The sequence below is a fragment of the Apteryx rowi genome, unplaced genomic scaffold, assembly GCF_003343035.1.
Source record: "Apteryx rowi isolate R43461 unplaced genomic scaffold, aptRow1 scaffold_25, whole genome shotgun sequence".
In the NCBI taxonomy this organism is placed as follows: Eukaryota; Metazoa; Chordata; class Aves; order Apterygiformes; family Apterygidae; genus Apteryx; species Apteryx rowi.
This window is the reverse complement of record NW_020448863.1, coordinates 3161098-3221238: the sequence shown is the minus strand read 5'-3', so window position 1 is coordinate 3221238 and position 60141 is coordinate 3161098. Positions and strand designations below refer to the sequence as shown.

The following is a 60141-nucleotide window of genomic DNA, read 5'->3' as shown; positions in this document are numbered from 1 at the left end:
GCAAACCTCCACAAAGGCGTCGGTCAAGTCGCTGGCGCGATCCATCACTGGCAAATGGCGCCCTGCCACAATCTTGACCTTCAGCTTCCCCGGCATCTTCCTCCGCCGCCRCCTCCCGCCGGCTGCGAGGAGAAAACAACAGCGGGTGTCCCATGCGGGGGCGGGGGAGGAACGCGCGCATGCGCCGAGCAACAGTCCGCGGCTGCCCGCCCATGGCCTGCGCCGCCGCTGCAATAACCGCGGGGCACGCGCGGCGTGACGCAACGCGCCGGGGAGGGAACAGCCTTTGGGCGCATGCGCTACTCACCAGGTCGCTGCTGCAATCGGGCCGGCCAAACGCGCCTAGGGAGCGGCAGGGATGGAAGCAAGCTGTCCTCCTCCGCCTCCCACCGGCCGCAGGGTCCTGCGGCGCCGCACCGTCTCCGGTGCCGGTGTCGCCCCGCCCCGCGTCAAAATGGCGCCGCGGGCTCGGAGGCCCAGCTGGGAGTCGAACACCGACTCCTCGATGGGTGCCGTGCCAGCGCCGCGGCGGTCCCGTGGAAGGAAAGTGAGGGTGCCTGAGCGCCGAGTCATCGATTCTTGGGGCGGCCGCGGTCTGGGGCGGTCCTCCCGCGTGTGCCGCCGCCCTTCGGGGCCGGCGCGCCCGCCGCGAGGGACCGCTGTCCTCGGCGCCCCGGGCCCCGCCGCCGCCTGTCTACCGCAAGCGGGGCCTCGGCCCTGCGCCGGGCCAGGGCGGGCCGCGAGCGGCGCCCGCGGAGGCAGGCGGCGGTGGCGTTGGCTCGCGGCCGTTGCGTCTGTGGGGAAGGCGAGGGAAGAGATGCGGTCCGGGGCCTGAGGGCGTGCGGAGGGGAGCGGAGAGYTCCAGGCAGCCCTCGGTGCGCCGCGCGTGGGCATCTCTGAGTGCCCCGGGGGAGACCCCTGCAGAGGACTTAAACCAAACAAAACCCGGGGGGAGGAGTGGGGGGGGGTTGGGGTTTTTGTTTGTTTAATCGGAAAGCAAATATTTAAAGTACTCTGAGGGATTAAGAAAAGATTAAATAGAACCTAGTTATCAGAAACAGGATTTTTGTATGGTTCATGTAACTGGGTTTTGGCTTTTTTCATTCCTGAAAAGCTCTTTATTTAGGAAATAGTGCTAGCTGGAAATAAGAAGTTTGGGGAAAAGAAAAGGGACAATTGCATCAGGTGTGTGCGTGTGTGTATTGGTGGAAGCTTCTGGGATTATGAAACCAGCCCGCATTAGAATCAGCAGGTTGTGGGTCATATCTCTGGAGTGGAGGAGTACAAAAAACCCTGAGTATTTTGATTATGCAGTCCGCAGATGTTGAGCTGAATACTAGATCTGGTTGGATTATTTCCCCCTCTCTTCTAATCTTACAAAAAGACTAAATAATGTTATGGATTTGGCCATGACATTGTAAATATGAACCATATGAACAGAGTGTGATAGTCTGTGGCATAGCAAATGAATGTATAGAGGATCTTAGGCTACTTGTCCTCAAACGAACTGCATTCAGCTTCATTAATACAGTATTTCCCCTCACTAACTTGCTTTGAAGTTATCTTAATAACAGTTTATATTGTTGGTAATATCCATCATACCTGAGCAAATTATAAACAAGCTAGATGCATAGTTCCTCCTCCATCCTAGACTGGAGTGATGGAATGAGGCTATTTCTAAGGCAGGGTAGGAATAAAGAGTAAAGATCCAGGGAGGGAATCAAAACCAGGGAACATATTGCTAATGTAGGAATTAGTAATTCCTATGTTAGCATTTTAGTTTGGACCAGAAACATGCTTTTGAACGGAATCTGCTGATCTCACCTACTTAATAGATTGTGGCTCATGTCATGGAGCAATCCCAGAGCATATGAACTGGATATTCCTTTTGGGTAAGATTGAACTGAAAAATATGCTGTAACAACACATCTAATACATTCCAGCTGCTCAAGGGCATTCAGTCCATGGCAGTAAATTAAGCTAGCCTGAAATTAAATCCCCTGAAATGTGTGTCGATTGTGTGGATGCTGGGTCCTCAGCTCCATTTCACCCTAAAGATCTGCCATCAGTCAACTACATTACTTGCTAACATAGTCAATTGCGTCTTAACTTTCCTATTAGAATAGAAAGTTACCTGCAGAAGGTTGTGATGACAAGAAAATGTTCTCTGTTGCATTGTTTGGCCTTTGTTATGTGATGGTACACTACTTTATGCCCCAAGATGTAGGGAGTGTAAAATCAGTTCTTGAATATATACAAGAAGGAAGAAAAAACAAAATTTGTCATGTTCCTTATGCAGTAGAACATCCACTTGTCTTCTCTTGCTACTAAATTACAATTGAACAAATCTTAGGAAATTGTGCAGTTATTGTGATCTTACTATATGTCTTGAGATATGTTGCATATTTTTTGTTTCAGCTTATGAAGTGATGTGAATACATTAAAATTTTGGCTTTAATTTGAAAGAAAGCAAGTTTTTAGCACTTTGAGGCAGAAACAATTGGAAGTATCTTGTATCCTTATGTGTTTATAATGTACACACGTACAACTATGTGTTAAGATATACAGTATTCCCCACTGCTGTCTACACTTCTAGGAAGTTATGCACCAAGGAGTGGTTTCTGGGTCATCAATCAAGAGATGTAAATGGCTCATGTCCACATTGCTTGCTCACACCATTCATCTGTTTTCCATGTTCATGCTGGGTACCATCTCAGGCTTGTTGCTGATGCCACTTTGTTTTCCAAAATGGGGCTAAGCAGGCTGCTACTCATTGCTTGAGCTGGGAGTGGAGGGAAAAAACATTGTTGCAGAACCTGAATGAAACTCCTGATAACAGCTTGTTTAACCATCACAGGTTTGTGACATTGTATTAGGATATAAACTTTTTTTGCTATCCACACCTTACCAGTTGTAAAGAGGTCTGCAGCTCAGGGAACTTCAGGGACCAGGTGTAATATGTCTACCACATAAAATTACATGATATACCTGCATGACTAGCACTGGATCCAGAAGCTCTAAATGGAGAGTGCTGTCCTCAGTGGTCTTTGCCAGGGGAACTACCATTCACCACTGAGTATCTGCCTAGCCTGTTCTAGGCAGCAGTGTTGCTTTTGGAAGCCTCCCTGTACCTACCATAGAAGAGGAGACAAGTCTGTAGTGGGCGTGATTGTGGTGGAGGTTGTTTACCCATGAGTGGCCGACACCACAAACTTCATAGAGTTGCAGGTCTTTGCTGTGGATGTATTCCCAGCTGGGGCCACTGACAGGATTTGTGTCTTCCCAGGGCCCTCAAGAGCACACACATTAATAGCAGACCACTACAGAGGAATCACAAATGGAAACGTGTTTGTGATGCCAGGGTCTTCCTAAACCCTTTTCTAGTCAGGCACGGACTCCTTGAGCCAGACCAAGATTTTGATGTTGGATCGCAGCCAAGGATGGAGAGGTAGACATGTCTTCTGTGTGCCTTTCTTTGTCACATCAGATGCTGCTCACGCAATCTTACCTAGCAATAAGAGAAAACTCATATGTGGTCATAGAGAGAAAACTCGGTACAATGTATACACTTCAACTGGGTCCCACATTTCAGTATGATCCATGTGTGGAATACATATTCAGCTGGCTGGCTGATGGTAAATGCTGAGTAACAAGCTGTCCCCAGCATCCCCACCTGCTGTTGCTTTACCTCTGAAAATGCTAGAGAGCCGTTCCATTTAGAGCAGTCACAGCATTCTTGCTATAATAAAATTTAAATTGTTTCAAAATAATACAGAAGAAAAACTTTATATACTTCTAAAAAAGGCTGACTATCTGGAACAGTATGTGATACGCACCAGTAATATATGTGGTAGTCCTCTGTGAACATAAAATAAATTTCTGTAAATTATGCTAAAACCTTATCTTTCCAATAAATTCTACCTTGTTACTTATATTAAATTTAAAAATTTTAAAGGAATCTTAAATCTAAGTTTTTATGTCTTTTTAAAATTCTGTCATTAGCTCTTCTGTTCTTGTTTTCTTCCCTTCAATAGAAAAGCTACTGTGACAAGTTCTACAGCACTGAACAAAAAAATGGAGCTTTCTGTTGTTCTCCAAGGATCAGACAGCATGACTGACTAATGGCTACTTAATACATGGAATACCTGACTGAATATATTCCTTTGTTAAATGAGATAGCTGCAATTTGGGACAGGCCGTTGACAATTCAAGTATTATTGTGCCAGATGCTTGCTGAAAAGGAAGCATTCAAGAGAACACCTAACACAGTAAGCTCTTCCAGGCAGATTTGGGTAAACCTGTATCACTCCTGATTCTTAAAGACCTTGATTCTTAATCTTCCCAGGCAATTCACTTCAATACTTTTTATTCTCAAACTTATTTAAAAGGTTTTTCTAATGTTTAAACTGAATCTTTTGTGCTAAAATACAAATGTTTGTTTGTTTTTTCCCCTTGTCTTATTTACTGAACCTGGAGAACAGATTAGAACACTTTAGAAACATGAAATGAGCCTTACTGGATTAGACTGGTAATAACTGATACATATGCTTTTAGGTAAGCTTTTTTTAAAAAAAAAAAAATCCACAGCATCCAGGGCCAATAAGATCCACAGATCAACTACTTGTTTTGGGAAAGTTTATCTTTTCTCCTTTTTGTTTTGAACTTATCTGATTTCATTTGTGGACCCCTGTCTCTTATAAGAGAGAATGAATAATTGTTCCCTTTCAACTTTTACTCCTGCAATAGTTTTTTATGTACTGAAGGACTTATCTAAATCTTTTTTTTTTTAGCTGTTTAAAATCAGTAGCTTTAATTTTTCCAATCTTTCTTCATCGATCTTTGTTGATGTCTCTGAACATTCTCTTGTTTTTCTCTGAAGACTGTGAACAGGCCACAGTTTTTCTTGAAATGTAGTATCCCAAACTGGAAACAAGTGTTCCAGTGAAGTTTTACCAGTGTTGGATAGTGAACATGCCTCTCTCTGTCTGGGATAATGAAATACAGGGACTGGTGCAATACATACTTGTTTCACTAAAATTTGTGTCTAAAGATTTTTGCAAAGAAAATTTTAGCAGTCAAAAAGACCAGAAACATGAAGAACGCTTGTTTTGGAGAACCAGTTCAAATCTGTTTCTTAGATTCTTGGAAGGATCAATTAGATATGATTTAATGCTCTAAGAAACCTGCTTGGTATTATACCTGTCTTAGGGCTAAGGGCTTTCTTTACTGACAGGATAAGACCTGTCTTCCCATAAATTAGCATGTGACTTAACACATTTCATCCCAATAGYGTTCCAGTTCTTAGGGCCAGAAGGGAGTTATGGAAAGGTAGAAGGTGAAAGTTTAGTCAAAGCCTTTGAATATATATATAAACTGTGTAAGGCATCTAAAACAAGCATTAGATTTCTCTCTRTTTAGGCAAATGATGTTTAATATAATGAATACGCTTAAAATTGAAGCTTTAGTATGTACTTTCTCAGTAATATGCACACCAGAAGTCCAGAGGAAATGCCATGAAGACATGTATTTTCATCATAAGGGCAAAAACTATGCGAGAAACTGACTTGGTGCTTTAGCATTTTGTCTCTTGCTAAATTTTCCCCTTCTGCTTTAAAGTGATGTTTCAGCAGGTCATGACAATAGAAGTCCATGTTTCAGAAAGATAACAAGCGTGACATGCTTGAACAGCAGTGTTATCTTATTTGACAAGATATTGTCATGTATCCTAATGCATTGTAACCCAGCTTCTACAAACCAAGAATGCTGCTGATTATAATATAAAAGACAACTTGTGTGGAACAATGAGTGTCATAAAAATAGGAGTGTTATGAGTGGGGAAGCTGAGAGCTTTTTACCATCTAAGTGCAGAGACGTGTATCCTTTYTTTCCCAAGTGTTGTGAGTATTACAGGGTTTTGTTTTGTGTTATGTTTTCTGCTTAACTGCTAGCTAAGTATATGCTTTGATTTCCAACAAAGAGGGATTTTCTTTGTGACAGATATGCATGTTGAACCCTTAGACTAGAAACTGATACTCTAAAGAACAGGTCTTCTCCCTAAATTTAGGCTGCTGACCCTTCCCGTTAGGGTATGTTTCAATATTAGCTTACTAGCCTTCTTTAAGATACAGAKTAGAAGGTTGTAGCATAAACCTTCCCCAGGTTACAATGTGGTTTGAAATGTGGTGGGCTGTGTCTCAACTGTTGGTAAGAGTGCTTTTGGATTATATCACATTAAGCTGATTCAGATTAAAATGAATGAAAGCTTACTGAAACACACCGAAGAGACTTTCGTCAGGAGTCTAAAAATACTTAGTGTATCTGCTTTTGCTTATTAGCATTCACAGAAGATACTAGTTCCATTTCTGCTTCAGTTATTGTGCTAAGCAATCTCCATAACAGCAGCCTCTGCTAAACATTATCAACAGGAAAAACCATGCAGTGGTAGTTCTTGGTTTCTGGAAAAATCCCAGCATTTCTCAGAAAACCTGGGTGTTTCAAAAAAATCTGGCTGAAAGCTATGGGCCAGCAATCTGAAAATATATTTTAATAATGCTCACAGGGATCCTCCTATATTGACTGATATATATATATCACTATATATATCACTATATACGAAAATAAATAAATATATATATAGTGTGTGTGTGTATATACATACACACACACACACACATATATATATATAAAGGAACTCTGCTATCCCAGAAGAAAAACCTTACATCTGCTCTGCCTGTATATATGCTGTGCTTTGTGCCCACTCCAAGGATTTAGATGGGGGCAAAATCATGATCACTACTATTCAGTATTTTTTCTTTATGTGTTTGATATGGCATTGGAACCCCTAATCCCTCTCATCAGATCAGAAGACAGGGAGTGAAATCCTGTCTCAATAAAATCAGGAGGGTGAAACCTCATCTTACTGAAATGAATAATTAGCTTTGCTATGAACTCTTGGGGGAATAAGATTTCATTGCTGAGGTTTCCAAGCTACACTGGAGACATTCACTCTAGTTACCCTGTTTAAACAAAAGATGAAGAGCACTTTTAATATCTATTGCTATCTACATGAACAAATTCCTGATACCGTAAGGCTCTTCCATATAGCAGGCAATGATATAGAAAGGATGGAAGTCTAAGTCAGACAAATTAAAACAGGAAATATGTGCACATGACTTGCAGAAAGGTGAGTTATCTTTGAAGATATCAAAGATATGTATTTTGAATTGCTCATAATCTTAAGTCATTGGGAGCACTTAGAATCTGTAGGTCCATCACTAAGACTGTTTTGTGCTGATGTATGGATAAGAGCAAAAGAAAAGACACACGGCTTTGATAAGAGAGGCGCTACATGAAGGAGGAAAGTGACTGTGGGCAGCTTCCAGTCCTCCGTTATTGTCATCTCACTGCCAGGGCAGGTCCCTACATGTTTATAAATCCCCCTAAACAAGGGAGAGCAAGCCTGGAGACAGCTCCAGAAGAAGGCCTTGAAGGCAGGCAATAAACAGTGCCTAGTAGCTGAGCCAAAAGGTTTATTTGGACTCTCAGCTACTTGGGGAGAATGTCATGGGCACAGTTTTGCTAATTTTATCCTGCTTTGCCTAAAGCTACCTCTCTCAATAATGCTTTTTTAATCTTGATATGATAGTTATTAGGTAAAATTCAGATGGTAATAATGAATGATTTCCCTTATGGAATTAAAGTATGTGATATAAGTAATAGTATACACTGATGGTTTACTTATGTCCTGAATCCATTCGAAGTAGTTCCCAGGCTAAAGGAACTAGGAAAATAAGTTGAACTGGGGATAAAATGGTCGATTCCTTTACATTATACAGGAACTGAATACAGAATTTATTGGACTTCAGAAGGAAGGCAGTATCTTGGAATTAATATTTGAAGTTGAAGATTGTCAGGAAATTTAAATAGTGTGCTAGTGATACAACAGGATATTTGCACATTTATCTGGATTTGACTATAACATGTATGAAAACTTATCCAATAAATTCCAATAATATTCTAAAATATTATTCCCATACAGGTCAACTGAATTGAATAAACCCCTGTCTTTTGAAGAAAAATAGAAGCCAAGAATTATTCTCAAATCTTGCATTAAGGAAGAAGAATAAGCCCCATAATTTCTCAGACCAAAAATTATATTTCTGAATTGTTTAGGTACATTCATTTCCTGGATAACAAATGAAGATATCCCCTTTGGACCCAAAGAATAGTACGCTGAAGTGATCTCAACGTTTTATTCTTTTGAATGTAAGGTCTTTCAAATAGTCCACTGGAGTCAGTGGCAATCTTCTATTGACTTAAGCAGTTTGGGATTTGGCCCATATCAAGCAGTTCATAAATACAGAAGGCCATTAAAATATTCCATTTCATGCTATTATTGAAATATTTGAAAGTCTCAATTTCCATACAGAGTTAAAAGAAAGTGGATAAAATAAATATGTGTTAACATGGGAATGTACGCAATTACCTACCAAGGGAATCAAACAACTGGATCTGATGTCGTGTTCTCAGCTAGTAATTGGATATCATTTATCTTTTTTACAGTTCTTTAAGGGAAATAACATTACATATAACTTTGTACATTTTATGAGCAATGAGTGGCAATGGCATAACTGGGATATAAGTTCACAGAGATTGCAGCAGAATCTTGTGTACACATGCGGTAGCAAAGATATTTAGTTACAAACMGTACAATAATAATAGCTATTAAGAATGCTTCACATTTACAAAGCCCTAGTTGATTAGTCAACACCTAGTTAATAATTTAATTAAGTGTAATTATCAGCTACAGTATTTATATCATTAGACGATAATTAGACATTCAGTGGTGCTTTCAACATTTCTGCCCTTTCTCCTTTCAGGGTTGAGTCAAAGAAACGAAACATAACTGCAATTGCAATATGCATTGGACTTGCATAGTTATTAAAACAGTTATGTTTCCTGTTTTTTTCTTTCTTCTGATTAACATTGTTGGCATTTTGTCTTCCTTTTTCCTGTGCAAATAAAATAAATAGATTTTTTTATTTATTTCCTATCCCAAAAGATTGAGATATTAATAAACATGCATTTTTATGTATTGAAATTGCTGTCAGGATCAAAGATGATGGTCCTGAAATTTCAAAGTGGGCTAGTGTTTGTAAAAGCTGTGGTCTGTGTAATTTGTCTTGTCAACAGCTATGGCACAGGCAGCAAGAGTACATGCATACTCCTCAGCCAATTGGTCTTTGTCTCAGAGGAGACTATCTTAAGTGTAGTAACTACATAAAATATCTATAGAGTAGTCTTCATGATCCTTCACCAGATATGCAAGTTATTTCATGGTGCATTAAAGAGATTAAATCGGATCACAAGCAAAACAATAAATCCTTGTTTTCTAAAACTTAAAATGAACGCACTTCTTAAGAACTTTTGCTTTTGATGCTTTTGCTTTCTTGTGTTCCATTTGGAATATGCATGATGTGAGCTATTAAACATAAAAATAACTATACATTGAAGTTTTGTTGAATATATAAAAAGTACAAATTCATAAAGCAAACTCACCAAGTTTTGCTTTCAGCAGCATGCAAGGCCTTGTGTTTAGCTTCATACAGGCATGGAATGCAAGTTTGTATCTACACTGATACTCATTTGCTGTCAAAACATCTGAAACAGAGGGGTTCACATTGTTTATTTTAGGTGTTTAACTTTCATGCCAAGCCAGAGGAGACTCCTGATCTGAATTCTCTTTCCCCACTTAGTACATAGGGAGTATAAAAACTAAGCTCTCAACTCAGGCTGGTGAAGTTAGAAGTTTAAACTTGAAACCCAAAATAATACCCCTGTAATTCACTTTCCTTTTTATTTTATTTTTTATCAATTTGTTGTGAAAAGTGTTCTATGGCTGTAGAAAATATCAACGAAGCTCAACTTAACAGAAGGGTTGTGACATATCATGTGAAGAAAGTAGGAAAAACTGTGATTGCTATGATAGGAAGCWCTTCACAAGCTAGATGGAAAAACTTTCTCTCCAGGCTCTCAGTGTTAGGGGGAAAAGGTGAACTAATAGAACAAACTGGCCCCTTCTTATCCAGACTCAGACGATATGAGAGGGCAAAAAAACCCAACTAGAAGTTGCAAGTTCATGTTGTATTTTCTCCTTTTGAGTGTGGGGTGGGGTGGGGTGGGGTGGGGTGGGGTGGGGTGTGGTGTGGTGTGGTAGAACTGTGCTTGCTGCTATAAGATTTAGCAGTCCATACTAGGGAGCAGATTTAGGTGGTCTTTGAGATTAAGCTTATGTTTCATATGAAGATTGACAGAAGTCCAAAGTAGAAAAGATTCTTCTTATCTGTTGCTGATGGGTTATTGAGGTGATCAGGGTGACTGCTTCTAACAAAGTGTCCTATTCCCATACATATTCCTGCTTCCCCTAGGGGTCAAGGAGGAAGTCTCCAGTCAAAGAGAAAGCATAGAAGCTCGGCACCTGCAGGAGAGCTACAACCACACAAAGCACACTTTTCCAAAATATTCCAATTTATGTATAGCCCTGGCTGCATACAACTATATTATATAGAATGGAAAGGAGAGAAGGTGGATGGCCTTAGTACTGGCCCATTAGAGTTATTGTGAATTAATCCAGTTCACTCCCTTGATTACTGGCCATTGAGTCAAACTCTTTATATTCTCTGCTTACCACCTTACTTCTTAAGTGGAAACTCTTGTACAGTAAAACCTGGCTATAAGCATAACTAAAGAAGGATGCTGAGCTCTGTCATCTTGTGCTTTTTCTCTGTGTACTATCATAATTCATTCCCAACAAAGTTGTGTTCAATGCTGCATTTGACCCTGTTAACTGCAATTTATAGAGCTCTTGAAATATGAGGGCAGTGTCTCCAAACTGCTTTCAAAGTACAAAAAATTCTCATTTATCAGACTTGTTCTGCCCTTTCTTTGCTTTTATGTACAGGAGAGTTATGATCATCACCTTGGACTGTCTTGATAGCAGCTGAGAGAGATATTGCTTTGATTTTATTAGAAAAGATGATTATGAACAGCCCAACTCCAGAAGCATATGCTAAGTGCATAACTTAATTATACTTCTTAATAATTTTGTGAGTCAACCGAGCATCTTTGGATGTGCAAAAGTTGAACACAGACTCAGGGAGCAGCGAGAGCAGCCCACTTTGCAAGGGCAGGCAAGCCAGGAGCTGGGGGCACAGCACGGCAGGCAGGAGCAGTGGCGGCAGCAGCCCCAAGGGCGCAGGCCCGCAGCACCCAAACAAGGGGAGCAGAGCGGGTCCAGCCACCAGGTGGGTCCGTGGCCACAAGGCAGGGCCAAGGCCATGCCAGGAAGACAAGGTGGCAAGGTGGTGATGTGCGCGCTGCGAGGCTGGACACAGCCAACCTGCCACAGCTCTCAGGCAAGGGCTGAGGACAGGGCCTGGGCAAATTCTGCTAAAATTAAAAGTAAATTCATATTTAACACAAAATAAGGAGAAACTACTGAATTTTTAAAAAGTAGCCCCCCCCCMAAAAGAAATATTGCTCTCTACAGTGGTCCAGAAGAGTTTTCAACTATGCATATATGTTACAGTCATCCCATAAGAACTATATCCTACAGTTAAGGCCTTTGGAGGAAGAAGGATCTCTGATACCTGGTCATTACTAAATTTAGGGAGTGAGAACAGACCTGCCTTGGCAAATCTTAACAGTCTGAAAGAGGCAAGTTGAGATAAGAATACTCCAGCACATCCATCTATATATAATAAAGATGATAATGAATGTTATAATATTATTTATCGATTTATTAATAATAAAATACTAATTTTGTGTTTTAATTTTACAGCATCAGTCTTAAGATGACTTACAAATGATCTTCAGCAGTATGAAAATCGACTATTTTTCCTGATTTTATTGACGTGACTCCTGAACACTCTACCCAACAGACAAAGGCATGCTAGATTGATATAACAAACTTTCAAAGACAACATAAGTATCCATGTAATAGTTTACAAAGATAACTAATTCAAGAATCCGTTGCAAAATACAGCTGTGACCTGTGTGAAGACAAGGCCTTGAATTTTTTACAGCCTAATTCTAATACACCCTCTGAATCCAAAGAGTTAATCACTATTATCTTTAGTATCATATTTTATCTGTGGCCTTCCTTTCCAGTGATTTTTCATTTATGTCTGAGATTATCTCAATACACTATGTAAGTTTCAGTGCTTTAGGTCAGATTGAGCGTTTCAGCCTTCACTTCATTTTGGAGGATTGTTTTGAAATTAAGACAGACCTCATATTATTTTAACCTTGTTATTGTCTGTTTGTGTGGGGAAGCAGCATGATAACATTGATTTTCAAGTTTAAAAAAGCACTAACCATGTCAGATAACATTTGAAACATTTTCCTTGTGATATCTCCTGTTTAAGATCTTGTGTTATAAACACATGCACCTAAGTGCTTGGTTTTGGTTTTTGTCATTGGTTTGGTTTGAGTCACTGAGATATGGCAAAGCATGGACTATCTTAATAGATTAGTTATACTGCAGATGGCCTATTAAAACTAATCCATAGCCACAGATATAGTACTAGAAATTGGTGTGGTTAGATTTCTCGTAGTCTAAAAGCACAGTTGGTGGCTTAGGGTGAAACTCTGTTAGAAAAATACTGCTTGTTCTCTGCAGGCAGTAATTCTTAGGCATACGTTATTAGATGTTTGAAATGCACATGTATCAGATGTTATTGTCATGTATTCTGATATTCATCTGCACCTGAAGGTGCTCCTGAATTCTTAGGTGGGTGTCTTAGATCAGAGTGTGGATGAGGCTGAAGCAAAATCCATTTAAGACCGATGCTACTAAGCTAGGGGAACCAATAGAAAAGTGTGGAAAGTATGATGACTCCACTTGTAATTTTAAATATTTAACGGTCACTTGTAATTCACTTTTTGCAAGACTTTTCTTTGGATCATCAGCGAGTGTTTGATAAGCATTTGAAGTTGTGTCTATGGACAGCTTTTGTCATCTGCATGCAGCAATGAGCAAACAGCTTTTTCCTTCAGATGCAACCTTTGCAGCTACAGTCTTTTCCAGGTTCAGACTGAGACTTCATTATCAGAGCATGCTGTTACATTTAAAATCAATCTGTGATATTGAAAGACTCCCAGTGGAGAGGGAACTTTCAGCTCATAGACCAGTTATGCCTTCATTTTATGTTCTTGGTGGCTATACACATTTTTTCACACAATTACTTAAAACTACCCTGGTGCGTGTTAAAATATGATCCTTACTCAGAGCTGTATTAACTGGTGATGCCTAAATTGTGATGAACCAAATCAGGTAGCTGATGCAGCTGAAAAGTAATCTGGAAAGAGTGATAGTGTTTTAGCCACATCAGATCATCATATGATACCAAAACTCAAAATTGGAGGTTGGTTGGATCTAGACTGGGTCATGCTTCTGTGCATCTTTTCTCATTCCAAACTGCCACAACTGAAAACAGCAGGACACTAAATTTAAAGTACAGCTAGCTAGCTAGCTGTTGTTTTCCACCTCCCTCTCTGATCAGAATAAACTCACTGGGAGTGTCTGATATTTCTTAAAGATGATATGCTATCAAACTTTAAAAAGTGCATTCCTTTTCATTCAGTATCAAACAGAACAAAGGTATCAAGTTTCTTGTAACTAAACTAAGCCTGTTGGTCATTTCAGAGGATAATATATAGCTAGTTAACTTGTAGATAAACTCATTCTTTCTTTTTTTTTCTGGATTAAAAGGGTACATTTTGGGAAGCAGTTAGGTACATGCATAAAATGTACTGTAGCTTTAAAAAAGCAACCACTATGAAATATCCCTCTTGCTTAGGTTCAGAAAAAGATCAGTTGCTTAAACTTAATAATAAAATCAAGCTTGGACTTAAATTCAAAGACAATTCTTGTCCCTAATACTCCTACTTGAAGGCTGTTTGAGAATCTCATTGCATAGTTAGAAATTTCTAACTACAACGTCAATAGCAGCTTTTGCCTCTTTTATGCATACCAATATTGTCTTTTAGCCTAAAGAGCTCTTTTTCCTTCAGGGTGTATCTGCCCTAATGTTTTTGTAAAGGATGGTTCTGTCCATACACAGCTTTTCTTTCACTAGATAGGATGAGCCAAGCTCTTCTGGACTCCTCTTATAAGAGACTATGGGTCACCATCTGCCTAATCATGTTGTTATGCTTTATCCATACCTGTTTCAGTTCTGAACATATGGGACCAGAATTGTGCACAGTACTTCAGATGAGATCTCAACAGTGCTTTTATAAAACCCCTAATTCCTAATCTCTTCTGGGGCTACCTTGCTTGATACATTCTAGGATTCCTTTTGCCTTTTTTAGCAACCACATCATATTTGTCACTCAGTCAGACAAGATTATAAAAAAACAGAATAATGCCCTATCAGGGTGCAATTATAAAAACAGAGGAATAGAAGCTAAAAACTAGTATATGTGTGTTCCATGCTTGCAGCACTGTTGAAACACAGTTAGGTTTGTATATAAAATGACACTGAGAATTATACAGAATCCTCTAAGGACCTGGATTTCCTCAGCAGCCAGTGAAGGGCTGGGAAGCTCATTAAGGGAGAAGAAACGTTCARTGGCAGAACTCTCTCTTTCTCTCTGATCTCCACGCTGACATTCAGAAGCATGTGTGCTGAATGCTTAATGTAGAAACAAATTCAAATTCTTAAGGTGCACTTGGCTTAGAAATTCAAAATGTACTAAAACATTTATATATGACTACATGAACGTTGTAGTACAATCAGTATATATTTCTACACACTTTTGAATATATATATAATACGAGTTGCTTTCACTATGAATGACCCTTTGTTTGTTTGCAGGCCTTATGGTTTTGCACCAAAGTCACCAAAAAATAATCTGATATCAGATGATACCAGTGATCCACTGTCCTATTGTCAGAAGTATCCAAGAACCAAAGGCTTCCAAAATTAAAAAAAAGTAAAAAAGGCTCTAATATTCACTAAGCAATATGCAATGCTGCACCTAAAATAAAGTTTGGAAGAAAAAATTCCCTCCTGTCTTTTAGACCATTGAGTTTACACCCAACAAGAATAAGATTTAATTGCCCTTATCTTAATTATCCTTATCTTGCCATGTGCTGTACCTGCAGGTATTATTATCAACCATAAAATTATTCAGCCACAGAATTTAACTAACTGCCCAAAGCAGTGTTTTCCACAGACCTATAACAGTTAAAAATGCTCTCCTTTGTTTATTTTAAATTCACTGGACATAAGTTTTATTGGAGTGAATTCCATGTTTTCCTGATAAGAGACATAAAAGTAATAATTATGTTTTTCAGAAAAAAAAGAATTCCATAGACTATGTTTATAGAAACTGCTTATCTTATTCTTGACCTGCTTGTACTGCATTCACTCACCTTGTGTCCACATGGAAACACATTTTGATTATATAAAACAGGAATTTATTTCAGGGTTCTGTAAAATTGGGTCAAAGATGTAGGAAGTGTATCTCCATAGCTACTTCTGTGGCCATTTCAGCTGTTTCTTGAACTTTGAGCCTAAGCTTCTCTACCATGCAGCTTTTCTGTTATTTACTGTTTTGTGCTTAAAATTAAGAATGGTTCCTGATTCAGTATTCAAAACCCAAACTTATAATAACTATGTTTCATAATTACTAACCTTTTTCTGATCCTGTTTGCTGATCACACCTCTTTCAAGGACAGCATCAAAAATGCACTGGGTCCTTGTATTTGCATTCTGTGATCCTTCACCATATGAAATTCAGCTTTTTCCTAGACTCTCTTCACCAGGTAAAACCTCTTATATTTGAGCTTTTCTTTCTCAGAGAAGCCTCTCTCTTTTTATGAAAACACCTACTGAATTATTAGGATCAGATCTGAACAGCTAGCTGAGGAAAGAATGCTGAAAAACACCACAAAAAAAACCACAGTAGAAATATGTTGGAGAATAGCAGAAGTCCAGCAAAGTTCTGGATGCTAAGTTATAAGTTTGCTTTATAAAAGAGTAAGCAAGGGAGATGGTACTGTAGGAATAAATTTTTTCTGCCAAAGGTTTGGCTTCTGGCACTGACCTTCATGTAAACACATGATTAAGAAGAACTTTTTTTCAAACACTATGAAAGGTATGGTTGAGGAAAAGTAAATACATGACTGACAGGAAGTGAACTGCAACTAAGCCATGACCTCAAATTAATCAAAGTGTTTTAAAGATTCTTTTTTAAGGGTTCTGAAGGATCAAATGTCTGGGTTTATTCTACTTTAATCATGACAGAGTCTGGTCCATGTGTGGTACTGGCTTGTAAGACAGGATCTGGTTGGGGCTGTGGCAGAGCTGTTTTGGTGACCCCTGAAGGATCACATAGAAGTTGACCTTAAGCCCTCGAGCTGATTACTTCAAACAACTTAACTGAGCAAAGCAAAGCAAGACAATGGTTTTTGAACCAGAACTGACTATCACAGAGGAGCAATCTCATGAGTTCCACATGTCCACCCCTAAGGATCTGTGGATGATATTGCAGATGTTTTTATAAATACACAATTTAGGACAATTAATCCATGTGATTGTAGGGGCAATCAGTCTACCTTTAAAATATTCTTTGGGTATTTCTGTTTTCATATACTCATTGTGTTTGTCTACAGATTAAAGTTTCCTGTTCCCAAAGACCTTTAAATTACTGCCAGTGGGAAAAAAATACTTGTAAAGATAACCAGGGTGTTCAACTTTCATGGTAGAATAAGGTTTTAGAAATGTTTTATTCATTTGTTCATCTTAAAGAGACCAAGAGACAGTTTTTAGCATGGCTCATAGTGATACATTTGATTAAATGATCAATAACTTTATATTAAGGAATTCCTACTGTTTATTTCCAACGTAGGCAGTTGATGTTGTTGCCAGAAAGATCATTTCTCATTAAAAAAAAAATAGGAGGAACAATGATTATCAGGAAAATCTATTAGAATGTAAACTACATCAAGAAAAACTCAAGAAATCTCCCAAGTTCCCTTCTTATTGCATTACAATATTACTTGTAACAGACGTTCTGAAAAGCTGCTGACTCCTTTGTTTACTGTAAGCATTCTTTTAATTCTGTGAATTAAATAAATACATGGTTACAAAGCATGAGAACATGACTTTTGATCACAGAAGAGGGAGTTAGATCAGAAAAAAATCATTCTCCTGAGAAGTAACACCTGAAAAATATCTTTCAATACAATAAAAAAAAGACAAAATGAGTGATAATTAACAGAGCTAGTTGACACGATGTTCTTTAAAAGTAAGTTAAAGATGAACATCAGTTGGAGGCAGGATATCAAATATCAGTAGAGTGAACAGTGGGAAACCTTCCACTGGGTGAAAGGGATAAAAAGAAGAAAAACAAGTCTCAGCCTCTCAGCTGACTAAGCTCCCATCGTACTCAAAACACAGCCAATTGTAGTGAATACCAGAGAAAACAGTATCTTCTAAATAAAAATGCTACTAACTTAGATACTTAAAAGTCAAAATGAAAGTTTAAACCTCTGAACAAGACAGAAGATATATGGATCACAGAAATGAAACAAAATGTTGCGGTTGCAATGTGCTTGCAAAAGAGTCTCTGCTGTGTTCTGGGCGAACTGTGGTCTTTACAGATTGTGGGCTGGGAGGCCCAGTTAACAAAGAAATGCAAAATTCCAGCCCATGAGAAAGAACAAGAGGCAACGCTCCTCACCTCTGCTGCTACAGAGAGAGGGGGATGGAGCAGGAATGCTTATTCTTTTCCTTTTCACATGTTAAAAGTTTTGCAGATTCAGACAAGCCAGAAAAGTTGTCAGCTCTTCAAGTGTAAAGACTGCAGCAGTAAATCTGTTGTACGAACTGAAATATTTTAAGGAAATATGAGAAAGAAGAATTTAGGAAAGCCGGTAATGATTAACAGTATGTGTGTTTACACTGCAGTGAGGCTTCCAGTTCTCTTTCTAGGTGTTTTGATAAAAGTCTTAAACTCAGAATTCCACTTGCACTGTGACCTCCTAGTAAGACAGGGTGTTCCTGTATTAGCAACTTTCCTTATCCTCCTCCTCAGTGACCCTCCTGCTTATTATTTGTTGTCTATGTTGGCAGGACCCAGGCTAACAATTCTCCTCCTCTCCCTTCCTCTCTGCCTTTGACTGAACTCCACAGCCCAATACGAGGAAGACAGAGGCTTTGGCAAAAGCTGGCCCTTTTACTCTTGGTATGTTTGCTGGAGTTTTATTGTTCTTTCCTTAATACATAGTTTTATTATCTCTAAACTTTAAATTTAATTGAATTACTGCTTTAAGCTCTCCCTGAACAGAAATACAAATGAAGCTGACTAATTCTGTAATTTCCCATGCTTAGCAGCAGATGCAAACAGAGAAGACTGTAAAAGATATCTGCAGTCTGCGTGCAAGTCTCAGGTTGTTGGGAGGCAGTCTTCTCTTTCGCCCACCATACTTCTTTGGCAAACCCTCTCATCTCTGAGATTCCCAGCATCAGGAGTAAATACAGTCTGTAGGACAAATAATGAAATAAACAATTAAAACCAAAAAAATCCATAGGACTTTCAAAAGCATGATGAGAAGATGGTGTCCTATAGCTTGTAGGTTCAGAATGGAAATACGAGCCTGCCTCTCTGGAAGTAAGATTTGCTTCTCCCATGCCTCCTTGAAAGCCGGTTGTCTTGCTCCACAGTGGGACCAGTGGGGACACTGCCAGGGCCCTGTGGGCACCCCCAGCCCTGCCTCTCCCTGCCCAGCCCCGGGCCTCCCCCAGCCCCAGCCCCATCTCAACCCAGCCTGGGGCCATCAGTCCCTGACCTGCAGCTCCACAGCAGTGCCAGCTCCAGCCCTGCCTTGGCCCTGCTCAGCCATGGGCCCCCCTGACTCCCACCCCAACCCTCAGCCCCAGCTGACCCCGGTGCCCTGCTCCCTCGGGGCGGGGGACAGTCCCTGGCCATGAGGTCCAGCCCTGCCCCGCTGGGAGCCCCCCAGCACCAGCCCGGAGGTGCCCCCAGCCCATGCGGTGCCCCAAGGTGTACGCAGTCATCTGCACCACAGCTGACTGGGCCTGGGGAGAAGGGAGGGCAATAAAAGAGCTCGACTGTGAACTTTAATCCAAGCTAATGTGAGCATTCAGGTGTAGCCTGTTTCACTTTATTTTTCTCCCAATGAAGTAAATGGCAGTTTTACTAATGACTGCAGTGGAAGCTGAAATATGTTTTTGAAAGTTCTACTCTTCAGGCATAACTGATGTTAGTTAGACTGTACTAGTCCATAACATATACAACCAAGGAAACCCACTACAAAGCATAAGGCTGCAAGGAATCAGGAATTAGCTATAAACAAGAGGCAATAAAAAATAACCAGAAAGAAGGCATATAGATAGTAGAACAAAAAGAAGAGATCCAGGAAAGGAAAACGACTGAAGAATCACGGACAAATCTGGGGTGACGTTGCTTGTTCCTTGGACACAACACAAGTCCTTTGTAGAGGAGCTATTTAAAGATCTGTTATGTACTTCCACTATAGCAGTAGGAAAGGACCAAAGCATGAGGGCACTACAGGAGAAAAAAGGAATGAGAGGGCAAAATCAGGGAAAAGGAGGCAGAGTTTGGTTATCTTGAGCAGAGGATACCAAACTATAATATGCTAATCAGTTTGAATCCAGAGAAGTTAGGATTATGCACCTTTCTAAACTGAAGGGACTTCTCCTCCCCGGCAGAGACGTTGCAAAAAGTAAGCCCCAAAGCAACCAAGTATAGAGGCAAACAACAAGTAAATTACTTCTTATGCAGCAAGAGCATGGATGAAAGCTTAGCTCTACCTTCCTTTATTTTGGTAAGAAATAAGTGATTTTTTTCTCTATTCATTAATCCTCAAAGTTATAGGACTTTCAACTATCTCGGGGATTTCGAGTTGCTGTGAAGCTCTGAAGTGCCCTGCTTCTAAACTTGTTAAGGGAGGACAGATGCAGAGTTTGGTCACATGAGCCTTCATTCCTTAGGAAACAGGCTATAAACAAGGATGGAAGTAAGGCATAGAGAAAACATGCAAACAGGGACACCTRAGAGAGCATCCAGCTTGGTCTCTACTGGACACACAGGCCCAGATATGCAAGCTGGTTAGAACAGTTAAAGGAAGAAAGGCTGCAGTGTTATTGCCCCACAGAGCCCTTGCGGTTTTCCATCAAGCTGATGCAAATGGATTAGTTAGAAGGGTAAGAAAGTAGCATAATTTCTATGATTCTTCTGTTCTTCCTGATATTGTCAACAAGAGGGTCACCTGGAGTAATTTTTTTGTGAGACAGACACCTATGCCGACCTAGTAATTTCTTCTCCCACTGACACAGAATAAAAACAACTTTGTTCTTTCCTTTCCCTCACTCCTCTCCTCTCTCCTCTTTGCCACCCTATTTTGCCTTTCCACCTTCTTTCTTTATTACTGGTTCAGGCTGAATGCGAATTGAGTCATTTGTATATAATAATCATACTCTCAGTCTCTCAAGATTCTATCACATTTTTTGTTTTAATTTAGCTCAGCTAATTCTATACACATTTTATTTATTTTAATTTAGTTCAGCTAACTCTCCCCCATGCTTTTTAAACTACGACAATAGATTAGAGATTTCACTAGGGAATACAGAATAAAAACATAAAAACAGGGAAAAAATCTTTTAGGCTTCTTTTACAAGCTTACATAAAACTAAAATGCACATTTGATGTTTTCTTTGTTCACAGAGAATGTTTCAAATTACTAAAGTTTATAACTTTTCTTCATAGCAGGATGTTTGATTAGTCAATATGTTAGGAAATATAAACTTCAAGAAGATATAAAAGTCATTCAACTCCTCTTTTATTACTGTAGATGAATTTATTCTTGCATGCAAGGCATTCTAAATCTGCTTACGTAGACTCTCTTTGGCTACTTACACAATGTGCGTACTTGTTGCCCTTGAGAAAGCTTCGGGATATGGGAAACCATTGGATGTGTGTACAGGTCAAGTTTAGTTACGGATCAGTTAACTTGTAATTACTCCTCATATTTTAAAATACAAATATTTCTAGTAAAATAAATGCAAATGCTGGTCTTAATCCTGATTTTGTGCTACTTCATTTAACCGCCATTTTTGAGTAGTATTATTGGTAGGAAATTTTTCTATTCTTTCCTTATACCCAAAGGCTATCATCCTTTATAAATAACCAAAAAACAAATATGCAATTTAGCCCCACCAGAATGGAAAAATCACACAACTCCTTACTGAACTGCTCTTATTAATTTAGCACCTGCTTAAGCATAAGCATGTATTTGGTCCTACTGATTTAGGCAGGTTTTGTTTCTTTGCTGAACTGACATTAATTTAAGAGCATGTCTAAGTGCTTTGCTTCTGCTTCGTTAAGGCCAGATTTCCTGACTTTTGCAGGATGTGTCATTGAAGAACTATTCACAGCGGTTTAGCCTGCACTTCATGGACTCACAGCCAGGGACAGAACAGAGGGAAAATGTCTGTGGATTTATCTGAAGTGACCTTGGAGGTAACCAAGCCTATTGTGTCAGATGTCCAGACTTCCACTAGAAACTTCTACGGTTTCCAGGAGAAACCCTGAAAGAGCTGAAAACCACTAAACTATTTCACATGTATTCACATCTGTTATAGTGATGACATTATGCACAGCACCACTCACATACTGGAAAAAAATAGGGGTAAGATAGTAAGAAACTAGGTTATCCTATGGAATGTGTCAAATGACTGTCACTAATTGCTAGGCTACTAAAAAATTAAGTCGTAAAACTGCAAAGAGCATTGAGGGTTTTAGTCTGCTATCATACATGGCTTTCAAAAATATACTTGAAAAAGCTATAATCTATTATTCTGTCAAGCACCTTCCAAAAGAAATGGGTTTTCACCATTTAAACAATGTACCAAGCAGCATCTATCTTAGAGACATTTATAAACTGTTAAGACTTTTATAAAATAATACATTTCAAGCTAGTATTCACCAAGATTAAAATGAAATCTGTTTACAGAGCACAATAAACATATGATAGAACTATCAACTTTCTGTGTTGCGAGTTGCAGCTGGTAAATTAATATGGATGCTAGGGTACCAGGCACTTTAAAAATCAATATAATAAATAAATATAGGAGTTGAATAACAGTTTAACAGTGTGTGTACAGAGATGTGATTCATCTTGACACAAAAAACACATGCTGGATAATCAACAGAGATGACATTCTTTAAAGCACTGAAGAAAGGTTGTGATTAAAGGACTGGACTGGAAGTCAAAAATTATTTCCAGACCCACTGACTGACTGGTCTAATGGCAGGTTTTAACCTTCTTATGACTCAGTTTTTGTATTTGTAAGTTTAGGACAATATAAAGACAGCATTTTGAGACTCTCAGGCATGCAAACTATTATTAAAATTAATTATGGCTAGAAGGGGTACACTTTCCAATTTTTAGTCACATTTATGCACTGAGTTCTTCTGAAGCAATTACTGAATTACTGGGTTTTAGAAAGCAGCCAGGAGAACTGCATCTGGGAAGTTAAAACTGGTTCAGAGCCTAACGCTTCTCTTTCTTTAGTTTTATTTTTTAAGAGCTTATAAGGCTTCTAGCACTAACCTAAAGGCAAGGTGAAGAACACAGGAGTAAATGAAATGGCAACAACCTAGTTTCTGATTAGCAGGAGAAGAAGGAAAAGAGAACGGCAATATAGCAAGTATAAGCAGGTCAAACAGGCTGTATGTAGTCAATATTGAGATTGCTTGTTGAGAGTGCAGGCCTGGGAAAGAACTAAAGCACAGTGTTTTTTTTAAATTCCATGTTGCATAAATCCATAAGGTCAGCCTTAGGATGACTTTGATTCAGTATAGTGTATCTAAAAAAATATCAAGCATTAAAAGAAAAGGCATTCTATTCATTCCCAAACTCCTACTTCATGCAACATCAGGTCTTTTTGGAACAAGCCTACAGCTGACCTGAACATCTAGCAGCCTGTGAGGACCCCATTAGACCTTAGTAATAAATTTCACAGTTTGCAGGGTGTGGATGTTAGAAAAACACTAAGAAGAAAGAATTTGTTCTTGGAAACTTTGAGAAAGAGTCCCAGGCTTCAGAAAATGTCTTCTGGGGCTTGATTTGGACACAGCAAATACTCACGGGAACAGGAAACAAAAGGCGAAGAGGGGCAGAAACAGGGCTAATAGCCAGCTATAACTTTTATTGAACTGTTTTAACACTGGAATGAAGAATTTCCCATGCATCATGAGGACAAACAAGAAGGGCATGTCTTTATGCTATGAGCAGAAAAGATGAAGGTGCTTCGGCCTAAGCATTCTTCCTTCTTTCATCTGTTAGATAAATATTTATCAGGCAGAAGTTCAGTTCCCTTAATTCCCAAACAATCTAAGCACCATGACTGCTCCAACATTCCTCCTTCTGCTTAAAATGTATTCACAGTCAACTTCTGGAAATTTAGCGAGACTTTGGTAAGTTTGCAAGGCTTCTCAGAGTCAACAACTAAAAGCAGCAGGGCTTCTGACAGGAGTAAGTGTTATGTTCAGCATTAGCAAGCTTGATCTCTGTTTAGACCAGTTCTTGTTGAATTTAGCATGTGGAAGCCAGAGCATTCAACCTTTGACATTTTCTTCTAACAAAAATGTCACTTTGCCTTAATCCATAAATAAGTCTTAGCTTATCATCTACCAAACTGCCTGAGCAGAAGTCAGGCACCATGTATTGCATGCTTGATCAGATTGAGTGATATCAAGTCACTATGGTAATACTAACTTTTAAGACTGAGCATGTATAAATATGAAATCTCTAAGTATGTTTAAAGAAATCTTTTTTATAATAAAAAAGAGTTTAAACATGAGGACAAATTTTAAGAGTTTAAAGAAGACAAAGAAGAGAAAGTGGAGTGGAATAATGGAAGAAATAGGGAAGTCCAAATAGGTGAGATAGAGAAAAAAAGATTTAAAAGAAGTGGTAAGTTAGTGTATAAAAAGACAGAAGCAATATCACAGAATAGAGGGTTATAGCACCTTCAGTAGTTTCTTGTAAGGAACAGATTTAAATAAAGGTAAGCATATTATCATTAGAAATGTACTCAAGCTATACCATTTAGATTTGGAATTTTTATATTTGTGACTCTAAAATTGGATTCAGACCCCCATATTCTTACCATTTTAAACTTTGTTGGAAAAGGCTATTTATATAGAGTATTTACACTAATAACACTAACCCAAAAATGTTATATTTTCATGTCAACACAGCAGAAGGAAATTTTGTTTATTGAATGCCCACAAAGACAGATTCCTTGCTCTAAAGATTTTACACACTAGAGAAGGATCAAAATGACTGTCCAGGTGGAAGAGAATACAAGGTAGTGATAACGAAGAGAGAAAAAAAAGATTTAAGAAGGAAACGACTTGAGAAATTGTTGACAAAGAGACTGTTCCAAATGTTGAATGCTGTCTGAGGTGACAGGCATGCAGGCAGGTGTATGGTGAAGAAATATTAGGGTAAGGTGAGGTGTTCAACAGAAATAGCAGGAATAGTGACAATATACATAGTCAGGTTATGCAAAACCCTTCAGTCACAGCAAGACTGCATTTCTTGCTAAAAGAGTTTCACAAGTAGATGGTAGTGCGTGAAGTGGAAAGGTTACTAACACAATGTAATCTTGGGAAGGAACATGTATGAAATTAATGAGAACTAAAACTGTAGAACTAGCTGCTTCCCTCACTGCATCATTCAATTTGAATGTATGTTATGCCAAATTCCCCTGACCTGCGTCTATTTAGAGTAAAAACTCTTTAGGGCAGAGACATGTACAATTACTCTGTTTGCATAGGTGCCCAATTCTTGTGCCTTAGGCTAACTAATAAACCTGCTTTATAACAGAGGTGCTGCTTGAATCTCCAGTGTTTCCTAGCTAAGATCACAGAATGTGCTGGGAATATTATGAGTAATATTGAAATACTCCCAAAATATCAGGATCATTAGTTCTACTTTTTTTCTAGATTAGTAAAATGCTATATTTTGGTAGAGTTTGACTTTTCTGGCAGAAAATAAGAATTCAAACTACCCCACAAAGCCTGGAAAAAACAAACAAACAAACAAACAAGGTTTACAAGATAAAACTCAAGGAAAAAAAAAAAGGAAAGAGAATGACTCTTCCATACAGCTAATGCAAAGGATGATATTTCTGAGGATGTTTAAAACACGGTAGATGCATAGCACTCCACTTTATTTTATTATTATTACTATTATTTTTAGTTCTAGAGGACTACAAATGATCTCACAAGGAACGCCGGTGGAAACTGTGGAAAGCGAGTGGAGGGAGGTGGTGAGCAGGTACATAACCTGTAGGGGATTTACCAAAAAAAAAAAAAAAAAGCTTACGAAGGTTGTCACAGAAATTATAAAGGCAAAAAATTAACCGCGGCAGCAGATACCTCGGAGACTGGCTGAAAGCAGCCTCTCGCCCCGCAGGGCCCCGCGGCAGCTGCCCGCTGCATTCCTTCACGCCGCGGGGCCCGCCCGTCGCCCCCGCCGCAGCAGCAGCGAGGAGCTTTTTATTAATCGTTTCCTCGGTGCCTCGCGAGCCTGGGGGGGGCGGGCGGGGGAGCAGCACCGCCGCCGGCCCCGCTCCCGGGCGCGGCGGGCAGGTGAGGGGCGGCGGAGGCTCAGCGTGGAGCGCGCCGGGGGCAGGGCGCCGGCAGGCCCCGCCCGCTCTCCCAGGCTGCTCCGCGCCGCAATCCGGGGAGGGGAGGGGGGATCGGGGAGGTGGAGCCGCTTTATCGAGAGCCGAAGTGGAAATTTCCCCCTCAGTTGCCGGCTTCACTGCTGAGGAGACGCCCGCGCGAGCTGCCCGCCGTTGTCTCGTCGCGCCCCGCCACCATGGCCAACTACATCCACGTCCCGCCCGGCTCCCCGGAGGTGCCCAAGCTGGACATCACTGTCAGTGAGCGGGAGGGGCCCGGCTACCGCCAGGGCGCCCTGCAGCTCCTGCGCCGCCTGCGGCCCCACTGGAGACCCGAGGAGGTGACGCTGCAGGTACCGACCCGGTGGGGGAGGCTGGGCACGGCGCGGCGCGGGGCCTGGGCCCGGCTCTCCGGCGGGGGATGCAGCAGCCCGAGCCCCGGGGAGGGAAGGGGGGAGGGCGGGCGGCCATTGTGCGGGGGAGCCGCTGCCTCGCTTCCTTCCCCTCCCCCTCCCCGCTCGCCTGCTCCATGCAGCCCCCTGCGCTGAGCCCCATTTGCTAGGCAGCCTGGCGGCGGGGCGTGTCGGCGCGCAGCATCCCCTGCCCCCTCCCGGCCCTCCTCTTTCCCCGCCGCGCTCTTTCCTCTTCCTCATCCTTTCATGTTCTCCGCGCTGAAACTTGGCTCCCCGTCTCAGGGGGAGGGGAGGAGGGAGCCTCCCCCCCCCACCCCGCTCTCGCCTCGCTTCCCCTCCGTCCTGGCGCGCGCGCGATGCCCGCTGCCGCCGTGCCGGCCCGGGAGCCGAAGGCTGCGGTGCTGGCGAGGGAGGGGAGGGCAAGGTCCCCATGAGGTCTCGCCTGGCTGGCTCGATGCCGAGCAGGGGATTTCATGAAGCGAAGGGGAAATCTCCTCCTTCTCCCCGGGGGCAGAGACAGCCGGAGGAGGAGGCGGCGGCGGCCGGCTGCGCCGGCGATGCGCTTCGTGCGCCGCCGTTGTGCGGCGGGTGGGGGGAGGGGGCGGCCGCCGAGGTAACGGCCGCCGCCGCGCCGCGCCGGGCTGCGGCTCGCCGCCCCTGGGCGCCGCGGGCCCTGGCGGGCTCTCCCGACGCCTTCACGTGTAATAAATAAATAAAACCAAAAGCCATACATTCGCTTCATTTTTTTTCTTAATCTGACGCTATCTCAGCGTAATAAGTATCTGCTCCGTTAACGTCCTTGCTTAAAATCTTGAATATATTCGAGAGTATCACGGCTTGTGCTCTGGCGTTTAGCTAGGTGAGCAGTTATTGATGTTTATGATGAATCATCTGCTTGAGGACTGGTTGCTTTTCTGCTTTTAGAATATATTTAACCTAGCCCCGTACGAATCTTCAGTAAATTTAGCTGACAAAAATAGCAGTAGAGTTACAGCCTATGTATATTTGAGCATTTTATTATATGTTTTTAAACTGTATTACTCAAAAGTTATTAATATGCAGAAGTGTCTTATTTTAGCGAAGTTCGCTGAAGACAGCTTTGCCAGGACCTAATTTTTATAGAAAAACTGAACATATTGTGGCAATAGAACATAAATTGACAGGAATGTTCTGAAGTTTCCTGGTAGTGGAAGGAGTCTGACATATATAAATCCAGTCAGTATAAAAATGAAGCTAACATCTTCTTCCAAGTAATTTCCTTGAGGGCCACAGGCATAATTTACGTTCGCTCCCGACATACTCCCAACACACATGAGACATTATTCTTCGGGGAGGGAATGTTTTCTCTTGAGGTACAATGAAAATAGCTTTACAACAGTTTAATACCTTGTGCAGTATAAAGGATACTAAACAGAGATGTCAGAATGTATATATTTTTGTTCTTATAATTGTATGATGAAGGTAGTTCTTAACAGGATTTTTTTTTTTTCTTTCTTTCGTACAGAAAAACTAATAAATGAAACTGAAACCTTTTCCCTTAAGGAGGGCTGACCTTAACCTTTTGGGAGAGTTCTAATAGGTTAAAAAAAAATGGTACTTCCTTCTTCCACCACCCTGTTTTGAAAGAAGCAATTAACAGAATAAAAACCGCTGGTACTATTCATGTGGAACATGGGCAAAGTGCTCTTGACTGGTCCTGCAATAATAAAGTAATAAACTGCTGTCTGTGGTTAGGAATTTGTGTCTAAAAATTACCAGAAGTTTGTTTTGACCAAGTTACTTTAACTTTTTTTTATTCACTTTTCTTCATTTTTTTTCCTCTTCTGTGCCTTTTGTGCAACGGAAGAGCGTTCTATTCAAGAAGCTCTTCATTAGCTTTTTATTTTTAGTCTATTTTTAAACTGCTGTGTACAAGTAATAAACAAGAATGCATGTGGTTTGAAACTAGTTTTATCCCCACCATCACTGTTGTAATGTGTTAGTTACGCACACATCACATACAGTAAGATGCTGAAATGAAAGATTACCATTTTTGTTAAGACGTGGGGCAAACAGAAGGTGTACCTTGAATTTTTCTCATTAAAGGTCCATACATTTAGGAGGGAGATGAAAATGAGAATCATGCGTTGTGTGGAAAATATGCTCAACTAATCTGAAACAGCAGCRCCATAGCAAAGTAGATTAAGAACCTTGTTAGGTGAAAAGAACTGCTTATGAATATGGACTTCTTCTGTTGAATTCTGCACTTAGGTACCTTTGCTCTTAGTACTCCTTGGGTCAAAACAATTAGTAAGAAGATGAAGAGCCCAGAGGTTGACTTATAAAAGTTAATTATCTTGCAAAAATTTACTGTTATGTGTGTGTGCCAGCTTGTTTAGTCAGCTAAATAGTTCTGAAACAGTGTAGTTAAAAACTCTTCTGGTTAATCTTCACTTCTTGTAAGGTTTGTAAGTTAAAGTATATTAATATATCTTAAAAAAATTTATGGTTTTTAAATCATAACATAGAATGTACCTGTAGGGCAGAGGATTAAAGTCATTTAAATCATCAGTGCTTAAATTAGCATTTTGCTGCAGCATTTATTAGAGAAACGATAGAATCCCCATTGCCTAATACTTGTTGCATCACAACCAGTGTTACTGTAACGTATCTCCTCTATCTCTAATTATATGTGAATATTATCACTACAGAACAGTACAGATACTCAAGTTATGTTATATTGGTAAGGAGAAAAAAATTTTTGCTGTCTAAATGCTGATCTTCATGTAGTTACTTTGTGTGATTGTCATCTAAGGATATACTAGGAACCATGTAGAACTGAGTGTTCTATTTTTACCTCTTACATTTTTGAGGTTTGCTTTCTTCTACTTTACAGTAATACAAACCAATATAATAAAAAAACTATGCCTTTTGCACTAGTGAGTTCTGCTCTGTGCTATCTGATTTTAGCCACAGGATCATAGACTTAATTTTGGTTGGAATGGATCTCTGAAGGCCTCTATTCCAACCTCCTGCTCAAAGCTCACTGCTTGCTTAGCTCAGAAGTTGGTTGCAGTGAATACAGGGAAAAGTTTTACAGATTTCATAAAAATAGATGCCCTTCAAAACTCAGTGGTATTCATTGTTGAACCCTGTTCTGGATTAGCGAACAGTTTAAACTGTGACAGTGGATGTTCTAGTATCTTCTGGCCAATTCATTATTAAGTAGATAGATACAAAACCTTTTATTAATCCTTACTGTCATAAAGAGGTTTTATCAGCCTTCCTAACATAAGAATGCAATCACAATTTGGAATCTTTGTTGCCTATCTTGAGGTTTGTGGGTTGTTGGGGTTTTTTTGTTTGTTTGTTTGTTTCTAATTTTTGTCTCTTATGGAGGTTTATCTGTGTTAGTACCTGAAGGAAGATCAGTGTTTGGTTCTAATACTGAAATGTTGACGATTGCTTCAGCCCATGCAAACCCAGGATTCTCTTATGCCATGACCTATTCCACATCTTGTAGATCTGTTCATAATGAAGAATTCCTTAAAGTTCAGTATATTATTCCACACTTGCCACTCTGTAGTTTAGTGTTACAAAACAGGAAAAAATAATTTGTATTTCTGTCCCTGTTGAAGTGATCTTTAATGTTTAACATTGAGAATAAGTAAAGTACGGCTGTTCTTACTAGTGAAGAGGCTTAATAGTAATTACTTACACATTGATTATTTGGATAGACTATCATGATATCTTAAATGCCTAAAATTCAGCTACATAATCATTCAGGAATCTAAAATGATAAAAATGACATTTTAGAAAACAGTAGTATTTGCCCAAATCTGAGGTGGGGAAGGAAAAATAGAAGAGTTTTGCAAAGGAGATCAAATTCTTCAATACAGCTTCCCCCCCCCGGGCAAGCTCTTCTGTAGAACTGTGTTCCAGATTATCTCCAAATAAGTGTTAGTGCTTTTTTTTTTTTTTTTCTGGAAATAGTGGGACCTTGCTTTTTCTCTTGTGCTCTTTGTTACCAAGATATACATGTCTACATGTCTTAGCATTTATCAGTGTTTTGTGTGACTATAAGTACTGTTGCAGCTTTTTACTATTCTTTACAAGAACTTATTCCTGCAGTTACGGATTGTGATCATATAAGACAGGACCATGCTTATAAAGGTTTGTACTCTCACCAACAAAACAACATTACTCCTCCTTTTTTACTAGCGTGGGTCTTGGTATTTTCTTCCACGATCTGAGGCTAGGTTCAGGTTAATCTCACGGGAAACTGAAGCATTAAATAGTAACTTTTTATTTTGTATCTTAATGTTATTACATTTACAAGAGTTTTTTTTTTAATTGCTTAGCTGTTTTTAGGACAGCGAAAAGTAGTTACTACCTAAAAGGCAAGGACTGTGACTTCAATATGCTAATCTGTGAAGAAGTCACAGATTGATGTGCTGAAGTAATAGATATATCTAAATAGAAAAGTGCTGAATGGAGAGAAAAAAAAAATCTAGAGTTTTGGAACAGACTGCCTTGCGGCTGCATTGTGAAAAAAATGCTATTTGAAGTCCACCTTGAATGCAATGTCACGATGAATGGGAAATTTAGGCAGTAATAAATGTCTTTTGAGGCTGATTAGCTTCTCCATTCTGATTATCTGATGAAGCTTGATAATCAGCAGTAGTAAAGGAGGTTTTGTGATATGAGAGGGTGGGGCAGCAATCATACATGTTGTGAAGTCTTAGGTAACCATGTGCCACATCACAGTGCATGATATCATCTGTTTGTGTGTGCCCTGGTGTGGTGTTTGGATTGATGGCTGACTCTAATTAGAGATGATCGATATGTGCTCAGACACAGCTTGTGACCTGGCTATGTAATGGTGTATAACTTATGCTATAGACTTGTAACATTGGAAAGCAAGATGGCTGTCTTAAGATGTTCCTTTTTTTTTTTTTAATTCTATTTCATTTTCACATGGCCTCTAACAGGAAGAGCAGCAAATTAGTTCTTGGAGTTGTTAGAATAAAATTTTAGACTCCTTTGAAGTCAGTATCATTTTACAGATTTAACTGTGTTTTAATGAGTATCACAATGTCTGTAGAAAGATGTAAAACAATTCACCACTTTACAGGTCTTAAACTAGTTTCCTGATGTTGACTGTGCTTTCTTAGATAGGAGAATATTCTCCACAAGGAGGATGGAAAATACTTAATTTCTGTTTGGAGGTTTCTTCTGTCATAAACAAAAAAAACTTTCTCATCTTGTCACGCATTTAGATCAGAACCAGCCCTTTCAAGGGATGACATCATATCTATATATAGCATTTTATAATAGACTACTTGGATCTATTTTTAAATGGTCTTTGTATTGAGAATATGGAGAATGTGAAATCTAAGCTAAGAGTTTTCCAAAAAAAGAAAAATACTGAATTTTTCTTTGAGGCTGCACAGTTGGCAGCTTGGTAACAAAAAATGTTTAWGTAATACTGTTTTGCTTGGTTAGTAGTCATGTTGCTTTCTCCATTCTGCTGGTATGGCTATGTGCTGTGAGAGTTCAGTGGAAGACTGGTAGTTCAACCTGTGTCCTAATTTATCCTAGAATGGTGCTGTTAATTTACTGGCTTCCTTTTAGCCTCCGTGCTCTTAACACCAAGCAGTGCCAATTCATGATTATCTGACCACCAAAATCATGTAGACATTGGCTTTCAACTGTCAAGTGTAATGATCCAGAGGATACAGCACCAGAGTCTGGGGATCTTTGCATGACAGTTTTCTCATAAGCCAAGGTGAATATGTGAGAATTTTCTTAAGACCTACACTTTCCATTTGTCATACTCTCCTTTTTTTAAGGATAGCTACAAAAGGAAAAGGTGGAAAAATAACTAGCCTTGTTCCAAGAATTAGGTTCTTGGGAGATGTATGCTTGTGGGTGAGCCTGTATAGACTGTACTCTTCCAGAAAAGGTAAAGTATCATTTTACAATACAAACTTTAAAGAAGTGTAATGCTTGCAAAATTTTAAGAAGAATGCATTAAAAGTTTCCCATTCCGTTCTAGAGACCTTAATGTGCAGTCTGGTATGCAGAAACAAAATCGGGGAAACTGCTGCTTATTTATGCTAAAACTTCCCTATTCTGTTTCTCCAGTAGTACAGTACTGCTTTCATTGTTTCTCTTCCTATGGTTGTAACTGCCAGTTTATAAGACAATCAGCTTGGTTTCACACCTCTTCTGTGGGTGATAAGTGCTCTCTACTTTGCCCCTGTGACACAGTATTTCTCCCTGTTCTTGCTTGATCCATATGATCATAATTTGGTTTTCATAATTTTGAACACCTGGAGCAATAGGATCAGATACAAGTTTTTTTTATAACTGTTTAGTTATGAGATGGGGACATACCCATCACTTATCATTTTCAGGAATCTAATAACATGGCCAATGCTGTAAGAGTGCTTTTTTTGAGTCCACTTAATCTCAAAGATGCTTCACACCTTGGTTGAGGTTTCTCTGCTCTTCCTGGACTCGCTTGGTCTTTCTTGTTTCTACCATCTCTGCTTTCTGTGACTGCATTTGTGTAACTCATTCTTATTTACAGTTTTCTCACCTTTAGTCTGTATTTTGGTAAATGGTTTATATTTGTTCCCAAAGCCTACAAGGCCTTGATTTCAAACTTAATCTCCTCCTGTATCTCTCATCTGGATTGCAGGTCAGTGTAATATTATTTTGAGAAATGTTGTTAAAATGTGGATATAGCTTAGCCTCACTTCACCTGGAAGTATTTATCACATTGTGATAAGTAAATATTTAAATATTTTTCCAGATTACAAGAGTACCAAAACCTTGCTGCTGAATTGACTTATGCATTTCATCGTGTTCTTCACTTCTGTTGGTTATCTGTATTTCTCATTTCCAGAATTTTCTGCCTGCTATTCATAACATCCTGTAGTTTCTTCTGTATTCTTCCATGTGGCCTTGCAGAGTTTACTGATTATCTTTTCTTGTCCCTCTAGTGAGAGCTTGCTCTCTATTTATGCTGCTCTGCTGATGCTTTTATTATAGAATCACTGTTTTGCTCTAGTGCATCTCAGTTTTAACATTCAGGCAAGACATTTTAAGCTGATTCTTCAAATACGGCACTTTCAAAGAAAGGTGCTTTGAATGAAAGAATAAAGTGAGTATTAGGTTTATGTCTTATATGAGTAGACAACATTAAATGCTTTTTCATAATGGATGATGGAAGTTGTCTATTCTGAATAATATTATTAAAAAAGTAAGCTAACTCTTCTTCCTTTTTAAGAAGCAATAAATAAAAGGCTCCTGGGTGTAAATAATTACTTAAAGCAGCATGTTACAAGTAGATGTCAATAAGAAGTAGCGTTCCGAAATTATCAGGTGAGGGAGTCCAATTTCCTTGCTGTAAATTTTATTTATTAACACTAATGAGACTTGTTTTGAGAGACTAATAGACTTGTGCAGTATGACAAACTGTGCAGTGGCCAGAAGTGTGTCTGTCTAACAATACAAGCAAATCGAGTTCATATTGCTTCTTTTTTTGTCAGTACTACTTATGCCCATGTTTTTTGGGCTGTCACTGTTTCTGATGAACACAGACCTTGGCCTTTTATGTAATGCCATTCTGTACAGGGGGAAAAGCAAGCTTCTTTTGAGGGTTGTTTAGTAAGACTTTGACAATGGTAGCAGAAATTCCCGTGATTTGGAGTGGTACCATTGTATGCTGGGAATTGTTCCCCCTCACTTGTTTTCCCTCTTTGCCATCAGAACACAGTGGACTTCAGATTGGGGGTGAGTCTAATGCTTAGGGGTTCTGATCCTTCTTCAACAGATTTTGACTTTTCTATGTCAATCCTGCAATGACAGGATAGGAACTTTAATGCTGCATCTCAGCAGTTTTCATTTAACTATGGCAAACTAGATGTTTTCAGCTTCCATAACATGTTTCCTAATATTCAATAAATAACACCCCTCCCCCCTTGTTTTCACTTCCTTCCCCAAAACTATGCCATCCTAATGAACATCCTATTTCCTCTCATTCATGCCTATGATGGGACAGTGCTACTTAGACTAGCTGTCTTTTCAGAAGACTGTATCTGCTTTTTCTTATTAAGTTGTATGTGTGTGCTAGAACTTCATACAGTGTTTGAGATACTGTCAGAAACCTTATGTTCAGTTCCAAGCAACTTTTCTTTTAAAGAAAATATTTAAAGTTTGCACTCAACACTTAGATGCTTTAAGGTTAGTTGGATTCTCAAATTTGGGTTCTTGGTAGTCTTAAAAACTATTTTTATATATGCTGTTCCTCAATAGTTTTATAGTGCTTAAGTATTCAGTTTTTTCTAGAATGTTTGTCCTGCGTACTTGATTTCTCAGGACTTGAGTGCAACTTCTTATTTACCTGTTCTGTTTCCTGTCTCCTGTTTCRTTAATAGGATTAACTCCACTGCTACCTTCCTGCGTTACAGTTGCAAAAATTATTTTTGTTCCTCTCTTTAGTCAGGTGTTTGTTCTTAAGATGTGTTGACAGTGATCATGTTCATTTGATATGCAAGTGAGTTCATACAATCCTTTTAATGGTGGCATTCATTGTGTTTCTGAATGTGACCTGTTTATTTTATCCAGTTGAATAGGAGTGGAAAAACAGTGGAATAGTTTTGGTAACTTTTGCTGCTCAGGGCAGCAAAACAGTGGCCAGAAACTGAGCTGCTGCTCCTGGGTTTCAGGTGTGTCTGTTTTAGATTTTGATAAGGCATTCCAAAATAAGAACACTGTACAGCAAATTTGATTTTCTGTCCTGGACTCTGTGCCCAGTTTCAGACTCTGCTGGTTCAAATATTGTCGTATTTTTAATGGCTTTATCTAGACTATTGGCCCAGATGTTGGCATACCTATACAAGACAGAAAAGATTGGAATGGAGTCCAGACATGACCCTGAATACTGTGAAAATGGGTGAGGGGGGAAGAAAAAGGCACTGTTCCAGAGCTAGATACATGGTTGCTCAGGCAACCTATATTGACACCAGCTGTGTGAAATGCTTTGGCAGTAATAGGTCCTGAATGCATTTGTGCGGAGTTACCTCTCAGAGGGTTTTCTTTGGTATAAGGTTGATCTGCTTTTGCACCAAAGATGTGTTTGTTAGAGATTCGATGTGTAATATGCTTCAAGGTACATTGTTGGACAAATCAGGGCCTACCTCTGGGCAAAGTGCTCTTTATTCTGAAAAACATCAACTCTTTAAACTAAAGGTCTTCACCCTAATTCTGCACATCTATTGTATGTATTGATGCCAGTAAGCAAGTGCTCCCCCTTCTTTTTTTTTTTAAAGCACTTAGGCATGTGCTTGAGTAAGTTGCCTTAATTGGATGCTAGCTAAGAACATAAGGTGTATACTTCCAATCTTGGTGGTTTCTGAGAAGCAGATGACTCTAGATTTTGATGGTGAACTCTTCCAACTTTCTTGAGAGTTAACAATTCTGTTTTTTGCAAAAATGTGTGGGAACGGTACTTATACATTTGTTTGCTGCTATATTATACACTAAGGAAGGGGAGTTATGAATAGATGCATCATAATATGAAGGTGTAATTTATGACTTCACATAAGCCACCCCTGAAACACACTTAAATACTGTATTTGGTTACAGAAGGTAACATTCTTCAAGCACATCATCCTTATCTTGATGTAACGTGCTGTATTGCAATAACATGCTTACATACTTAGAGAAAACTTAAAATGTCTGCATGTGTGTCAAGCAAAAAGATAGGGTAGTGTTAGAGTACAGTTGTATTCACTTTAATATGAAAACCTGGAGGTATGATGCTAAAAGGTACAGTTTTCTTCTTACAGTTGCAATAGTTAACATTGTAGCAATTTAAAATTAATATTAGCTGTTGTGAAAACTGTGTTGAAGGCAAAGATTCTTTATTACTTGTCTCTTATTCTGGCTCTGTGCACTGTCACATGCTTATCTTTCATAAAAGATGATGATTGTGTGAAGGACTAAAAGATGTTTTCATCCAGTCTCTAGTTTAGCATGTGGAAATTACAAGTCTGTTTTAACTTCTGTTTTAGTGAAAATGACATGTGAAGATTTATCAGTGAAAGTTCACTAGTACCTTTCACTGCTAATTTTGAGTGTCTAGGGACATTTAGGGAACTTGGAAAATTCCTAGTCAAATTAATGGAATCAGAATCAATAAATCCTCTTGTTGGCTGTAAACAAGGTAACTATAGATTGATGTAGTGAAAGACGTATGTACTGAAACTGTCTATTAAGAGGCGATAGCGTTAATGGAATTAGCTGTTTTGATAAATATTTAGGAGCTGTTTTCTTTCAAACTTTTCCTTTTCAAAAAATCTCAAACCTTGTAACCTGATTCTGTTGGTATAATTACTTCAAGTAAAATAATGCTATAGATGTTAACGCATCAGTTGTGACTTCTGGAACAGGCAAGTACTTTTTGTCCACACTTCTGTATAGTATTTGGTTGCTCCATAAATATGAAAGCATTGGTTCTTGCATTAAAACGTGCATTAAAACTTGTGTGGAATGGCTTTCCCAAAAGAAGACCTCTAGTTTTTATTTTAAGATAATAGCTTGCAATAAAACTTGCCCCTAAATTGTAAAGTCTTAATTTTGAGTGAATCATATAAGCAGGGTTATTTGAATTTAAGGTTGTCTTGTGTAGATGAAAAGTAAATGATCTATTGAACCTCTTTCTGCAAGACTGAGTGTTCTTAAAGGTTTAAGCAAATAGAGTGCCTTCATATTCTCTGCCTTTCTGTGTCTCTCTTCAGGGACCTTGAACTCTCTCTTGTTACTGTGCTGACAAATATAGCTCTCCCTACCCTTTTCTGCATCTATTATGGAGCATGTTCACCTCATCACATACGATATTGGGGAAAGTAAGACATAATAGCCAAAATAGAGACTTCACAGTGGAAGATGCTGTCTCTTTTCCTAAATGGAGAGACTTAACCTAGTTTCAGAATTTTTTTCTTTAGCATTTAAAAATTGCTCCTTATGTTTGATTTCTTGCAAATGAGCTTGTCAGTTGTGTTTGAATCATGGTGGTGGTGATTTTTTTCTTCAAAATAAAGCCACCTCTTGGGGGGAAAAAAAGAAAACCACAAAAAATGTCAGAGTTTTTGACTTTACTATTTGACTTTGGAAAAAAAAATTGCATCCTAAAGGACAAAGGTGTGTGTAGAGACATTGCCTGTTGTTGATGTGTATTTTAATAAAAGACAAAAAAAATACTCTTTCATTAGGCTTTAGTATGAAGTCTGAAATGCAACAGAATTCTTACCTTTGTCAGTGTTCTTGTTTTGGGTCTGGCTTCCACCTTGAGAGAAGAAAGAGAGGAAGGATGAGTGAAGAGATATCAGATAATGAGGAATTCAAGTTGTTGTCATTGAAAAATTAGTATTTTCATTCTGATAAAACACGTTTCAATATTGGGCTGCTTTTCTCACTTTTGTTACAGTTATGAATTAAAGTTATTGTCCCCAGAGCCTTCAGGTTGCCTTTAAATAAAAGCTACTTGCAGTATTAACAACATTGGGCACCTATGTAGTTTGAAAAAGGGCTAGTAAAGGTTATCGGAACACATCTCCATTTGTCTCTTGTGCATGTGCCAAAAAAGCCTGAATGAGAATTAATGATAAAGAAAGGCATTAAGTTAAAGTTGTAAGATACCCATCTGAGGGAAGATTGTTTATCTTTAGATATGTGCATTAACCAACTTGAAGCTACTTTCTGCTGCTCACCTATTTTAGTGCAGGGTCCTGAAAGGAGGCTTTGTTTTCTGTGAGGGTTTATTTTTTTAATTAAGTTTTAATTAAGGTTTTGGGGTCAACAGAGTGGGAAAAGAGGCATGCTAGGACTGTAATTAAAACACTGTAAACCCTAAAAAAAATTCTGCTTGAGTACAAGTTATAGTTGCTATGGGAACCATAACTTTAAATCATTTACCTCATGCATTTAAATCTACAGCAGTCTTGCAAGAGGCTGTTCAGGAGTTATGAAAACCTTGGCATTCTCACTTTTCATGTAGCTTGTCCCTGAAAGTAGGTTTGTCACCTGACAGTGGTTAATGCCTTACCCCGAGTCACTTCAGTTTTTAAGAGTTCATGCATCCAGCCTTGCTACTGGAGCTGGTTCTGAGATTGTGCTTATTTTCACAGAATTCTCTTGTAACCCAAACAAGCCTGGGACAAAATACTACCTGATGTCTTAAAAGCTCAGCTATCAAGTTTATAAGCATTCAGTCTGGGCTGACAGGGTGCAAAGAGTTTGAAAGCACCAAATCTGATTTATTTTTCTGAACTGTAAAACTGTCCCAGATTGCAGGAGAGAACTGCTGTATTGCTCTTGCAGGTACAGAGTGCATATAGAAATGCTTTAAAAAATGTGGTTCTGCACATGCAGCCCATTAACTCATCCTGTATGCTTGTCTGGTGGCATCTCCTGGAGTGAAACCTGTTTATTGACTATTTAGTCCCCTGTCATCAAAGCCRAAAGAAGAAGTTTGATTGTTTTTTCCATAGCTGGGAAGCTGTAGCCTCCATACCTCCATTATTGTTTAGAAGGCAACAAATAGCTAGTCATTAGATTTAAATATAATGCCCAATTAATGTTCTTATTTTTGTGAAGAGTTGTTTGCTTCACTTTCAGCTTATTCAGTCATCAGTGAATAGTCTGATCACTGAGGCAAAGTAAATTGCAGGGCTTTAAAAACTGCTTTTCAATGTTTTTTAATGATAAGGACTCAGAATACTTGTTTGTCTTTTGAACATCATGTACCAGTTGTGAAGTGAAATGGCAGAAAACTAAGTCTTTCCTGAAACTCTTAAATTTGGAATGATGTCTGAGGCTGAAGACTGGGGTCTTGTTCTTGAAGTACTTTCTCAGATTTGTAGAGGAGCCAGAGTAAGTGACTTCAGGAGTTGTCATTCTCAAACAGTAGAATCTCAAGGCCAGTGGGAAGATAACCACTGAACTTGAACTGAGTTTCTGATCTGAATTCTGGCTTTTAAAAGGAGTAGCTTAGAACTCCAGAAATACCTTTTATACTTGTACATTGATCAGCAGATGCTGAAGTTCTCAAGTGCATCAAAACTGTCTTAGTTTTCATGTAGTGTGTATCAGTGCCAGGCAGGTTTTCCTACCTATTTTGGGTACAGGATTACTGCTTTGTTGGGGCTTTTATTTCGGCCATTTTAATACACCAGTTTCGGAGTGCTTATATGAAAACTTATTTTATAATAATGAGCTTTCAGTTGCTGACTTTTGCATAAGTATATCTGTATTTCACTGTAGCGTGCTTTCCTGTCTTTCTTGTCCACCTTCATGTGTTACATGGAAAACCTTTGAAATTTTCTCCATGTTTTTTCTGTATTGCAAAGATTTCTTCTGTTAATTCTCAGTCTAGTAAACATCTGTGTTTTGTGAGCCTGCAAGAATAACCCTGCATTCTTTTCCCTCTCCTGCACATCCAAAATATAAATGCAGAACTAAGTAGCTTATGCATTATTTTTACTTTTCAGCTGTTCACTGATGGAATCACCAATAAACTTATTGGCTGCTACGTGGGTGACATAACGGATGATGTGGTTCTAGTTAGAATCTATGGAAATAAGACCGAGCTCCTAGTAGATCGAGATGAGGAGGTGAAGAGTTTCCGTGTGTTGCAGGCCCATGGCTGTGCCCCTCAACTATACTGTACTTTCAATAATGGCCTATGCTATGAGTTCATGCAGGGGGAAGCACTGGATCCAGAACATGTATGCAATCCAGATATTTTCAGGTAAGATTGTTATTTTATTGAGTTCTGCGATGCATTTATGGGGTTCTGTCAGGCCCAGATGATCTCAAAGTCAGTTTGAGAGTAGACAGAAAACAACTTACTGCAGGTTATAGTAGTATTTAATGCTCTTACTATATGACAGCTCATTATCCTCTAATCTAGTTAATCATGGTATTTCAGTTCTGAAAATATGCGGTCTTCTGGGGAAGCAGCAAGGTTCATGTTAGAGTTGGTTTTATTCCAAGATGTTTGTTAACACTTGCATGTTACCGTCAGGAAATTTATTTATTTAACATGGTGCATGGTTCAGCATAGGGGGCTGTATTTGATTAAAGTGAATCCTAGCTCTTGGTTCCTAGTATGCTCTGTTTTGTGTGAATAGATTCAAAATAGTCTTCCATTGAGACTTAATTTTTTTAAGGTATCAGTGGTGAACAGAAAATGTCTTAAGACTTGGCGTTTCATACATGAACTGAAATGTATTTGGTGCCCAAAAGCTGCAGCAAATTTGAGTCAACTCTTCTAAAGATATACAAGTTGAAGAATAGACTGTAAATACAGGTCAAGTGCATACTGTAACTGAACTAATTCTCTCTTCCCCCTGCCACACTTTTTAGTAGTGCTATTAAAGACCTTTGAGTCTTGCAGGAGGCTGTTTGTTGTGCTTCCATACGACTGGTCTTATGCATATCCTCCTTGGATTCACTGTTGTGCATATTGTTGTCTCCTCTTTTTGCTAGTAAAAGATATGGTAAGGACTCTCCCATCTATTGCAAATGTAACATTAAATTAAACTTTTTATTTTTTTAGACTGATTGCCAGACAGCTTGCTAAAATCCATACTATTCATGCACACAATGGATGGATCCCTAAATCTAACCTCTGGCTAAAGATGGGGAAATACTTTTCTCTTATACCCACCGAATTTACAGATGAGGAAGTAAATAAAAGGTAGATATTTCATTATCAGCTTTTCTGACTGACTCTGACCCTTCTTACTTCATACCAGGGCAAGGGATAGAAGAATTTTTATGACATAGTTTGAGTTGTCACTTAAGGTTGAAAGTGTGTAAGAGTTTGGGTTTTTACTGTACTCTTAAGTAGCTTATAAATGTAAAATATGACAAGAAGAGACTTCTAATTCACTTGGTGTAGTGTGTGTGTATCTATATCTATATATCTCCATATAGTGCTTTTGTTGATTTGACACTTCATAATACATTGTGGTAGTTTTGTTTATTGTTCATAAAGAGCCAAGGCTCAGTGAAGGTGGTACTTAGGTAGGTGTGTCTGACAGCTTAGAATCTCCCATCTCCCCAAAGGCATAGAGCCATTTGTCCGGGAATAAATATTGAAAGCATGCTGTTTGTTTTTTGGGGTTGCAGTTCCTTCTAACCTGCCTCTGTTAGCTGTTCTGTGTTATTTGTTCAATTTATAGACTTTCTTATCGAAAAACTGAGATGATATAAAGTTAATGAAAGGTTGATTTGGATGATGAGAGATGCTTCCAAAGTGTTTTCCAGAAGAGGAGAAAAAGTCTGTGCAGTCAGATCTTTTCTGTTGTAGAATACAAATAACGGCTTCACTTGGGTTTGGGGTTTTTGAAACCATCCCCCCCCCCCCCCCCCGGTCACTGGGAGGTTGGGATAAGAGGAACAACAATACTGGGAGCAGTGTTTAACCTAAATAAAGGTTCTGTGCTGTAATCCAAAGCTTGAGTTGAAGACATCCTTTTCAGGGAGGAAAGGGAAATCAAAGTTAAAAGATATAATTTGGAAGTGTTTGTACAGTATTGTCAAATTTCATACCTCTCAATTAGCAGATTCCAGCTTAAAACAATCTTAAAAACTTCTTTAAGAATATTGATGCCAGTTGCCCTATTTGCTGCATTTTAATTAATGCAACTTTGCTAGTGTATTCCTTATTTGATTTTCTTCTACTAGATAAAATTCTCAAGAAAACTGAAAAATTTGAGCAACTAATTGAAAATCTGAAACATAAAATAGCTACTTGAGTATTTGCTGTACTAGAGGAAAAAATGATACTCTTATTTGTATAGATACATGTAGTATTTAATCACTGTTATGTATTCTATTTGAAGAAAATAATGTAATGTTTTAAGCATTAAGTGAATGAAAATCATGCTACATCCGTTTTAATATATAGTCTTTGAAAATGTGCAGGATTGCGCTCAGTCCTGCTTCTGAGTTTTGGACTACTATTGTTTATAGCACAGACAATCTTCAGAGAATAACTTTTGGGTGGGGAGAGGGGAATAATTGTCATAATTTGACTGAAGGGTGGCAGGGGAAATAGTGCCTAGTTTGAGAGAAGGTGTATTGCATTTTTGGAAATAAGAGGGTAGAGGATAATAATAAAGTTATTTCACTGCAACTGTTTGCTGCGGAGCACCATACTAAATATTAATGTCTTATACCTAAAAAGGTTTTTGAGTGACATTCCAAGTCCTCAAGTCCTTCAGGAAGAGATGGCCTGGATGAAGGAAAGACTGTCAAATTTAGGATCGCCAGTGGTACTCTGTCACAATGACCTCTTGTGTAAGAATATTATTTACAACAAGAAACGAGGTAGGTATTGAACATAGCAGTAAGTATTGGTTTATTTTGCTTTGTTCTGTGGTTGTATTTGCTAAGTTGGTAATGTCATTTTACTGATGGCAACAAGTGAACTCATTTTGGCATTTTAAAATTCAGTATAATGGTAGCAGTATCTCTGTAAATGATTATTTGCCTAATTAGCTAATTCTCATCTATATGCTAGTGTATAAAGAAAAATCTTGGAGTTCTTGCTTTTTCCTTAATGAATTTGTTAATATATAGCCTGCCTGTATGACTGAAGGCTTCAAAGTATGTAATTGTTTACAGTAATTCTATTCTAGTGTGCAAAGTTTCTGGGGGGCGGGGAGGGAGGGGAGGATCATGCAAGCATAGAAAATAACCTGAAGATGGTATCTCCTATTTATCTGTGTATTGTTCTGGTTTGTCAGATTGTGTTGTTGCCAAGGAAGAGATTTACATGATGAAGTATCTTAGTGGTACTTAGCACTACATTCAGTGGTTCAATTTTTATTCTGTATGAGGTACATGGACATCTTAATGTTGAAGATTTCTCTTGTAAATATATGCTTGCTTTAAACTGTTGTAGACAGTACACATCTTGGCAAAGGTGAATTATGTTTTTGTTATAGTAAATTGAACTCATAAAATGATCCATTTTTATTAAAGATGCCTTAGACAGATGCTTTTTAGTTTCTGTTGAAACCCACAGTATCTTTTATTACTTGGTTTTAGTGGTTTGAGGTTCGGTTACTAAATGAAGCAGTTAAATGGGGTATTAAAACAAAAACGCAAAGCAAACTTATGACACTGAAATTGACGTGGTGCAGTAAAAATGCTTACTTTTCTAGCTTACCTGCACAACTTTTCTCCTATTTCAAATATCCAAGCTCAGCTGAGTGCAACAAATTCATCCGATAGGTATTCAAGACCTTCTTTAGAAACGAGGATGACATGTTCTTTTTAGTAGCTTTGTACGTGTTTGTAACAGTTTGGTGATCAGTTTGCCATTTAAACTAAAGTTGTGTGAAGTAAATGACTTTGGATGGAACTGTTCTTCCTCAGTCAACATTGGTCTTTTGAGCTCTTCAGCTTTTGTGCTTTAAGTTCCAAATAAAAATTAACAAAGAAAATGCTGGAGTTGGTTCTCATATGAAAATTGTCTGTGTGTGTATAACCGCTATCTGCATCAGATATACACTGAATGCATGACAGACACACACACAGACACATGCTCCTCTTGCATATCTTGTAAGCTTCCATCTGAGCAACTCCATTTTTGAAGGGAATTGCTAGTACTTCTAGTTATATGGGTCCTGTTACACCTGTACAATGTGATTACCATCAGTATTAAATTCTAGAGAATTCAATAAAAAATTTTAGTGGTTTTATTTAGGTCCAAGGGTAGATTACAGTTCTACTTAGTTTAAAAAAAAAAAAAAAACAGCTTGTGTTCTTAGACACATTGGAGTTGCAGTTTTTTAGTACCAAAAATAAATTCATTGTTACTGTGGGGTGGTTGTTGTTGTTGTTGTTTTTTAATACTGAAATTACCTTGGTTTTTAGCATTCCAGATCAAGTCCACTGAGGTAAAAGTCATTTTTTTTATGGTCACTTTTCATAGTAGAACCATTCTTCAAAGTAAAATAAAACAAGAGGAGTTCCTTTAAAAGGCTCACTGTCATGGTCAATAGGTCTAAAATTCCTACTTTTAAAACAAATGATATATGCTTTTCTTTTTGTAAACAGAATGGAGAAAAAACAATGCCAGCAGTGCTTCACTTATGAGCAATCCTACAATAACCAGTGTGTGAGTGTTTAGTGTTTGGGGACAGGGTGGGGAGGAGGGAGGTATGTAAAGCACTTTGGCCTGAAGCTAGCTGTAAATGACTGGGAAAAAGACTTGGAAATATAAAGTAGGTAGATTGTTAAACTTACATGCTTGAATGTTGCACGTGTATACTGTACTGTAAAACTTCTGCAATCCAGGTCCACCAGGTGCCGTTTCTATAGTAACCAAACCTCAGTGCCATTTGTAGAATATTTGTCTTGTGAAAGCTGTTTCTTGTACTGCGCTTCTTACAGAGCAAAGACTACCCTTCTGTCTGTTAGTACAATCTTAAGATGAGGAATATTATTTATGAAGTGGAAACTCAGCTTTAACTTTAAGTGTACATAAACAGAATTCAAACAGTTCCTGTTTAGCAAAGGAAAAGTTTGTATTGGTGTACAAGTAACTTTGCAAGAGCAGAAAATGCAATCTTTAAAGATGCACTTCACCATTAGGTATGACTTCTAACTGTATAAAGTTAGTTTAACAGCTTTGGTGTTGCTGAGATCTTACTAAATTTATTCAATTCATCTAGAAAGGTTCCTGTGTATGAGAAAGATCTTGGTGACCCTAAGCTGGAGTTGAGGAGAGAAAAATCAGTATTCTAGATTAACTACTCATTTTTTTTCTCTCCCTTTTACTTGGTAAAATTTGATCAAAGCAGGTAGTGTTCATATGTTTTTTTAGAGGCTGGCACAAACAAAATAACTCATTTATTGGTTTTAACAACACTTCATCCATTATGTTGTTTGTGAATGCTTACGACTAGGCATGGAAAAGCTACAGACTGTCAACAGATAAAAGAACTCTGGGCCAGTGAAGATACAATGATTCTGGCTTGTCCCCATGCTTTGCTTTAGATTTGTCCTCCAGATTAAGTTCATGTTAAGTTGCAAGAAAAATCATAATTGTGCCACATAATTGTTTTTAAGAAGAATCAGTCTTGTGTCCTTAAGCTATTTTTATAAGGCTGGAATAGCATATTGAGTGCTGCCTCCATTTAGTGGAGTGTGTCACTCATCTGATTTGAATTCGTTCATGCTGTGGCTCAGAGAACTGTGCCTCTTGCTGCTTTGTTAATGTCCGTTTTAAGTCACGCAGGATATGAAAACTTGCAAGTGTTACTTAACATAACTTATGAGTGTGAATTACTTTTCAAAGAAAATTCAGAGCTTCATGTTGCTCTTAATTACAATTTGAACATCAAAATAGTCTGCTTGCTGCTTGGTATTTTTTGTTTATAGACCTTGTGATGTTCTTCAAGCTTTTTTAAACTTGTGCTGGGAGTTTTGAAAGATACCTGATGTCTTAAGAGTATTCAAATATTGCTATTCAATAAGACCAAGTATCAGTAGGGTTTTTTTTGTCTATATCTGTATGTGCTCTTTTTAAATGTATTAACATCATCTGCCAGGAAGTTAAGCGTGTAGGTAGATGGCTGGTTTTGTTTTGTTTATTCCCTCTGCCTACCCAATGTTTTCTATGATCTTTGGTAGGAGTCTGTGGGTGCTCAGTGCTTCTGAAGACTGAGGTATGTTTAAGGCTTCTGGTTTTGATCTGAAAACCTATGTTATTTTGCAAAGGTATATCGGGTATTTATAGCTAAAATTATTCTTTGAGTATGTGGCCCGTTTGTGTATTTTTAAATATGTTCATAGCATAGATGATTCTCTTAATGAAGCTGTGTTGTAGGGCCTCATTGGCTTACCTCATGAGCAGGATAGGAGAGAACTTGGGATATGTGATTCTCTTGTGACAACTACAGCTAGCACTTGCACATGGAAAGTGTTTAACTTGCTAAACCATTGAAAGTGAAGAGCAGCTAGAAAGAGGGGTCTCATCACCTCCCTACCTTTCAGTTCCCTGAAGAGATCCAGCAGATGCCCTCTTGATTACTTCTTTTGATATATTTAAAAATTGGATTTCAGATGTAAAGCACAATGTGGCTTCTGTTTTGTATCTTTGTGTAGTGTTCATACATTACATTGTATGTTGTCTACAGTAGTAGATCACTTAGTAAAAGAAATTCTTTTCAACTTAAAGATATCAAGAATGTTTGAACATTTTATTACTGTTCATGACAATAGCTTGTCCAGAGAGATGAGAGAGTGTAGTTTTAACTACTCTTTGACTTCAATAAAATAAATATGCTTTTATTAGTGTCTGTTGTTGGTCTGCCTGCTCCTGGTGATGTCGGTCGAATATAACAAATTCTTTATACTGCTATAAAACAAAAGCTACTTGATTAACTACTAGTGTAAACCATATCTCTTAGAAGTAGCTTTCCTGTATGAATTACAGTAAGTCTTAAAAGTAACGTCTAATGCTGTGGACACTTTGACATTTAATGCAAAGTTTCTCCTGTTTCTCCTAAAACAAGGTAGCTGAGATATGTACACAAAAAACTTGCGGAGTGACAGACTTAAAGTTTTTGCTTTCTTTGTGGAAGAAAGACTTGTGCATCTTTAATCTGTTTCGTGCCACAATTTAAATTTAAGGTTGAGTTCCACAGTAGCATGGTTCTGAAAGAGATCAGTAAAAATGCAGGACTTTAAAGTGAAAAAGTTTTGTCTTATCAAATGTGAGTTTGCCCAATTTTCTTCATCTGCTACAGATTAGGTATGCCATTGTTGCTGCCTTGTGGCGGCGTGCACCGTGCTACTTAAACGCACTGCCTGGAGGTTTGTCACATCACTTGTTTKCATGCTCCTCCCCATAGGAGAGTGCAGAGCCTGGTAACAGCCTCATCTGTACCTTGTTAGATTCAATTTATTATTTTATAATATAATTAACTATATCTGGAAATAAGATCTAAAGGCTAGCTGTATTTAAAAAAACGTACTGACACTACAGATATGTTCAAGATGAAATTTGGGCATTAAAGTAATTTATTTAAAGTATATTTTACATTGATATTTTGCAGACAGACTTTTACAACTGCAATGTTTATATTTTATATGGGAGAGAAAAACTCTGAATACAAGCAATATTAAATGATTGGGGAGGGGGTTAGTAGTTCAGTTGTGTAGCAGAATGGTAACCAGGGTTGGGCTGTGCATTTTTACTGGCTTGTAACTTACAGATGTTTGTTTAAAACAAACAAACAAAAACTAAAGAACCACTAAGAAGCACAAAAACATGCAAGTATATGAACGTGTCAGTCAAGTAGCAGGAGAAGTTAATCTGTGACTGTATCGTAAGATCTTGGCTGCAGCTGTTGTAAAATTGCTTTAGTGTTCTAGAGAACCTGAATTATGTACTGCCAACAAGATTTTCCTGGGAGCAGCTTGCTACTTTGCAGGTCAGTCCCATGTTGGTTTGTCAGAGCCTAATATGTTTAACCTCATAAGCTTGGTACACAGTCCTCTGTTTCTGTGGAGGAAAGGGTAAACTCAGAGTTGGAGGATTGTGACTAAGTGATTTTGTTCATGTTGTGGGGTTTAATTTCCATTTTAAGTGCTTACGTAAGAAGATGGATACATATAAAAACATGAAAAACATTAATGGGGTAGTGTTTCAAACATGATGAAGATGATGAACCACATAGATATGACAAACTAACACAGTTGTCCTGTGATAACTTACTTGGGACACTTGTCTGTGGCAAAGCTATTGTATCTGGTATGTGCAATATCCATAAATCTTTTTAGCAAGTACTATATTAGAGATTTATAATCCTTACAGTCCAGGAAATAGCTAATGTAGTTCAACTTTATTCTTGCTTTTTCCACCTGGAAATCTGGTGGTTAGCATTACTATCTGTAAGACATTTTAAGTCACGTAAATAAGGTTATTCATTGTAATAGAAGGAGTATATGTTTTTATTGAATAAATACGCAGATAGTCAGTAGAAGTAAAGTGTAGAGAGGGAGTAGTGCAAACTATGAAAGCTGTTCCTTTCAGCATAGCAGTGGGAAATGCAAGATTTCTAGTTTGATTTACATTTTAAATTTCTATTATAAACAACTCTTAAGTTACCCCTCATTTCCCTTTCTGATGTTTTTAGTAATTTCACTGTGTTTCCCTTGGAATGCAAGACACTTAGTTTAATTATTCCAACTTGTTGATGTATTGACAATTTGCTGTGATACAGACCTTCCTGAGGAGGTTCAAGGCTGTACTACCTTGTATGAAGCACTTTCCCCTGCTTCCCTGTAGGTAAACACTGTATAGTGTAAAAGTTAGTAATTTGGAAGCATTTGGGGCGGCATGTTGCTGCTTTAACAGTTCTTTCTTACATAAAACTACCTAGATTCAAACACTGCAGCATTTCCTGTCACTTTCTTTTGACTAATTTAAGTCAACTAAAAAACAACAAAGCAAGACTATTCTTAAATTGTAAGTACTGTTGGGGGGATAATACCAACAAGTTACAACATGTTAATCCACCTTGGTTACACGCTTGTGAGAAAATAAACAGGGCTGTTACTTAAGTTGGGAAAAATTACTTTATTTCTACATAAAGTTTAAGTAAAGGATCCTCTATGGTGTTTCTTATTTTGAAGGGAACGGATGCCCTCATGTGGTAAAAGTTAAAATTGAACTTCTTCTATTCATAGTTTAAAAATAGAATATTGTAAGCTCCAGGTAATTATTTAAGAGCTTTCTTTAATGAATGTTCAAGATAATCTTGTATCACAAAATTCACAGCCTTACCCTGGAATGTCTGAGTACACACAACTGAGCACAAATAAGACAGTGTGTTTTGTTTTGTTTTCTTCAAAATTTCAAAGGCACCAAAGGATTAGGGCTGTGACTTCTTTGATGTGGACTCTGATGTTGCTGTTGTTGTCTCTCACATAGGTGATGTACAGTTCATAGACTATGAGTACTCTGGATACAACTACTTGGCTTATGACATTGGGAATCACTTCAATGAATTTGCAGGTAAAACTTGGATTTCCAAGGTAAAGGTCAACTTAGTAACAAAACAGTTCTCACTCCTGTACTTCACATGCCCTGTGTGCATATCTATCTATCTATATCTATATGTGTAGCTGTTCCTCTGACAGAATCAGAACGTATTAATGTCCTTCCTGCAGGCTGGTTATGCCCTTTGAATTTTTTTAAATGAAGTTCTTTACAAAATGTATTTCAAAATTTTTGATTTTTCATCTGGGACCTCTTCAAAGTCCAAGTAAGCCTTTAAGGACTAAGTACCATAAGAAGATTCTGCACACAAATAAGAAAAATATATTTTTTTGCTTCTGCAGAGCAATTGTACTGGATGAGTAGAGAGTGGCAAAGGTCAAGCACAAATCTGTGGATTTTTTTGTTTGTTTGTTTTCTTCAGGAAAGAGTTCAAGTGTTAGAGGCCTACAGTGTTCATAAAATAGTATTTTATGCCTCATATAACACTACTGCTGACACATGCACATATTAAGCACAATGCTCCTGAGAAAGCACGTAGTGTACAGCACATATGTGGAAGGTGATATAATGGGAGGGAGACGAAGGGGGTCCCTGAGGGAGGGAGAGAAAGTGTGGCTAAAGCAGATTATTGAAAACAGAACAGTTTTTATCCAGCTGTGTAGACAAGATGTACTCTCAAATCCTCTGGGCAAAATAGCCAGTGGGCGTGAACTTTGATCCTGGATTGGGAGTCCTGGCAGACTATACATGGCCTGTGGTTGGGCATCACCAGTTAGGTAGATTTGGAGCTATATGCTGTAAAAGAAAAATAGGACCAAAAAGCTAGTTATAGAGATAAGACTTCTAATGCTACCAATACCCTGTGGAAGGGAGGGTAGACTTTTCGTAAAGCTTCTGTCTTGGAAATATGAGCTTAATTGGTGACAATGTGTATGTAATTGGATTCAACTTTGGATAATGTTGCATATAAGTCCATTTTCATACAAAATGCATTAATATTTGACATCTGTGGGAGGGCTTTTGGTTCACAGTGCAGATGCTTTTTCCTGAGGCCTCCCTCGACATTAAACTTGCTGAATTTCAAAGTATAAATAGAATATGTGTGTGGCTGAAAATATATACAGGATAATTCTTACTAAGTTGAATCCTGTGTGAGAAATTCTTTCCAACCTGTAACTAATAAAATCAGCTCAGAGTAAAAATACAGATACTTATGTTTGTCCACATTAATCTGTGTGTGGGGAGAGAATAGTTGACTATTGTGGTTCTGTGGTGCGTGGATGTGTGTGGTGTGTGGGTTTTTTTTGTTGTTTTAAGATGCTCTGAAATCCTGACAGGGATTTTTTTTTTTCTTTTTCTAGGAGTAAATGAGGTAGACTACAGCCTCTATCCCAACAGAGAATTACAGGAACAATGGCTGAGATCTTACCTTGAGGCCTACAAAGAATACAAAGGGTTTGGTACAGAAGTCAGTGAGAAGGAGGTTGAAGTTCTTTATGTTCAAGTCAATCAGTTTGCACTGGTAAATAACAATTTGTAAATTAAAATGTATCAAATGCTATAGAGAAGCCTGCTACTTTATAGACAAATGTAATTGCCAGTTTCTTATTCAAAGTGCTGTAGTATATGAAGAAAAACTTCTGTAGCCTGTTTTATTTAAATTTTGAGCTTTCTTTTTACTCTTGCTTTTCAGGTAACACCATGCCTATTCCTCAAATGCTGTTTACGTATGCATTAAGTGGTCACTCAAATCCGTTTTATCTCTAGCAGAAAGATAATGTTAGGTCACATATGGTTATATCTTATGACTTCATTTTCTAGGCAAAGTCATTTTTGACCGGTTTAAATGAGAATGTGTAGTCTTGATGCAGCAGACCTCTATTTACTCTGTGTGATTGTCTGTTTCCTTCTGCTCCCCCTTGACCTTTCTCCTAAGGCTGATTTTCCTTGAAAAGGCTCAGGTCAAGCATTAGTTCCGTGTAGTCAGATAGGCTGCCATTCCCCATTGTCAGAGAGAAAATTAAGTGGTATCTTGTGCCTTGATGGCTATCTAAATTAGCCAGTGAAGGTATTATGAGTGGCAAGTTCTCAACACCTCCAGTCCAGCTGATCCTTGTACTAAAAAAAAAAAAGGGGGGGGGGTGGAGAACAAGGTGTGAATTGATCATTTTCACAGATTGGAAGTTGGGTTTTCTAGATTTTCTTCTTCTAACATGACTGCCAAAGGACCTCCCTTGTCTCACATTTTCCAGACCGTCAGTTATACCAATACTGCTCCTTCACATAAAATTTGCTAATTCATTTTTTAGATTATTTCACATATGGAGTGTGTAGTATGTGTCTCCTTTGTGCTAAGCTTTTTAAGAAGCAATAGGATTTGGGTTTTTTAATGCTGGGTGGCTGGATTTTAGACTAAGAGCACGATACTTTTTGCTTTTTAACTTTCTAGACCTCAGAGTTTATGGCAGAAAGTAGCAAGTAACTTTGCCTCAGAATTTTGATGGTGTGTTATGATACTTCTGTAGAATATTTCAAGCAAAGGGTGCAATCAGTATTTGGAAACAAGTGGAGATGAACTTTTACCAAGTATTTTCATCAGCTGTTCATTGGACAGATCCCTAAGTTGTCCAGAGCTCTTTGGTGGGTCTGCGTTGAACTTATAGTAGTAAGGAGACAGAAGAGGAAGGCAGTGATTCATAAAGACCTATAACACTTATGAATTTAAAAGCCTTTTTATTTATTTATTTTTTTTTAAGAGTAAAACTAAGATGCTTACTTTTCTAAAGATAATTTGGTCACCTTTGAGTCTTTCAGTACTGCCTCAACTCCTCTGCCTGAAGTGTCTTGACAGGCAGGGAGTTGCTTCCAGGCTTGGTTTTAGTCACTTCAGTGATTTAAATTGCAGCAAAAGTGCATGTGTGCTGTCTTGTTGTTCCTAGGAAGTTTTGTCTTTCCGTAGCCTGAGGCCTGGCTGTGTGAGTCCACTCCCTGCTCCTCCTGTCTTGTGTTCTAGAAGGTCTCTCCTCTCTGCTGTCAGTCTGTCAGCTGCAGACTCTGGATCTAAAGCCTTTGCTCCCTTGTTCCTTCCCTTTGAAAGGGCTGAGCATGTTCAGTTTTGATCCTTCTTCGGAGAATTCCACCCGATTTCGGTGCCTTGTCTTTTAGGGAAAAAAACAACATCCAGCAACAGTCAGATGTAGTTTATGAACAATAACTCAAACAGGTGTGGCATTTAATCATTGAATGCCCCCATTATGTATATACTGTTAGAAGTAATTTTAAGATGCCTCCTCTTTTTCAGGAGTTACTTAAAAGGTTGTATCTCTGCATTATTTCCAAAGCTACTTTATTATTTTGTTAGTTTTCCAGCTAATCCTGATCTTGCTTTGCATGGGAGATGTAACATGAAGTGTTATGGCAAAACTACCTTTTACCCAGCAGCTAGATAGTAAAAAGCAAAACAAGATAAAACTAAAGGATAAAATGCCAGACTATGCCTAGGACGACTAGGGCTAAGCCAAATTGGCCTTATTTCAGTCCTCTTTCTGACTATCCAAGTATACTGTAGTTAACATAATGCCTTTAGTTTTCTGGCAAAAAGCTAATGGTTGCAGTGAGCAAATATTTGATTTCTAGCAAGATGATTTACTAAATAAGTCTTTACTTTAGAAAATACCAGCTTGTTTGCCATTACTCTGTTAATCTGTATTACCAACTGTTACTGTAAAATTCAGCTGTCCCATTCACTTAGGAAAGTTAGATTTGCAATTATTTAGGCTGGTGGTCTGTTTTATATATTTAGCGTTGTTTGTCAGTTCTAAACTATGGTCATGCTAATGTTTAAGAGGATAGAGTTCTGTTTAGAACTAGACCTCACATGGTGTACAAATACTGCCAAACACAAGATATAATGTTATTTAAAGTGGGAGGCTTTATTGAGGGGAAAATAAACTAAARTTAATGAATGCCGGTGTAAAACTACAAACTGCTTACCATCGGGTGAAGTTATCAAAATTAAAGGTGGAGAAGAGAGATCCACACATCCATATAATAATTGCAGTTTAAGGTGTTTTCAGGCATGTGTGCATGCATATATGTTGTATGCCTCTGGTAAAGACACGTGTAAGTACAGTGCTGTTACATGCAAGCTTTGGGAAGCAATTTAGGTAATTACTGTAAGCAGCTATTTACAGAACAGAAGTCTGAAATGTATCATGTGTAATGTGGGTGGTCCAGAAATTAAATGCATCTTTCACAAGGAGATTATCTGGCTTATGGCCGTTGTGCGTATACATGTGTATACGTGTGTGTGTATGTGTATACGTGTGTGTGTATACGTGTGTGTATTACATGAACGATATGGTTATTAATATACTTCAATAAACACTGGAACATGCATGTATATGCAGGTGTGTGTATATATATACACATATATACACGTGTGTATATATACACACATATACACACATGTATCTACACATATGTATATGTGTATATATACATATGTGTATATACACACATGTATATGTGTAGATACATGTGTGTATATATATACACGTGTATATATGTGTATATATATACACACACACCTGCATATACATGCATGTTCCAGTGTTTATTGAAGTATATTAATAACCATAACGTTCATATAATCCATAGTTTCAATCTGAAACTGAACAAAGGGGCTGTGTATTTGGATTGGAAAAGCAAGTAAGGTTGGAGCAGATAAGAAATTTTTGTAAATGCTGATGACTTAGAGGTTCTCTTACACAGCTACGGATTGTATTTGTCTGTCCAAGTCAGTAGTGAAGGTGTAATCAAAGGATGTAAGGTGTAAATCTAAGGGTGTACTCAAAGAATTGGAAGGAGCTTTTATCTGTATGTATACATACATGTGCACAGGTGTGCACACACACACACACACACGCACACGAGTTGAATGTGTGTAGAATAATATTAGTAAAAGTTCTTTAATTGATAGCAGTGGAAATGAAATAGAATTATTCCTGTGCACTTTCTAACACAATGTGTATAACTGCACAACACTATACTTGATTGATGACTATTTTACAAATACAATATCTTGGAAAATAAACTTGGGGAGTCAGGAGACCTATGGAGATAATCTGATTGCCAGTAATGAAATCTGTAATGCTTACTGAAAATGTTTTGGTAAACATATCAGACTTGCAAAAAGATTTTTTTTTTGATAGTTCTCCTGTAGATAATTTTTTTAGTCTCAATGTTAGAATATATGTTTGTTTTTATATAATGCTAATCTGTTGTTACTAACTTTTTCCTTTAGGCGTCCCACTTCTTTTGGGGATTGTGGGCTCTAATTCAAGCCAAATATTCTACCATTGACTTTGATTTCTTAGGGTAAGTATGCTTGCTACATATAGACACTTTTTTTCTGTTAGTGAATTTCATAGAATCACAGAAGAGTTGAGGTTGGAAGGAACTTCTGCAAATCATGTAGTCCAGCACCCCAGCTATCAGAAACTACTACCTCTGAGCAGCAGACCTGATCTACATGATCCTACTGTGTGGGAGTGTTTTTTAAGAGAAAAATTTGAAGATACCAAGATGATAAAAGCTGTCTGCTTTTTGTTACTGAAAGTTCTCTAGTTTAGTATGTGCCTTTGGGCTAAAACATACAGTGTAACATGCCAAAGAACTTTGAGTGGATTAAACCTGTTTTGTAGGTATTGTTTGCATTGGATAGACAAAAGCACAGAAGCCAAGTAAGTTGGTCAGTGTGGTGTAGTGGTGTAGTGTCTGTCAGACACAAGAGCTGTGTTTCCAACCGCAAAAATCAGGAGACCAAGCTCTCATACAAAAGAGCTTCTTTGTGCTGCATAGGATATTGATTTGAGAAATTCCTACCCTTTTCCTTTTTAAGGAATCTCCATAATGCCAATGAATACTTGGTTCTATTTTGAGAGACACTGGTTGATGGTTCTGTTTCAAGTGAATGTGTGTCTTGGCATATCTTTTCTTACATTCTTTCACCACAACAAACAGGAATTTATCCATTGGGGACTAGAAGAGGTGATTAAAATTAATCACCTTCGCTGAGTATAAGACTTTGCTTCAGCTTAGAATTTTTTTGCATTAATGACTGAGGCAGGTTATTAGGCTTAGTTGTGTTATGTCATTTTGTAAATGAGTTAGTATAGAAAGCTGATTTCCCAACCACCCCCACCCCAGCTCTGTGACTAATCAGTCTCAGGTAGAAGTACTTGTTAGTAACCACTAGGTGGCAGAAAAAAACAAGGTAAAGCACAGTGTGGTAGAAAACAAAAAACTTTGTTGCAGTTTTGGAACAAGTTTTGAAACAACATTCTTGAAATAAACAAGCTCAGGCTTTGGGGAAGTGCAGCTGTCCATTCACCACCTCTGATAACCCCTGAACCATAACCCTTCTGCAAACTGGAGCAAGCTGGGAGGGTGTTCTGAGGATTTACCATAATATGGTTGCTCTGTTCTTAATTTTTTCCTTCAGCAGCTGCTCTGGAAGGTGCTGGGTTAGGTGGACTTCTGATTAGTCCTAGTATGGCTCCATTTATGTAAGGAATTATCTGCTCTTACCTTAATCTCTCTGTCTCCCTTTGATTAGGTATGCAATTGTTCGTTTTAACCAGTATTTCAAAATGAAGCTGGAGGTCATGACATTAACTCTTCCTGAGTAATGAAGAGGAAGAAGCTTACCAAGTGGATAGACAACCCCCAAATCTTCTGAGAACAGATACTGGAAAAAAGCTAAACATTTGTTAAAGTTCTGTAATGCTCACTTGGTGGTTCTTGCTTTATAAATAATGCCTCTAAACAGTCCTTCAATGTTAAATTTAATATGAAGAGCATACCTACTGCTTTTGATATAAAATGGATTAGAAACTTGCTAAATCTATAAAAGGTTGTAGAAATGTCAATTTAATCCTTTTTTGTAATTTAACATATGTTGTATGTGAATTATTTATTATAAGTTTAACATGATTCCATTGCTGCTTTCATCAGTTTTTGTAAAAGTTGGGTGCAGACAGTGAAGTTGTTCCAAAGGATTTGTTTAACAACTTATTTTATTGAAGTTGAGTTAACTTATATTAGAGAACTACATGGTCAGAGAATATTAATCTGTTAGATCTATACAAGCAAAATATCAGTGATAATATACTCTTAAGATACTGATGACCTGTATGCAGTAATTGGGGAAAAAGGCTAGGAGGATCAAAAAAAAAGAGTAGCTTTCCATCTCGCGGTACTTCTCTGTTTTGTAAGAATCAACCTGTTTGCTGAAATGGTAAATAACATTTTGATTTTCCTTCTTGGTGTGTTAAGCTGTAGAAATGTAAAAGTTCTGTGGCCGTCAGATTCTTTGAGAATGTGAACCGTCACAGTGTTAGATGGGAAATGTACCATCTTTAACTTTTGTGGGAAAGCTGCTTGTTTGTTAAGAGTACTTAAAAAAAAANAAAAAAAAAAAGACCACTCTTCCAAAATCTGTATTCCATTTTGAAACTTGATTCAGAAATGAACACTATTCTGGTCTCTGTATTTGATGTACTTCAGCAGTATCGAACAGAACGGACTATTGAACTGAAGATTAGTAAACAGAGATCCTGTTGCACTGGGGAGCAAGACACTTAGGTTTACAGTTCATGTATTGCTGACGTCTTTCCTTCTGCTTTGTCATCTTTTAACCTTGGATCCTAGTCTTAAATGCTTGGTCTTGTAGTTGCAGGTTCTGGTATGTTCTGTTTTTTCGTCTGTGGTAGCAAATTACTTTTCAAAGTCTCCAGTTCAAAAGATAGTATGGAAGTGTATAAGATTTGAACAATGGAGCTTTGATCATCACACATTTAATATTTTCTTGTCTCTTAAAGCTATTATACCAAGAATGATCTGGATTACAAAATGTGAATTGAAAGGAAAATGTTTACTTAGCAAAATAATGTATAAGTTTAGGAGTGGAAAAGAGGCTTTAAATCTCAAAAAMAAACAAACAAAAACCAACCCAACAATGCAGTGTGGAGTTGGGCAGGCATATACTGAACCCTGATTATACTCTGAAAAACTTTGCACTTTGGTCACTTAAGTGCCCACATGTACAAAGTCTGTGTGTGTGCATGTACACATGTAAACACAAACTTACCTGAAGAGTAAATATTGTGGGGAGCCTTTTGTACAGACTCCAGCAAAAGTATTTATTCAAAATTGCTTTAGAGCACATTGTCATATGTGTGTGTACATATACATATGTATACATATATGGATATGTATACATATGTGTGTATATATACACATGCATACATCTGTGCTTTACAAAAGCTTGGACTGATTCAGGACAAAGAAAGCAATTGATGTGAATGAAAAATTTTCACCTTGAAAGACCATTTTGAATGGCATTCTGTTATTTTACAAAAGCAAGATTTGGGTTTTTTTGTTGTTTTTTTTTTCTTCCCCCCTCTTAACTGGTTTATATTCATCTCTGAATGTCTCCAATTTTTTATTTCCTTCAGTCAAAACCTTGAAAGTATAATAAAAATGGGAGAATTTGGATTTTTTCTAACTTGAAATTGGGTAACAGTTTTCTTTTAGCATTTGTTAGTTGGAAGCTACTATATTGGGCAAATTCTCTTGGTAGTTAAATAGAAACAAATAGGTAAAACTGACATATTTTCCTTCTGTAGCAGTCATCAAGGATGTTGCTAGAGCTCATGAAACAGCACTGAAGACACTTATTTTCTGTTTTTTCTCCCTGTAGATGTGATCGGCAAACTCACATTGAGTAAATCCTTGCTTTCTTGGTAGTCCATTTTAAGTTCAGCAAGATCTCTTTGGAAGTAAATTTGATAAAGAGTTTTAGAACTCAATTACTGTTTTCTTCAAGTGGTGACTTTATTTCTGGCAGTATTGCTTTGTATTCATAAAATACTTGAAAGAGGCTGTGAAATTCACATAGTCTTGGGAAATCCAACACTGAGAGATGCTGTCTAACTTTCCCAACAGTTGGTGATCCATATTCCCTCTTCAAGTACCAGTACTATTTAAGTTTGGAGTTAGTGTAATTTTTCCAGTAGTATTTTGTTTATATAGCATAAGTAGCAATAACTCTGTAAGAGTGGAAACTTGCTCCTGCAGAACCAAAGCTCTTCATGAGTGCGGCTCATCTCATTTTGTGGAGTTGTTGTGTTCCACTGAATCCCATAAAAGCACTTTGAAGCAGACAGTAAATACTGCAAGCTTTTCCTGAGCCACTTTGAAGAAGCACAAGGATTATCACAAGTTACAGTGGTCAACTTTGCAGTACTGATAGAGGCTTTCATGTTGCATGTTGAAATTCATTTTACACACTTAAGTACTGCTTTGCATCAGCTTTCTTTCAAGACAAAAAGAGATTAAAACAATTCCTGATAAAAGTTGTTCTGAGGAAATACTGTAAAACACCATCCAGACTGAAATGCCAGTTACCTTGAGTCTTGCTCCACATCAGTTTTAGCCAGTAGCACTCAGGTATTCTTGCTTCCTAAAGAATATCTGCAGATGTGTTAAGTTTGAAGCGGTAGCTTGCAATAGCATTGCAGGATATAAGCTAGCTTGAAACTGTGAATACAGGACATCCTGAATGTAAGTTAGGTACTAAAGCACCAAACTAGAGAACGTGTACTTGTTTCAGTTCATTTATCTCAGTCTTTTTATAGCAACTTTAAGATACTTGGAGGACAAAAGAAATGACTGAGCTCTAGAAACATCCCTTAGTAGTTCTGACTGTGACTTGCCAAGAAGATACTCTGTTGCCTTTATGTTAAGCTAAGGTCATGAATGCCAAAATTAATAATTCTTTCTGTAGTTAAACCTATATTGTAAATATGAAGAGGATTGTTAGTTAATGGCATTCATGCATAAATAGCATCAAGTCAATAGACCATAGTGGCCTGGTTGCTTTTGTAAAGCAGAACAGTGTGAATTTTTTTCTTCTCATTTCTGCAGTCAGATCTGGTTAATCTGTGTCTAATTTCTTAAAGCGTTTAAGCATTAACGATTTCTAAATGATAACTAATCTGATCTCACATAACTTTAAATTCCTTCATTTACAGTTCTTAATTTGCATTTTAAAAGGAATTATCAGATTCACATTAACCGGGTCTGACTGTATATGTATATACAACAGTGTAAATAGCCATTTGTAAATTAGTGTGAATTGTACTGTATCTTGCATTTATGGACTCATGTATTGCATTGTATTCTCTCCTATTTTGTAGAAATTTTGATGTAAAGAAGAAATCTAACTCTGTGTGCTGACTTCTTTTGTTAACTTGACAGACCATAATAGCTTTATGTTAAGGTATCCATTTATAGCCTTGGGCATCCAATGTCATCTTTTTCATTAGCTTTTTTTAACATCATGCTCTTGGGAATGATTCTGCGAATAAAGGAATTTATACARTGATAAGATTAAGAGAAAGTCTGTTCTAATATTAGAGCAAACTAAATATCAGGGGTACATGTAGTACCTGTGGTATAGGGAAGGCTGTTAAAATTGTTTGCTTACTAAACCTCCAAAAATTTCCTATATATCCTTGAATGTTGGTGACTTCTAAACTGAAACATGTAGAACTGAAGCACTCTTTTAAGGAGTGTGCTCCTGTGGTGAAAGCAATTGAATTAATTATGATAGAAGTCTCCTGACTTAAATGTTTTTAGTGGATATAGCCTTATAATAGGATTAGCTACTAACTTTTAAATGCTTATAATAAAACCTCAGATCAATAAAATAGTTCTGCTGGCCATTTTCCTCAGCACTAGAACTATTGGTAATCTCTTTAGACTATTTGAAACTTATCCGAGGTATTCCTCCTCCTCCTCCTCCTCCTCCTCTTCCTCCTCCTCCTCCTCC

General features: G+C 38.2%; 2 protein-coding genes across 12 annotated transcripts in view; one reads left to right on the top strand and one right to left on the bottom strand.

Moving 5' to 3' along the window:
- C2CD5 (C2 calcium dependent domain containing 5) overlaps positions 1 to 457 on the bottom strand; it is a 79042-nt gene extending 78585 nt beyond the window's left edge. For 6 of the 10 annotated variants that reach the window (XM_026066914.1, XM_026066915.1, XM_026066920.1 and 3 more), the window contains exons 1-2: positions 308 to 457; positions 7 to 122 (exon numbers count right to left, since the gene is read on the bottom strand). In XM_026066914.1, coding sequence (XP_025922699.1) covers positions 7 to 96 — 90 coding nt within the window. In that variant the 5' untranslated portion in view covers positions 97 to 122; positions 308 to 457. The remainder of the gene's footprint in view (positions 1 to 6; positions 123 to 307) is intronic. The other 4 variants (XM_026066921.1, XM_026066922.1, XM_026066923.1 and 1 more) reach the window with 2 other exon arrangements.
- Positions 458 to 25826: 25369 nt separating this feature from the next.
- ETNK1 (ethanolamine kinase 1) lies at positions 25827 to 56715 on the top strand. 2 transcript variants are annotated; one of them, XM_026066887.1, is made up of 8 exons: positions 25827 to 26104; positions 39706 to 39965; positions 40776 to 40916; positions 42411 to 42553; positions 49176 to 49259; positions 50606 to 50766; positions 54550 to 54623; positions 55864 to 56715. In XM_026066887.1, the coding sequence occupies exons 1-8, from the start codon at positions 25949 to 25951 to the stop codon at positions 55934 to 55936; spliced, it is 1092 nt and encodes a 363-aa protein (XP_025922672.1). In that variant the 5' UTR covers positions 25827 to 25948; the 3' UTR covers positions 55937 to 56715. The 2 variants fall into 2 exon arrangements, with proteins under 2 accessions (XP_025922672.1, XP_025922673.1); XM_026066888.1 differs by lacking the exon at positions 40776 to 40916.
- The last annotated feature ends 3426 nt before the right edge of the window (positions 56716 to 60141 follow it).

Coding starts and splice junctions, on each gene's coding strand:
- ETNK1 (XM_026066887.1), top strand. CDS start 25,949: ATGGCCAACTACATCCACGTCCCGCCCGGCTCCCCGGAGGTGCCCAAG. Junction 42,554..49,175: donor TATTTACAACAAGAAACGAG/GTAGGTATTGAA, acceptor TCTCTCACATAG/GTGATGTACAGTTCATAGAC. Junction 50,767..54,549: donor AAGTCAATCAGTTTGCACTG/GTAAATAACAAT, acceptor TTTTTCCTTTAG/GCGTCCCACTTCTTTTGGGG.